The sequence below is a fragment of the Chanodichthys erythropterus genome, chromosome 4, assembly GCF_024489055.1.
Source record: "Chanodichthys erythropterus isolate Z2021 chromosome 4, ASM2448905v1, whole genome shotgun sequence".
Classification (NCBI taxonomy): Eukaryota; Metazoa; Chordata; class Actinopteri; order Cypriniformes; family Xenocyprididae; genus Chanodichthys; species Chanodichthys erythropterus.
This window is the reverse complement of record NC_090224.1, coordinates 18,461,929-18,534,017: the sequence shown is the minus strand read 5'-3', so window position 1 is coordinate 18,534,017 and position 72,089 is coordinate 18,461,929. Positions and strand designations below refer to the sequence as shown.

At 37.9% G+C, this 72,089-nt stretch overlaps 5 protein-coding genes, 2 long non-coding RNA genes and 1 pseudogene across 7 annotated transcripts; 6 read left to right on the top strand and 2 right to left on the bottom strand.

Annotated features, from left to right (window-relative positions):
• Positions 1-1,922: 1,922 nt before the first annotated feature.
• Positions 1,923-2,934, top strand: LOC137018569 (trace amine-associated receptor 4-like; annotated as a pseudogene).
• Positions 2,935-5,351: 2,417 nt separating this feature from the next.
• On the top strand, positions 5,352-6,380 carry LOC137018568 (trace amine-associated receptor 4-like). Its single transcript, XM_067383238.1, has one exon. It carries the CDS (start codon positions 5,352-5,354, stop codon positions 6,378-6,380), a length of 1,029 nt encoding a protein of 342 aa, XP_067239339.1.
• A 2,299-nt stretch (positions 6,381-8,679) lies between these two features.
• Positions 8,680-9,708, top strand: LOC137018567 (trace amine-associated receptor 4-like). The gene has a single exon (XM_067383237.1). It carries the CDS (start codon positions 8,680-8,682, stop codon positions 9,706-9,708), a length of 1,029 nt encoding a protein of 342 aa, XP_067239338.1.
• A 20,272-nt stretch (positions 9,709-29,980) lies between these two features.
• On the top strand, positions 29,981-31,015 carry LOC137018565 (trace amine-associated receptor 4-like). Its single transcript, XM_067383236.1, has one exon. It carries the CDS (start codon positions 29,981-29,983, stop codon positions 31,013-31,015), a length of 1,035 nt encoding a protein of 344 aa, XP_067239337.1.
• Positions 31,016-33,989: 2,974 nt separating this feature from the next.
• LOC137018564 (trace amine-associated receptor 4-like) lies at positions 33,990-35,030 on the top strand. The gene has a single exon (XM_067383235.1). The coding sequence runs from the start codon at positions 34,005-34,007 to the stop codon at positions 35,028-35,030; it is 1,026 nt and encodes a 341-aa protein (XP_067239336.1). The 5' UTR covers positions 33,990-34,004.
• Positions 35,031-43,370: 8,340 nt separating this feature from the next.
• Positions 43,371-44,420, top strand: taar12j (trace amine associated receptor 12j). The gene has a single exon (XM_067383234.1). The coding sequence runs from the start codon at positions 43,386-43,388 to the stop codon at positions 44,418-44,420; it is 1,035 nt and encodes a 344-aa protein (XP_067239335.1). The 5' UTR covers positions 43,371-43,385.
• Positions 44,421-45,333: 913 nt separating this feature from the next.
• Positions 45,334-46,958, bottom strand: LOC137018562 (uncharacterized). The gene is made up of 4 exons (XR_010894921.1): positions 46,836-46,958; positions 46,692-46,740; positions 45,966-46,140; positions 45,334-45,671 (listed from the first exon to the last, which is right to left on the bottom strand). It is a non-coding gene; the product is annotated as an uncharacterized lncRNA (long non-coding RNA).
• Positions 46,959-59,522: 12,564 nt separating this feature from the next.
• On the bottom strand, positions 59,523-64,429 carry LOC137018561 (uncharacterized). The gene is made up of 5 exons (XR_010894920.1): positions 64,415-64,429; positions 63,148-64,213; positions 62,971-63,045; positions 60,227-60,357; positions 59,523-59,670 (listed from the first exon to the last, which is right to left on the bottom strand). It is a non-coding gene; the product is annotated as an uncharacterized lncRNA (long non-coding RNA).
• Between the last annotated feature and the right edge of the window lie 7,660 nt (positions 64,430-72,089).

Below are 72,089 nucleotides of genomic sequence, written 5' to 3'. Positions count from 1 at the left end.
GCATAGCAACCGGCGGACTTGAGTGCGCATCAACCGGCGGGCCTGAGTGCGTAGCAACCGGCGGGCCTGAGTGCGTAGCAACCGGCAGGCTTGAGTGCGAAGCCGGCGACAATCATCTCCGCTCTCGGATGGGTCTTGAGACGTGACGTGTCTCTGGGCGATCAGCGGAGACATGGCGTGACTCTGGGCGATCAGCGGAGACGTGACATGGCTCTGGGCGATCAACAGAGACGTGACGTGGCTCTGGGCGATCAGCAGAGATGTGACGTGACTCTGGGCGATCAGCGGAGACGTGGATCTGGGAGATCAACTGTGACTTGACTTGGCTCAGGAAGTTTAACTTGGACTTGAAGTGGCTCAAGAAGATCAACTGTGGCTTGACTTGGCCCACGAAGCTCAAAGGTGGCTTGACTTTGCTCATGAAGATCAACTGAGTCATGGACTGGTGTTGTTGTGATGGTGGGCGCCATTTTGTGAGTGTCCTTTGGTGCGGCGGCCATTACGGGATTAGGCGAGGTGTCGCATTTCTCCGCGACACCCACAGTAAATGCAGAGCCAACAGACAATAAAGCATAATCCAGGAAGTGACTGAGGGAGAAACGGGGTCCATTACAAACTAATTGTTCTTTGAATGGTTGGTTAATGCCTTCACAAAAAAAAGTCTATGTGCACACAGTCTGGCAGATCTGACCAATAGGCAATGTCCAAATATTTAGTGATATAATCCTCAATCGATCGTGTGCCCTGCTTGAGACATAATAGTAAATGTGCAATGTCCATACCGGGCCAAAGTTCTCCTGAAAAGCCGCTGGATCCTTGTGTTGGCGAGGTCTCAAGGTAAGATCCATCTGCAGGCTTTTATTAAACAGAGTTCGTAGTAAGACACGCAATGGTCAAACAGTGGCAAATAGGTATGGCAGAGAGCAGGCAGAATCGTGGTCGAGGAACAGGCAATGAATCAGGGCAGGCAGATATCATTCACAAAACCGGAAAACAATAAACAGTCCAAAAGGTCCAAAGGACAGGCGGCAGATATTCGTACACAGGGAACAGACAGGATCAGAAAAAGGCAGACAGACAGGGTAAATAACACTCAGAATTGTACACAGGGTGAAACAAGTCCTCGCAAAGTGTGTGAGGGTGTGTGTGGCTTAAATAGTCCAGATAATGTGCTGCAGCAGTATGTGGCAATTGGTGATTGGTGGAGTGAGTGCAGGTGATTGCCAGGGAGGATTGTAGTCAGGGAATGACTCGGAACGTGACAGAAGCCTTTAAAATTTATGTGTAAACATTATAATATGGTTTTCAAACCTGTATACGGGTTGCTGGAGTTGAAGAGGTTTTAAAATAGGGCCCTCATAATGTTTACACTAGTTGACAGCTCCTAAATACCAGAAAAAAGCATGCAAAATACAGCATAAAATAATGAAGTCATTCTTTCCATGGTCATTTTGGAGAGAGAAGGATATTCTAGTTCTGGATGTTAGAATATGTATATTATATCACACTTTTTTATTTCTTCATTTATACAATCAACACATTTAAGGTCAGAGGACACATGTTTCAATAGATAACATTTTGTTTTTAGTCAGTCTCTGTTTCAGAACAGAGTTGAGTAGCTTGATTATTTTTAATCCCCATTAGTGGATGTTGTTATTGTAACTAGTGGTTACACTGACAGACGTGGCGGTAGTGGGGGTTACCTCGAATCTTAGAGTATATATGGACACAACTGAGCTACTCTGAGTTTAGGGAGTTAAATTAAATGGGCATGTAGTATATATATCTAAACCTTTCTTTGGATATTGGTCTTTTGCAAAAACTATCATTTACAAAATTATTTTGATTATACTCATGTTTATGATTGCTTGCCTTTTTACAGTTACTGGGGAAATCATCTCAGCATCTCCGGAGCAGACGTGATGACTTCAAATGAAACTGACAACGAAAATGTGTTTCTCTGCTATCCACTACGGTCGGACTCCTGTTCAAAAGTACAACGTTTTACTGTAGTTAAAGTGGCAATGTATGCTTTCTTGATGCTGATGATCCTCACAACAGTTTTTGGAAATCTGCTGATCATCATCTCCATCTCTCACTTCAAACATCTACAGTCTCCAACTCATCTGATCGTTCGCTCTCTGGCTGCCAGTGATTGTCTGCTGGGCTCTTTTGTCATGCCGTACAGTATGGTGCGATCTGTTGAAGGCTGCTGGTATCTGGGAGATTTTGTGTGTAAAGTGCATTCTAGTTTAGACATGACCTTCTTTATCTCTTCTATACTGCATCTCAGTTTAATATCTGTTGACAGGTACTGGGCCATTTGTGATCCTCTAAGGTACAAAATGAGGGTCACAAACAACACTGTGACTGTATTTACTACCTTCACATGGCTGTTTGCATTTGTGTACAGCTTTTATGTTGTGTTTTCAGGGGTGAACACTATTGGCCTGGAGTCATTTATCATGCAGGTTTACTGTGTGGGAAGTTGTGTTCTGTTTTTTAACAAACAGTGGGGTCTTATATGTCCAGTTCTTATATTTTTCCTTCCTGGAACAATCATGTCCTCTCTGTATATGAAAATCTTCCTTGTTGCAAGAAAACATGCAAAGGTTATGTCAGAAAGAGTGACAGCAGGAGGGTTGAAGAGCCAACGCTCTGCACACAGAGAAGGCAAAGCAGCAAAAATTTTGGCCATTGTTATTGGTGTTTTGCTGGCTGCCTTTTTTCATTGTTAATGCTCTCAACCCCTTTTTCAATTTTTTTACACCAGCTGATATTTTTGATGCTGTAATTTGGTTTGCATATTTTAACTCCACCTGTAACCCCTTGATTTATGGATTTTTCTACCCTTGTTTTCAGAATGCATTTAAGATTCTTATATCCACTTATATCTGTGGCATCAAGGATTCAAACACCTTGAATTTTGAATGAATTAAGCAAGTATGCTTATTTTGAGCATCAATCAATTTTTTGTAATTCTTTTTAGTTCATGTATGCTGAAGCCATTTTGCAAATATACTTTCTTATAAAAAGTGATCTTAACATTTTGTAATCTGGTGGAAAAGAGGGGCTCAAACATGGCATGCAGGTCTAAAATTAATGTTCAAAAAACCCTTTTTTAAAAATAGACATTTTAGGAGAAATTTGCTTGTACTGTGTTTAGAAAAATATATTTCAATAGAATTAAAATCTACATAGCCTCCATTTTTGTGACATTAATATGTTAAATATGTTTAATACATTAAACTCACATTTTAATAGATTTATTCATATTTTGGCAGTTTATTTGATTTAAATTTCCTCATTTGGATCCAGGCGATTAAAAGGAGAATCCACAACTGAACCAAGCTGGTCAACTTACATAAGTCAAAAAATTTAAAAGAGAAAAAGAAATAATTGAAAGAAAGTTCAAATTTAAAGACGGATAGTTTTAAGAAGGATATCACGTACCTGTTGACAGACAGGTCATATTTTTTAATAACCAGTTATCATAAAATTGTCCTTCAGTATATATATATATATATATATATATATATATATATATATATATATATATATATATATATATATATATATATATATATATATTTGAACATTAATGGAGCATTTTGTGGGAAAGGAAATCATAAAAGTAGTTTGTTTTGTTTAAAAATCATATAAATGTATGAGGTAGTGAGGAGCACACTCAGTGTAAATATACTCATACAGGCCCTATAGGCTCATATAGGGCCCCAGTTTAGCTAAAGGTAAAAAAAAAAAAAAATGTCCCAGTTTTATGATTTATTCGTATTTAACTCTTGTTTAGACACAAGTCAAATTTCAAGTCTGTTTTATTATTAAATTTCTTACATTATTATGTTAGTCCATTCTGAAGTCTGTTATTGCCTACAGGTCACTTTATATACAGTATAATATTTTCTCCCTCAATGTTTATTTTTATCAGAATATGAATAACATGGAATGACATCCATAAATGTCATTAATAAATGTTACTAGCCAAACAATAACAGGAACGCTCACTACTGACTAATAACAGAGCGTGTTCACTGGCGCGGAGCGAGCGGAACAGAGCGAGTGTTTTCAAATAATTCCTTTTGAAGTTGAGCTTCACTGTGAATTATGAGATCGACAGCGGACCTGTGTGGTGACAAATCAGGTCCTCCCTTGAAATACATATCATGTTGCTGTGTCTCTGGCATTGCAAACTGGGCTCACGCCAAGCAATGAGGATTGCCAGGTCCCAGGAAAAGTTTCAGCCCAAAGCTGACTGAAAATCCATCCAAAAAAGGAATGAAAACTTGCTTACTTTTTTAACTCAATGTAGTTTGTACACATCATCAAAATAATAAATTAACTGATATTTTCTGATCTCAGTCAAGACCATTATTAATAGCCTTCAAAGACAGCTCTTTTCTCTTCATTAACTCTTCTCTTCACATTTACTCTTGTATTGTCTATACACAAGCATCAAAGTGCAATTAATAGGTATATACTGTAAATAGCAAACTCAATTAAAATTCCTGATGTGGGTAAAACTCACAATATAACCTCTAGTTCGTGAAGTGACATCAAACGTGCAACATGTCAGCAAAAATATCTATTTTCATTTTCCTGTGTCTACAGAAATGTTTTTGGCAGCTATGGTACATCATATAAGTAAAAACCTCAAGAGCAAAAGCACACAACTTATGCTCTATCATTTTTCCCACAACTGTATTTACAAAATTAAGGAGCCCCTAAGGGCACATGGTGGTTGAAAAAAAATATGAGATGGGAGGAAAAATAAGTCAATGCTTTTGCGTTCTTTCGCAAATGTTTTGCATTCCCCTGAGAACTTTGCCTTTGCTCGCAAAATGTTTACATTCTCCTGAGAAACGTGCATATTATATCACATCACACTCTTGTAAATGAAGTATGTCACTCTTTTATTACATTTGCTTTAAGACCAATGATTTTAAGGTCAGTAAGGTCAAAGAAACACATTTCAATAAGTAACACATTTTTAGTCAATCTCAATTTCAAGACACAGTTAGATTTTTTTCTTTTTAATCTCCTGAGTTCATGTTGTTTTTGTAACTATGGGTTACATTGAAAGATGTAGGCAGGCTACCTCGAATCTAAGAGTATATATGGACACAACTGAGCTGCTCTGAGTTTAGGGAGTTAAACTAGATGGGCATGTATTATATATACAGTACACCTTTCTTTGGATATTGGTCTCCACCAAACTTTCAAGGATTCAAAATTTACAAAATTATTTTGATTATACCTATATATAATATATACTTATAATTGCTCGCTTTTTTACAATTACAAACAAATTTATCTCAGCATCTTGGGCAGACGTGATGACTTCAAATGAAACTGACACTGAGAATGTGTTTCTCTGCTATCCACTCCGGTTGGATTCCTGTTCAAAAGTACAACGTTTTACTGTAGTTAAAGTGGCAATGTATGCTTTCTTGATGCTGATGATCCTCACAACAGTTTTTGGGAATCTGCTGATCATCATCTCCATCTCTCACTTCAAACATCTACAGTCTCCAACTCACATGATCGTTCAATCTCTGGCAGCATGTGACTGTCTGCTGGGCTCTTTGGTCATGCCTTACAGCATGGTGCGATCTGTTGAAGGCTGCTGGTATTTGGGAGATTTTGTGTGTAAAGTGCATTCTAGTTTAGACATGACCTTCTGTATCGCTTCCATACTGCATCTCAGTTTAATATCTATTGACAGGTACTGGGCCATTTGTGATCCTTTAAGGTACAAAATGAGGGTCACAAACAACACTGTGACTGTATTTACTACCTTCACATGGCTGTTTTCATTTGTGTACAGCTTTTATGTTGTGTTTTCAGGGGTGAACACTATTGGCCTGGAGTCATTTATCATGCAGGTTTACTGTGTGGGAAATTGTATTCTGTTTTTTAACAAACAGTGGGGTCTTATATGTCCAGTTCTTATATTTTTCCTTCCTGGGTCAATCATGGCCTCTCTGTATATGAAAATCTTCCATGTTGCACGAAAACATGCAAAAGTTATGTCAGAAAGAGTGACTGTGGCTACAGCAGGAGGGTTAAAGAGCCAACGCTCTGCACACAGAGAGAGAAAAGCAGCGAAAACTCTGGCCATTGTTATTGGTGTTTTTCTGTTTTGCTGGCTGCCTTTTTTCATTGTTAATGCTCTTGACCCTTTTTTCAATTTTTTTACTCCAGCTGATATTTTTGATGCTGTAATTTGGTTTGCATATTTTAACTCCACTTGTAACCCCTTAATCTATGGATTTTTCTACCCTTGTTTTCAGAATGCATTTAAGATTCTTATATCCACTTATATCTGTGGCATCAAGGATTCAAACACCTTGATTTCTGAATGAATATACAGCACACTCATTACAGGCAATACATTGTGTAATTATTTTTAGTTATGTTATGCTGAAGTCATTTTGTAAATGTGCTCTTTTTCTTATGTTCTTTCTGCTTCTAAGCAGTGATCTTAATATTTTTAGTAACCAGGTGGAAAAAAATGGGCTGGGACATGACACATGCTCAATCAATTCTTAAAAAATGATTAAAATAGACATTTTCAGAAAAATTGCAGAAATTTGTTTGCAGGTCTACAATGTTCAGATATATATATATATATATATATATATATATATATATATATATATATATATATATATATATATATATATATATATATATATATATATATATATATATATATATATCAGAATAAATCAACCTAAATAGCCTGCATTTTTGTGAAATTAACATTTTAAATTGATTTTAATATATTAAACTGACTTTTTAATGTAAATCATTTTGTTTGATTTAAATTTCCTGTATCCTCAACTGAACAAGTGAAGCTGGCCACACTTACATGATCTGTTCAAAAAATGAAAAGAGAAAAAAGACATGACATGGGAAAACACTTAAAATTTGAAAGTTCATAGTCTGTGTAGTTACAAAGTGGCTTTGAATAAAGTTTTTGACAGTTACAAATATTTTTAGAACTATACTATTCTAAATAATTTGTAAAGAAGCTTTAATTAACCATTTTAGAGTGCATAATGTACGAGAATAGGCTAGCCTATATCTTTTATTGACTACTGATAGAGAATTCTGTGTCATCAGGTATATCAGTGAGAATGTGACTCGCGATAACACTCATTGAAAGAATATGTGGTTTTGTTTGGTTGGTAAATGTGGGCACCCACCAGCAGAAACATGAATTGCCGCCTGTGGGTGCAGTCAAGACCAGTCCTCCAAGATCATGGCTGCATTCAAAATCGCATACTCTCTTGAGTAATTATTATGAATAAGTAATTACTTTGCAGCCACTAGAAAAGTACTTATTTCATATGAATGTGTGTAGTATGAATATAATCCGGACCTACTAGCGTCAGTTGTGTTTTTTCACTGCCATTCACAAATCCTCTCCAGTGGCCTCACGGGTTAGTAAAATGTACATCATGTGCACATTTCAGAATCTCACTGAAAATAGTAGGTCATCCAGGTACTTTTTGAATACTCTTTTATGAGTACTGTGAATTCAGTCATACTTATTTTGTCACATACTGTTTTTTGCCTACTGTATTGTAGGAAGGTATGCGATTGCAGATGCAGCCCAAGGCCCAGACCCAAACCAAGACCATTCAAGAGCCACATAGTAAAATCTTCAGTGTTAAAAGTACTGCTCAGATATGTGCTCAGAGTGCTAAAGTAACACTTAACCTGCGTCTCAATGTGCATACTATCCATCCTAAATAGTATGTGACATTAGTAATATTCTATACTATTTAGGGTCGATAGTATGCACATTGGAATGCAGGGTGAATCAATGCTGGAGTTATGAGATAATTAAGCAATTAATCGAGTGATGATTGAATGTTAGTGATGAACACCTGCTGTTAACAAGCAGAATCAGAGAAGAAAAGAGGAAAAACAAATACAGAAAAAAGAGATGATGAGCAGAAACACAACTACAGCTGACAGCCACAGCCTTAAGGCCAAATTATACTTCACATTTTACGCGTATGCGCAGGTCACACATGGCATTTAATTTATTTTTGCAGTAATTACTTTATCCACAAGGTGGCAACCGTGCCCTGGGAGCATCAATTCACAAGGTAGTCAAAGAAAATCTGCATAATCAGAACAGACAGGAATGCATGCATGCTACAGAAACACAGGAGGTCTACACAGATGAGAGACTTTGTGAAATAAATAAAATAACACATTAAATAAAATAACACATTAGATCTCTCAAGAAGTCTTATTTTTACTCTATGCTTTTATTTTTGCTGTTTTCTTGTGACTTAGTTACTTGTTTTGTGATCTGTATATATCTTGTTGATTGACACCATTGTTGAGATTCATATGCTGATTCTTGATGTCTGTGTGTTTCTGAATGATGCAGTACTTCATGCTGTTTATGTTACTATGGGTTACATTGACAGATGTAGGGGGGTTAACTCAAACTTCTGAGAGTATATATGAACAAGACTGAGCTGCTCCATTCAGAGAGTTAAGCTATATGGGCATGTACTATATATACATTCACCTTTTTTGGATGTTGGCCTTTACAAACCTATCATTTACAAAAATATTTTGCTTATACTTTGCCTTTCTACAACTGAGGAATTTATCTCTGCATCTGAAGCAGACGTGATGACTTCAAATGAAACTGACACTGAGAATGTGCTTCTCTGCTATCCACTCCTGCTGGACTCCTGTCCTAAAGTACAACGTCTTACTGTAGTTAAAGTGGCAATGTATGCTTTCATGGTGCTAATGATCCTCATAACAGTTTTTGGGAATCTGCTGATCATCATCTCCATCTTTCACTTCAAACATCTGCAGTCTCCAACTCATCTGATCGTTCGCTCTCTGGCTGCCAGTGACTGTCTGCTGGGCTCTTTTGTCATGCCGTACAGCATGGTGCGATCTGTTGAAGGCTGCTGGTATCTGGGAGATTTTGTGTGTAAAGTGCATTCTAGTTTAGACATGACCTTCTGTATCTCTTCCATACTGCATCTCAGTTTAATATCTGTTGACAGGTACTGGGCCATTTGTGATCCTCTAAAGTACAACATGAGGGTCACAAACAACATTGTGACTGTATTTACTACCTTCACATGGCTGTTTTCATTTGTGTACAGCTTTTCTGTTGTGTTCTCAGGAGTAAATGCAGTTGGACTAGAGATGCTTATATTGCAGGTTTACTGTGTGGGAAATTGTATTCTGTTTTTTAACAAACAGTGGGGTATTATATGTCCAATTCTCACATTCTTTCTTCCTGGGTCAATCATGACCTCTCTGTATATGAAAATCTTCCATGTTGCAAGAAAACATGCAAAGGTTATGTCAGAAAGAGTGACTGTGGCAGCAACAGGAGTGTTAAAGAGCCAAAGTTCTGCACACAGAGAGAGAAAGGCAGCAAAAACTCTGGCCATTGTCATGGGTGTTTTTTTGCTCTGCTGGCTGCCTATTTTTACTGCTGCTGCTCTCAATCCTTTTTTCAAATTTTTAACCCCCACTGATGTCTTTGATGCTTTGGTTTGGTTTGCATATTTTAACTCTACTTGTAATCCTTTGATTTATGGATTTTTCTACCCTTGTTTTCAGAATGCATTTAAGATTCTTATATCCATCTATATCTGTGGCATCAAGGATTCAGACACATTGACTTTTGAATGAATGCTGCTCACACTTATTTTAGACATCACAATAAAGGTTTTTTTCCTGTAATTCCTTTATATCCTGTAGTTCATTTTTTGAAATTTGTCAGTAAACTCATCATGATACCAAAACCTGTTGCATGTGAAGCACTATGAGATCATAAAAGCTTATGAACATGCACCTGAAGTAAGTACCCTATGGATGAATAGTGCTCAAAATGTACAACAAGCCTAAGCAAAATGAGACTTTCATGCCTTATCCATTTTAAAGTATTTTCTATAATAGAAAAAGGGAATGGCTAGACACATTAGTTTACAATACTAAACACCAGAAAAAGCATGCCAAAATGCAAAGCAAAATGGCTTATAGCACCTATAATCAGAGTTGGCCTCAGGGCACAAAACAAAACAAAACCAAACAAAAATAATAGCTACCCCAAACTTATCCCAGTATAAAATATAAATGTAAGCAATATTTTTTGTTGACTACCATTTTACCTGCTTCACTTATATGACAAAATACACAGTAAAAAAATAAATAAATAAATAAAAAATTGGCAAAAACAACAACAACAAAACACATCCGTTGCACAGCTGCTGGCTGTGTAGTAACCTATCACTATAATGAACCAGTTCTTTTTGGTAGGTCAAAAACACATAGAACAACCCAGGGCGCAATTTTAGGGGGGGATGGGGGGGATGGCAACCCCCTTGTTGGAAAAAAAAATTCAAAAAGCATCCCCTCTGTAAAGCCACCTTTACCTTTATATTAATAGTGTTATGTATATTTTGTAAATCTTATCATGTAAACAAAATTTTAAAACTCTCTGTATGATAATTAACAAACTATAAATAACAGCGATTGACCAATCAGAACTCAGTATTGTAATGCGCTGCACACAGTCATGCCAGAGCTCTGATTAAAGCAAGCTTTTGTCCTTTTACACGCTTGTTCAAAAGGATCAGGAGAATGGTTTAAATTAAGCCATCTTTTGACATTGTTTAAAAAGAAGAGAACAGAAGGTATGATATTACATTGATTAATGTTTTAAGAACACTCCCCTGACACATTAGAATGAATAAACACAGATATGGGCAATCAGCACATGAATCTCAACAATGGTGATTGCAACAAAATATATCAACTCTGGACATCACAAAAAGACAGAACAAAAACCACAGCAAAAAATAAAAGCAAGTAATTAGAATTAAAGAAAATAATAGGACAATTCAGCTGCATAATATATTCATGCTGTGATGCATGCTGGGAGTTTTGTACTATTGTTCCCGGCATGCACTGCGGTATGACACTTTTGATAGTCACCTTTGTTGAGATTCATGTGCTGATTCTTGATGTCTTTGTGTCATCTTAGATTTTTGTTTTTTTAATCTTCTGATCAGTTTTGTTCCATTTTTGACATTTTGTTTTGGTTATGAGATTTCAAGGATGGTCAGTTTTGTTCCTTTATAAGATTTTAGTGATGGTCGGATTTGTTTGGTTATGAGATTTCAGTGATTGTCAGTTTTAAATGACGGTCGTTTTTTTTCTGTTACAAGATTTCAAAGACGGTCAGTTCTGTTTTGTTACAAGAGTTCAGTGATGGTTAGTTTTATTTCTTTATGAGACCTCAATGATGGCAGGTTTTTTTCCTTTGTTCCTTTACAAGATTTCAGTGACAGTCAGTTCTACCAAAAAGACACAAGAGGCAAGATAATGTAACAACAATATTTATTATCAAGCAGCAAGGAAAATATTGTAAGAAAGTTCTTTGGCGTAGGCCCTGTCCGTAGCTCACATCCTAAAGGGTTGTGGACTCTGCATTTCCTGCCTGAAGATGAAGGCAGGGGTGTAGGCAGCCCCCTGGGAGGTATGGACAGGGACCATCCTGGTGGTGGTGGGGAGGATGGAGGTGAAGGTTGGCGTCAGCATCTGCAGACTCAAACATGTGTCAGCAATCTTTTATACTCCAACTGTAAGATAATGATTGGGTAGATCTAAACTACTAGGTGATGTAACATTGAGTTTTCCTGGCAGAACTTATTCTAGAGCTTTCATTTTTGTTCCTTACGAGAAGTCAATGCTTGACGGTTTTGTTTTGTTATGAGATTTCAATGACGATTGCGTTTTGTTTTTTATTTTACAAGATTTCAAAGACATTTGGTTTTGTTTCGTTAGGATATTTAAATGATGGTCAGTTTTGTTTCATTACAAGATTTAAATGACGGTCAGTTTTCATTGTCATTCAGTCAAATTTTTTATTTGTTCAGTTACGAGAACTCAATACGGTATGTTTTGTTCTTTTATGAGATTTCAATGACGGCCCATTTTACTGGGTTATGAGATCTCAGTGACGGTTGGTTTTCAGTGTCAATTTTACAAGATTTCAGTGACGTCTGTTTTATTCAATTATGAGATTTCAGTGACGGCTCATTTTGTTCAGTTACGAGATCTCAATGACAGTCAGTTTTGTTCAGTTACGAGATCTCAATAAGGTATGTTTTGTTCTTTTACAAGATTTTAATGACAGTTGGTTATATTCCTTTTTGAGATTTCAATAATAGTCGGTTTTGCTGGGTTATAAGATTTTAATAACGTCCGTTTTTGTTTTGTTGCGAGATTTCAATGACAATCTGTTTTGTTCCTTAAAGCCGCGCACACACTTAACGATTGTAAGGCCGATTATGAATGTAAATCGATACTTATGACTGATCTCGCTCAAATGCGTCCAGTTAGAGCCAGTTGCGTTCAGTCGGCGATTACAGTCGGTGTTCAAATTCCATGTGTAAGTATTTAAATCTGCTTCATTCGCAGGAAACAATTGCTGTATGTTGAGCACAGTCTTACAATGTTTTAGCTAGCCATTAAATGTGTTCCCAGCTTTACAAGACTTCAAAGATGGACAGTTTTGTTCTATTCCAAGATTTTAATGATGGTGGCTTTTGTTCTTTTATGAGATTTCAAAGACAGTTTGTTTCCGTTACAAGATTTTAATAATCACTAGCTTTGTTTCACTGTAAGTTTTCAGTGATGGTTAATTTAGTTTTTTCTGTTCTCTTTTTTCCTTCAGTGATTCTGCTTATTAACAGGCTTGTTAATGCTAAGATGATTCTATAAATAATATTTTAACATAGTTTTTATGTATGGGAAGAAGGAGGTGGGAACCGGCAAACATTCAACATAACTTTAATATAAAATAAACAAAGAACAAAACGAAAGTAATACCCTCACGGACGTCTGCCGGTCACACAAACATAATTAAACATAAAATAAAGTCCAGGCCTGGTCCTCTCTCATCCTTCACTGTCATTGCTCCTCCTTTTATGCTTCCGGAGCTCCTCTGTGAGAGATTCAAGGCCGTTCCCTCACGGCTCTCGCCCGCCCTGCTCGTCACAAATATATAAAAATGTTGTGGCTCAGATAAGGTCCAGTTTTGGTTTATTTCTTTGATCTTGGCTGACATGTGGCATTGTTATGGCCTACTTGTGGCTCGCCATATGTGGCCCAGATCATCATACCACGCATGGCAGATGTGGGCTGGATTTGGGCACAAAGTTGCTATCTGGGAAGTGTCATTTGAAACACATTTATAGAGTTATTTTTATTAAACATATATGTTGAAAATGATTAAACACTTCAGTGCACTCCAAATAAACTTTTTTGGGTAGCCTATATAAAGGGATGGATTGTATGTGTGTGTGTGTGTGTGTGTGTGTGTGTGTGTGTGTGTGTGTGTGTGTGTGTGTGTGTGTGTGTGTGTGTGTGTGTGTGTACCTACTTATGTCACTTTTGGGTACATTCACCAGGATACACACCAGTAAACTGGGGACCACCAAAAAAACTTGGGACATTTTGTATGTCCTCATTTGTTTGACCATATAGTGGCATTCAGCATGCTCTAAAATGGTTTCCTGGCTTAAAATCTCATTTGTCCCAAAAATTCACTTTTATGTGATTTGTGTACTTAAAGTGTGTATGCCCCCCCACTAAAGTGTGTATAACACAGCGCCCTCTAGGAGAACTGCACTTCCGGAAAGATACACACTTTTGGGATTCTGACCAATCAGAGCGCAGGAAGATACTACGAGCGTGGGACTGGTGATCTGACCAATCAGAGACCAACACGTCACCAATAAAGATGGCGGAGGCAAAAACTATCATGAATATGAATGAATTGACATATAATCCACATTTAATTTGAGAAATATTCACAATAATTTGTGTTTAAATAAAAATAGACTCATTTGCAGGAGCTCTCATGCTTTATATTGGCATGTATTATTAACTTTTAATCCTCGGAGTTTTGCTCTCGCATCAATGTGTGTGTAAAGATCGCGCTGCCCCGCCCCCGCCTAACGGAGACTATATCCGCGTACTGTAACTACAGTTTATTAATGTACGAAACGAGTTTGACGCGGGGATGACAGACATTACGTCATGTGAATATGAAACATACATATTTCCTCCCAAAAGCGGAGGGACAACTGTTTTAATCCGTCAAGTATGATGATTTATACATATGAGTTTATTTAATAAAATACACAAGCAACAAAAAGATTTGAAAACCTTCAAAATCGCTTGCTTTTATGAGTGATTTTATTTGCTTTAAGTGTTTTCTCCTACTTTGCGTTCTGCTGTTCCTCCATTAGTATCAGAGACAAGAGACAAGTACAGTACACAAATAGTAACATAAAAAATAAATAATAAAGATATGTGAAAAAAATATATTATAATATTATATAGATAGGAGCAGTTACAGCAAACATTCTCTTTATATTTTATATATAATATAATAATTTATATTTATATATGATATTTATAATAATTAATATTATATATAATATAATAATTTTATATTTTATATTATATTATATATAACAGTTTCTCTCACTTTGGTGCATTTCTCCAATCACAACTAAAATTCTTACTTGTCCAACATCCACATTATAGTCTCTTGTTCACATCATAAATGAAGATATGTGAAAAAAATATATTATAATATTATATAGATAGGAGCAGTTAACAGTTAACTAAAATTCTTACTTGTTCAACATCCACATTATAGTCTCTTGTTCACATAATAAATAAAGATATGTGAAAAAAATATAATATTATATAGATAGGAGCAGTTACAGCAAACATTCTCTTTATATTTTATATATAATATAATAATTTATATTTATATTTGATATTTATAATAATTAATATTATATATAATATCATAATTTTATATTTTATATTATATATAACAGTTTCTCTCACTTTGGTGCATTTCTCCAATCACAACTAAAATTCTTACTTGTTCAACATCCACATTATAGTCTCTTGTTCACATCATAAATGCAGTTTCTCATTCTCCTGAACAAATTGCAAATGCTTTGGTACATTCATGCATTTGATGTACAAGTGTCAGATGTTTCCTACATTATCACTTGCTTATGTCATGTTCATCAAAATATACTAGGTGTCGAATAGTTTTTATTTTCATAAGACATTAAATGCAAAATGGTTGAACTAGTCATAAACTGTCAAGCATATTTTCTATACATTTCTTTTAGACTTTTTTTGTCCTGAATTATTAAATTTCAGGGATGAATTTTGAATTTCAATAATGAAGGGGAATGTAATTCAAGCAATGTTCAACAGTTCTCTAAAATATCTCAGATGCCATCTCATTTGGGAGGCACAGACAGAGCACAACACAATGTTACACACTCTGAACATGAATGAACAACAAGGACACAAACAGAGTCAACAGACAGAAGAAGGAGTAAGGATGTGTGGTGGAAGGGTACGGAGGAGAACAGAGGAAGAGGAAGAAGAGGCCAAGACTGAGATGTTTCTGATGGAAATAAGAGCCACTGTTGTAGATCATGCTCTCAGTCATGACCTTAAGGCCGAGACGGGTCAAAAGAGCCGAATGATGGGAGATGTGTTTGTAGACAGAACAGGTGTGAAATCAGATAATGTTCACTATGTACTGTTCACTACATAAACTGTAGACTGATGTAATGCTATGTTACTGCAGTCTACTTGCATTTTACATTATACAGTAAATATTACGGTGGCTGAGAGAGATCACCGCGCACAACTGAAGAAAACACATGCAAACAGAAAAAATGAACAAAACATCTTGATCAGTTTGACAACACACTTGCTGCAAATATTCACCCAAATACAGAAACTTGCTGCAGACAACACATATACAATGATGATGAAAACTTTCAGGTAATCGACAACACCACTGACAAGTGTTCATTGAACAAGCATGTTCCAGCCAGGTTCGTCACTTGTTTGGGGTACCCTTGAAACATTTCTTTGTCATCAGTTCTCCTCTGTCCAACAGTGAACAGAGCATAATTCAGGCAGCTATCATAAGTCCGATTGGGATGATCGCAACAGTCAAAGTATTTATTCCAGTTCCATCCAGTTGAGGATCATATTCATCACGCTGGAATGGATGGTTTGGTGAGGATCTGTGCCACTGGCTGTCATTATATCACATGACATTGTAGCTACTGTAATTTTTTGACAGACCACCAGAAAGTATATCTGAATCCTGTCTCATCCAGTCTAGAGAGACGTGTTCATACTGTTGAAATGTACGCCATACAGATAAAGTGCAGTCTTGTGTATTTTCAATCACTGACATCAAAATCGTATCCATATTACTTCTGAAAATACTGTCAGAGTGTCTTTGTGAACAATGATACAAGGACTTGTCATTTTGATGACACTGATATAAGGATTATGAGCTGGTTACAAGCTATTGCATGTAATCCATTGTGTGCTGTTATTTGTATGAACTGTTTTAAGAAATGCACATACTGGTTTACATCTTAAGGATGCATATGAATGAGAATATATAATAGGAGAGCAGTTACAGCAAACATTGTTTTATATTTAGAGAGAGAGAGAGAGAGCAGTTACAGTGTTTAGTATAAAAAGTGTTTAAAAGAATCATGACTCAAGCTGGGACGTTTACATGTTTGTTTACAGATTTATTTTGTTCATACTTTGATTTTAAAAGGCACTGGATGTGAAACCCCTGCTCCCCTAACACTAACCCTAACCCTAACCCTAGCCCTAGCTGAGAGCTGCAGACAGTGACACTGAGTGACTCGCCGCCCTTCCCCCACCGGCCTCTGATCGCGCGTGCCTCCCGCACATCCCCCACAGCAGCAGCGCAGCAGCTTGAGTGCAGAGTGAGATGAGCTCTGAGGAGAGATCACGAGTGCTGCTCAAATGATGGAATAATCTGTCGTGGATATGCGTTTTTAAAGCACTTTTACAAGATCTAGCAGCTTTTCCTTCCTTTATATTTAATATAAAATACCATAAATTAAAAAAAAAAAATTGAAAGAAAATGCTGTTAATAAAGTGCACGTTAAAGTTTATTTTAGAGCCTCGAAATAATCCACACATCTCCCTGATTTTAACTCAAACATTTGATTAAACAGAATTAGTAAAAATTAAGATATGTGTTCCAAAGAGATCGTTTAAAAGTGATCATGTGCTCTGTCCATTAGAAAGACGTACGCCTCCGTTTTTATTTTATTTTTTATTTTTTTATTTAAGTTTGAAGAACCAGTACTGTGAATAAATCAAACAAAGATCTAGGTGTTTGCCAAAATATTTATTAGGTCAAATAAATGTAGTCACAATTTCAACGTGAAATCCAAATACGTAACTACGTCATGCACGCACGTCAGCTGTGGATGTGTTTTCCCGGAAATGCAATCACATGGCATTGCTTGACGCGAAAAAGACGACAACCCCCATCAATGGACGCTGGAGAGGTGAGATCAAGTGTTGTCCCGAAAATGCATGATAACTAAAATACACTGTGAAATATGAAAGTTAGTAAGATGTATGTTTACTTTAGTGGTTAAATTATTTTCTGTTAATGTTTTATTTCTCGATTGTATTTGAGTTTGATTCTCATTTGATTTTTTTTTTGCAATAAGGAAAAAAACAGTTTATTGCTTATTTGTAGGCATTGATCAGCAAATATAATTTTGTTATATTTCATATAATATCTCTTTAGATTCTACAATTTAATCAGTGGTAGCCTGTTTTTCTCATTTTTTGTAAAATGTCAACAGTATGTATTGTAATTTGAAATAATTAATTTTCATTTTTTATTATTTGATGTCATTTTTAATTTTATGTAATACATTATTTACACTTTTTTTTTTTTAGTGGAACACAAAAGTATCCATGTTTTTTTATTTATCTTCACAGAGCTTTTTTGCACAATGACAGTACATAGACACTTTATTGTATTTTTTATTCTGGGTGTCAAGCTCCAAAGCAGACAAAATAGTCCATATGAATCTATCAGGTTACTGACTGAAAATCTGTAGCTTTTAAATTAATATGAATATGGATTGACATCAATCATCTGGTCACAATGGTTTTTGGCATCAATGATATTGCTGTTTTTTTTAATCTAAATGCCTGTTTCAGACTGGTCACATGTGCTGTCATTGCATAGAGCTCTGTATTACATTTAAAAATAAACTTTAGTGTTCCACAGAAAAACACAACACAGGTTTGTACAATTTTAGTACAGGATTAGTACAATAATTATGTACATTTTTGGGTGAACAATTCCAGTAAGATCAAAAAGATTTTTAAAATGCTTATTTAATCCATTCACCTTATATTTCTTTTTATTTCTTTTTTTCCAGAAATAATGCTGAAAAGCAAAGGCGTAAAACACCTCTGCAGGATGCAGAGGATCACATGACCCGTAGAGCTGATAAGTCTGGGCTTCAAGAGCAGTTCATCAGCAAATATAAAGGCAAGTATTTATGACTAACCAGATACACGAATGGTTTGGTCTTGATGTCATTAATGCAGAATAACCTGCTTTACAAATAAAGTCTTGTAGTTTAAAGGGTTAGTTCACTCAAAATTGAAGTTTCTGTCATTAATTACTCACCCTCATGTTGTTCCACACCTGTAAGACCTTCATTCATCTTCAGAACACAAATTAAGATATTTTTGATAAAATCTGATGGCTCGGTTAGACCTCTAAAGCTACTAAAGACATATTTAAAACAGTCATGTGACTACAGTGGTTCAACCTTAATGTTATGAAGTGATGAGAATATTTTTTTGTGCACAGAAAAACAAAATAACCACTTTATTCAATAATATCTAGTGATGGGTGATTTTGGGCACACAAAAAGTATTGAACTGCTGTAGTCACATGATCTGTTTTAAATATGTCTTTAGTAGCTTTCTGAACACTGAAAAGGAAATGATTTTGCTCTCAATGCAGGCCTCACTGAGCCATTGAATTTGATCAAAAATATCTTAATTTGTGTTCTGAAGATGAATGAAGGTCTTACGGGTGTGAAACGACATGAGGGAGAGTAATTAATGACAGAATTTCATTTTTGGGTGAACTGAACTTTTAGGTGGTTATTGGTTTGTATGTAAACCAGGACAATGGATCATTTTTATAATAGGGTTAGTTCAAATAATGTCATTTATTACTCACCCTCATGCCGTTCCATACCCGTTAGACCTTCAATAAGGTGATTATTTTTTTTGCAGCTATCAGTATATCGTTGTGCATGATCATGTACATGATCAATGTTTTTTTTAATTTTTTTTTTTTATTAGTGGGTTTGTGTTAAATTCCTGAAGTAAGGGCTGCTTTTTCACTTTTTTTTTTCTAAGACACAATATACATCAGTAATACCCTCTTGTGATTTAAAAAAAAAAAAAAAAAAGCTTTTACTTTAAAGGCAGTTGCTAACAAGTGTCTAAATGGGAGACAGAGGTTTGTCTGGGACATTAAAAATCGTCACCTGAACAGATAAAGTCATCTACTCACTAGTCACTTTCACAGCCTCGTTGTGTTTAGAGGTAGATTTAGGGATGTACACTGTACACAACCATTCAAACATACATTATAAGAATGCAAAACATTATACTTATTACACAGGGAGATGGATTTTTAAAGTTTTACAGTTCCTGGAGGCACATTTATCAACAACAAAAAAACTCTTTATCTAAAGCCAAAAACCATCCATAAACATCCATACACCACAAAGACAAACTATCCAGAAGCGATGCATGTTAAACACAGAATTTTCTTTTAAAAATAATATAACAAAAACATGTTCTAGATGATTTCTTGAAGCTTAATCATGAGGACGATGAAGTTTTGCAACTGTGGTGTATTAATAGGCAAACTTAAGCTTAGTTTCTGCAGCAATACAAAAGCCAGTTAAAACAACATATAGGGTTTTAGTTGAGGGAACCAGGGGTGTGTGAACTACCGGATCACCTGCAAAAATACGTCATCGCTGCAGCACTCTATTCTAAACTATATAAAGACAAGATAATATTGCTTATGTATGAAAGAGTATAAAAATTGTAACTATATAATTTTAAGACTTTAAAGTATAATGTAATGTATAAAAAGCACAGCATACTTAGAAATTTGCCTGGCTATTGACTATTTTCATTCAGTAATTTCCCTTTTACATATAATGTACATCATATGGCAGAGAACTTTAAGTAATGATCAAAATGATAGTTGACTTTTAATAAACTGCTGAATCTAATGCATTTCTCCTCTTCAGGGCGTGGAGTTTTCACCACTAGAGCTTTTTTCAGAGGTGATTTTGCTCTTGAATACAGAGGTGAACTTCTGAGTTCAGAAGAGAGTCTTGACCGAGCTGAACACTACACTGAGGCCGAGAACGCGTTCCTGTTTGAGTTTCAGTGGTGTGGCAGAAATTGGTGGTGAGTACAGACCTGTTGGATTGATGTAGTAGAGGCACTATATTGTATCGCAAACCTGCAAGATTTAATTCTAGCGGGTTTGCTGTCTCGTGTTTTTTAATTGACTTGCTTTAAATGACCATCACATGCAACTTGAAAAAAGAAATGCCTCTATCGTGGTCAGTAGACGAGGTGGCAGCACAACTGTAATGATCAGACTATAATCCCAATCACTTTGAAGCGGTACTAACTGCAGTGGAAGAACAAACCGAGCCGAGTTGAGTCGTACCGCACAGTGAGAAAGTGCCATAAAAGAGCAATGGCACCAGGGTTCGTTTTAATCTAAACAAACATACCAAGTGTGAACACACCCTTAATACTTAAAATCAACCATGAACTGACTTGAAGGGTGCTGAGTGCAGTTTCTTTGAGTCATCAATATTCGTTTTTAACCGTATTCCCAAAAGAGAACAAAATGGTGAATGTTAGATGCATTTGTCTGCTGAGAGGATGTTGCCATACACTGTCCGATAGATCCGTGGTTCTCAGACCCTCCTCTCTGCAGATTCTGTTTGTCTCCTTAACCTGACACACTCGGTTGAGTTCATAGAGCTGTGTCCTGATGATCAGCTGATGGTCTGAATCGGGTAGATTAAAAACGAGACATACAACTTATGCAGAGCGGTGGGTTTCCACTTAAAAATAACTCTACTTGTCTAGCATATATAAGATTACAAGTATTGAGTAATAATTTTATGTCTTTATAGCATAGATGCATCTAAAGAAGACGGTTCCTTGGGAAGACTTGTAAATGACGAACACAGAAATCCTACTTGCAAAATGAGAACCCTTGAAGTGAGCAGGAAAACCTCACCTGTGTCTCTTTGCTGTGCGAGACATTCTACCAGGGGAAGAAATCACTTTCAATCACGAATACTCAGATTGGCCATGGCGAGTCAAGGTACTATCAAGAAAATGATAGAAAGATTGATCAGTAATTCAGGATAATCTTTTACTATCTGATTAGTTACCATGTGATTGTGGTCTCATATTTCTCAAGCCTTTGAATCAAGCATCAACTGAATCCTCTGATAAAAAGCCATCCATCAGTTTGGGTCCGCAGAGATCGGTAAGTCCACTTTAAAACATCTGTATCATTATTCTATATTATTGACTCTTTTGTGAGTAGTGTGTCTGGGTGTTAACAGAAGGAAAGGAGTGATAGATAAAGTTACTGTAGGACAGCTAGAGTAATTACTAGTTTTTCTGTTCTATACAAACATTTCTGATTTTTATATTCACTGGTTCCTTTTCTGGCATCCAGCCTCATTGTGCTGCTCCTGTTTCTTCACCTGGATTGGACGAGGTGAACAGCAGTGGTCCACATAAGCAGTCAGGCAAAGCAAGAACATCAAGAAAAACGGTAACTATCTCATAATGCAGCAACTATTAGATGATTTCTGGGAAAAACTGTTGATATTTGAAATCGACACCCAAACAACCACACCCCTCCCTTCATTGCTCCGCCCCCAAAATACTGAACACCCTATTCAACACAGGCAACTACTAACAGCTGATGCACAGGTGTTCAACTAGAAAAGATCTTTATCGCTGGCAGACCATGGGATGCATTAGAAGGTTTGTTTTTAGTTGATTGTAGGTGCGTGTCCACTTCATCCAGCACACTTTGTGTAAACGCTCCAAATGGTACAAAATAATATTCTGTCAGAATTGTAAAAAGTTAAATTGGTTCCTTCCCGGTCTGGAAGGAACCACTGCGGAGAAGCACAGTATCTGTGTGACTCGTCATAGACATAAACAGAGAGAAGTAGCTCCAGCTACAGTGTTCTTTAGACACATGCAGTTCTGTTTATTAACCGCTCAAGCACCAAAAGTTATGGAATGTAAATGTAGCGCCTTACTACCCACCTCTGCTAGTTACCTAGTTATTGTCACAATTTTATTTTCAATATTGTTAATGTACATTTTATGTTTGTTTAAAAGGTTAGTTCAAATAATGTCATTAATTACTCACCCTCATGCCGTTCCACACCTGTAAGACCTTCATTCATCTTCAGAACACAAATTAAGATATTTTTAATTAAATCTGATGGCTCAGTGAGGCCTCTATTCAAAGCAATGACATTTCCTCTCTCAAGAACCATAAAGGTACTAAAAACAAATTTAAATCAGTTCATGTGAGTACAGTGATTCAACCCTAATATTATAAAGTGACGAGAATATTTTTGTGCACCAAAAAAACAAAATAACGACTTTTTCAACAATATAGTGATGGGCCGATTTCAAAACACTGCTTTGGAGCTTTATGAATGGGTTGTTTGCACATGACGTCACAGCAGCAGCGCGAATGAGTCTGGAGGGCAGGGAGTGATGTTTCTATATAGGAATCCTATCAAAAACTCAAAAGGTTTTGCATTGTTTATAGTTGCTCAAATCGTTAAAATCGAGAACCCAGAAGGTGTTTATATCGTTTACATAACTTATACCGTTTTTTATAACTTTTCATTTTTTAACGTTAAAAGTTGTCGCCTTTTTATAGCGTTTTGCATCTGCTGATACTGAAATTAATATGGATACTTACCTTTTGTTTTTGACTCGGTTAAATATTAACATTCTACATGCTATCGTTTGCAGGGAGGAGAAGATATTTTATCCTATTTAATTATAATTGGGTGTTTTCCCTTCAGTTTTGTAGAATTGTTTACAATGTTGATCTGGTTACCACGAGAATAGTGTCACGCGCTGCTGCTTTCAGCCGTCGTATGGTAGAAAATGTCCAAATAAAATAAATATTTAACAAGCTGACAGAAGATGATGCATTTCTTTGTTGGAAGCGTGTAAATGTAACTAGTTTTAATGTTATTTTTGTAAATATTCACTTTCCCCATAAGGAGAATCGGAGGGTCACGATCAGGGGACGGACACCGACACGCTGTATTTTTGTATTTATTTCAACAAATGACCAAAATCAAACCCATAGAAGCTTGTGAACAGTTTTGAAGTGGCTGTGTGCAAGTTACAATCATTCACAAGCGAGTGATCATACTCGCAAACATAATGTTAATTAATTATTGCACAAAAACCAAATACAAAACTCAAAAGTATGTTTGTTTTTTTTGTTTTTTTTTAAGTGAAAGGCAGTGGGTTTATTTAGTGACATTATTACATTTGCTAAAAGTCGTCTTTCCTCACCTTCTCAACCAAGGCGAAAATTGTATTACCGTCCATTTTTTTTTCCCCGAACGATACTGTGAGTTCCTATTACAATTCTCGATTCAGCATAAATGACCAACAATGGCGACATTTTTCACAATCAAAAATTAAAATACTGCACTTGACTTCACTAGCAGAAAGGCAGCGCGATATAAACAAACCAGACTAGAACTGAACGCGGCGTGACGGCAGCTTCACATTCTCTATATCTGCCTCTCCTCGATGGCAATCAAGTCTTTCAATTCAGTGGAAAAGTCTCTCCTCTTCATAACACAAGGATCGCCAACATATGTTGTGATTTTCTGTTTAAACCTTTCTAAACCAGCACAGAAAGGACTTTTCTCCATCTTTTCCATTCTAATTTTCACTGCTTGCCCTCCACCGGAATTTTGCGCTTCACCAGAACCACGTGATTGCAAACAACCTATTGAATCAGTGACTCGGAGCGCCAAAGTCATATGATTTCAACAGTTTAGCCGTTTGATAGGAGAGCCGAGTCACTGATTTGATTTGTGAAGCTCCGAAGCAGTGTTTTGAAATCGGCCCATCACTATATTGTCGAAGTCGTTATTTTGTTTGTTTGGCGCACAAAAAGTATTCTCGTTGCTTTATAATATTAAAGTAGAACTACTGAACTCACATGAACTGATATAAATATGTTTTTTAGTACATTAATGGATCTTGAAAGAGGAAATGTTATTGCTTTGAATAGAGGCCTCACTGAGCCATCGGATTTAATCTAAAATATCTTAATTTGTGTTCTGAAGATGAACAAAGGTCTTACGGGTGTGGAACGACATGAGGGTGAGTAATTATTGACAATATTTTCATTTTTGGGTGAACTAACCCTTTATGCTAAATACTTCTTTATATATCCACAGAAGCGGTTTCAATCAAGACTGGCAAAATTAAGAAAACATCATGAAGATTGCTATGAACGTTTTAACAGGGCAGAAATTGAAAATGAATGCAATACGATTGCTAAACAGCTATCACAAAAAGATTGTTTGGTGAGTAATATGTCAACATCATCACAATACTCTGTGATCAACACCTCAGTCCATTAACAGCTAATTATTTTAATATTAATTAATAGTTTCCTTAGTTCTTTTGCTTGTAGACCTTGTTTTTATTCAAATTATATTTTCAAACTGTTACAGTCATCCTTAGTCACGTCCACAACTGATGCATCCTCTTCATCACCACCCTGTGCTGTGTCCACCTCTGTGATGACCTCATCACCGTCACCGTATTACCGGTTACCAGAGGGGACACTGCAGTTGGCAAAATGAGTAAAGTCCTAATGGCCATGGAGAAAGGAACACTGTCTGACTTCAAAGGAAAGAAACTTGACAACATTGAAATTGACCCAAATGGTATGAGTATACTTGAATGGTCTGTGTGTGTCTGTGCTGTATATATTTGCAAAAACTGTACATTATCATATGTTACAGATGCTAAGTATAATCAATAAACTGTTGATTTTTTTTATCAATTGTTTAGAGCAACTTGAGGCTCAAGGTGATTCCATGTCAAGTGATGAGGAGGATTACAGTGACGTATCTCAGACAACAGCACCAGCAGAGACTGATCCACCTGTTCAATCTGATCAATCTGTTTCACAAGAGGATCAAGGTAAGAAAAATCTCTAAACTACACACACAATAATCATCAAATAACCATAAATTAGCTCCAAGCAGCAATAGCCATCCAAAGGCTTTTCAAAATTCAGAAAAATCTACACATTAGGACATATGTATGATTTGGTCATACTCACTGATTTAGTTGTTATGAGAATTACATTTTTAATTATTCCATAGGTTCTTCAAATGCTCCAAAAAAGAAATGGGAGGACAATGAGGTAAAAGCAGTAGAGAGACACATGATGGAGTTCATCAAGACATGCAAATTTCCTGGTAAGCAAGACTGTGAAAGATGCATTCACGCAGAGCCAGAAGCTTTGAAGCAGCGAACATGGACTGGTGTGAAAAATTATGTGCGGAACAGGATCACGACTCTTAAAAGAAAGGGTGGTTTGTGAGGAGGCACAAACACAAAAACACTTCAGTGCCTTTTATAACTTCTTTACTGTAAAAAAAAAAAAAAAAAAAAAAAAAAAAAAAATATATATATATATATATATATATATAAAAATATAATAATACTGTAAAAATATAATATGATGTGGAAAGTGTTAAAAGTATTATTTGTGTGAAGAGAGTGGCTCAACTAGTGACCAGCTCATTGAAAATGCTGTACATTAAAGTTGTTAGCAGAAGACTGTACTGCGATGTTGCATAAACTAATCAAAAATACTTTTCTTTAATCTGTACCATTTATCCCAAGTAAAATAATCCCATATTAGCTCTTATAAATATATTTTACATCAAGAAAGACAGAGTATAAGAACGCTAATGAAGAAAGAATAGTTCTTTTTCAATTAGGGCTGGGCGATATATCGTATGCGATTGTCACGCGCATTTCGTCAGTAAAGCCGGTTCCCTGATTACCACTAAATCGCCATCACCTGCTTTCAAATGGAGCGGCATTTAATAGGCAGAGCCGTAGATCACTGACAAGCTACGCAATATAGCGTTCCTTTTTGCAGAAGAATCGCCTTCGAAAATGAAGGCGATATTGCGAAGCTAGACAGAGATCTACGGCTCTGTCTATTAAATGGCGCTCCATTTGAAAGCAGGTGATGGCGATTTAGTGGTAATCAGGGAACCGGCTTTACTGACGAAATGCACGTGACAATCGCATACGATATATCGCCCAGCCCTATTTTCAATGTTCCGTTTTCATTGTTGAGGTAAAGGGGATAAGGGGGAGGAGCGAATGTAAAGGTGAAAGAGGGAGGAGCGAATGAAAAGGTGAAAAGAGGGAGGAGCGAATGTAAAGGGGATGAAAAGAGGGAGGAGTGAATGTAAAGGTTGTGAAAAGAGGGAGGAGCGAATGTAAAGGTTGTGAAAAGAGGGAGGAGCGAATGTAAAGGGGATGAAAAGAGGGAGGAGTGAATGTAAAGGTTGTGAAAAGAGGGAGGAGCGAATGTAAAGGTTGTGGAAAAGAGGGAGGAGCGAATGTAAAGGGGATGAAAAGAGGGAGGAGCTAATGTAAAGGTTGTGAAAGAGGGAGGAGCGAATGTAAAGGGGATGAAAAGAGGGAGGAGCGAATGTAAAGGGGATGAAAAGAGGGAGGAGCGAATGTAAAGGGGATGAAAAGAGGGAGGAGCGAATGTAAAGGTTGTGAAAAGAGGGAGGAGCGAATGTAAAGGTTGTGAAAAGAGGGAGGAGCGAATGTAAAGGGGATGAAAAGAGGGAGGAGCGAATGTAAAGGTTGTGAAAAGAGGGAGGAGCGAATGTAAAGGGGATGAAAAGAGCGAGTGAATGTAAAGGGAAGGAGGAGGGTGAAGGTAAAGGAGGAAGTTAGAGAGAATTTAAAGACTGATGAATGGAGGAAGTACGGAAGCCTCCAAGTTAGTGCCAGTTTTGCATTTGCATCGTTGTCCTTTGTAAATTGTTTTTTTTTCTAATCTTTTTGAATTTCTGTTATTCTCCACAATGTGTTGATATTGTTAATATTAAAGACTCATTTAATCAGTTTGTCTCACTAGAGTCCCCAAAGAGTCATTTTATCGGAGTGTGTGTATCACTAGAGTCCCCAAAGAGTCATTTTATCGGAGTGTGTGTATGACTAGAGTCCCCAAAGAGTCATTTTATCGGAGTGTGTGTATCACTAGAGTCCCCAAAGAGTCATTTTATCGGATTGTGTGTCTCACTAGAGTCCCCAAAGAGTCATTTTATCGGATTGTGTGTATCACTAGAGTCCCCAAAGAGTCATTTTATCGGAGTGTGTGTATCACTAGAGTCCTCAAAGAGTCATTTTATGGGATTGTGTATATCACTAGAGTCCCCAAAGAGTCATTTTATGGGATTGTGTGTATCACTAGAGTCCCCAAAGAGTCATTTTATCGGAGTGTGTGTATCACTAGAGTCCCCAAAGAGTCATTTTATCGGATTGTGTGTATCACTAGAGTCCCCAAAGAGTCATTTTATCGGAGTGTGTGTATCACTAGAGTCCCCAAAGAGTCATTTTATGGGATTGTGTGTATCACTAGAGTCCCCAAAGAGTCATTTTATCGGAGTGTGTGTATCACTAGAGTCCCCAAAGAGTCATTTTATCGGAGTGTGTGTATCACTAGAGTCCCCAAAGAGTCATTTTATCGGAGTGTGTGTATGACTAGAGTCCCCAAAGAGTCATTTTATCGGAGTGTGTGTATCACTAGAGTCCCCAAAGAGTCATTTTATCGGAGTGTGTGTATCACTAGAGTCCCCAAAGAGTCATTTTATCGTAGTGTGTGTATGACTAGAGTCCTCAAAGAGTCATTTTATCGGAGTGTGTGTATGACTAGAGTCCTCAAAGAGTCATTTTATCGGAGTGTGTGTATCACTAGAGTCCCCAAAGAGTCATTTTATCGTAGTGTGTGTATCACTAGAGTCCCCAAAGAGTCATTTTATCGGAGTGTGTGTATGACTAGAGTCCTCAAAGAGTCATTTTATCGGAGTGTGTGTATGACTAGAGTCCTCAAAGAGTCATTTTATCGGAGTGTGTGTATCACTAGAGTCCCCAAAGAGTCATTTTATCGTAGTGTGTGTATCACTAGAGTCCCCAAAGAGTCATTTTATCGGAGTGTGTGTATGACTAGAGTCCTCAAAGAGTCATTTTATCGGAGTGTGTGTATGACTAGAGTCCTCAAAGAGTCATTTTATCGGAGTGTGTGTATCACTAGAGTCCCCAAAGAGTCATTTTATCGGAGTGTGTGTATCACTATTTTTATTCATATAGTTTTTTGACTATTATTACATTTTGCAGAAAACATGCCTAATGTCTTAAGGCCCCAGTGAGTAGCCAGAGATGACTCTGGTGAGGAAAACATCTAAGGATGTTTTTGGGGTAATGATTATTTGCAGTCAATACTAAATAAACTAGAGGGATGCAGGCAGTGGTCAGGGAAGTGTTCTCTGCCTTGAAGTCAAGACAACTTTATTTCTAAAGTGTGTTATACTATACAGTTAACTTCAAAACACCTTAAAATAACTGTTGCAAATTGTAACAATTGACATGACTTATATTTGAGTTGTAAAACAGTTCTGCAGAAGACAATAATGTCATTATTCAGCTTAATTCAGTTCATCTTTTGTTCTCTGATAGTCAATACAGTCGAATCAATAATATTTCTGAATGTTAATTGTCATTTCCCAACTGAGCAATCCAAAGGCACTCGATCTCAAGCTTGCAAATCAAATGAAAATGTATGCTACCCATTTTCAGTGCTCTTGAAGAAGTTAAAAAGCCCAGTTTAGTCTCTCACACTAGTTTCTCTGCTCTAGCTTGATTCCAGTACCCAGTATTGAAACTTTGAATTGTAATATTACACTTCTGTGTCTTCTTAGGATAAATAACTTACAAAATTACAAGTTACAACAAAGTCCTGAAAGTGTACCTTAACCAGAGTCTGTGTATCTCCACAGTCCTCAAAGGATGACTAGATCAGAGTTTGTGTATGTCCCCAAATTGGACATATAAAATACTGTCCCCAATGTGAAGGTAAAGTGTCAGGTCTTTAAGGAAGTGTTTTATTGATAAAATCAAGTGATATCTGTAATAAGGGCTTCTCCAGAAGCGCAGTGATGTCTTTCTTTAGTCTCTAGACCCTTCAGAAAGGGTAGTCCCTAAAGGTAGGGTATCCAGTCATACGTCCTCACATTGTAGTTAAGTAGGTATGTGTGTGTGTGTGTGTGTGAGAGGGAGAGTCTAGTGGTCACTCCAATACTACAATGATATAAATAATTTAATGAATAATGCCTATTTTAATACTCTTTAAACCAATAAATAAAAATGTTTAAGGCACAGTAGCCCCAACCCCATTTAGTAATATCTTTCAGGAGCTAGGGGGCAACCTTAACCTCCATTACAGGACAGAAACAGGGAAGTAGTTTTTTATTTTCATTATAATCTCTTGAGTTCATGTTGTTTTTGTAACTATGGGTTACAGATGTAGCGGGGTTACCTCAAATCTGAGAGTATATATGAACAAGACTGAACTGCTCTGAGTCCAGTTAACAAATTAGTCTATATTGTGTGGGCATGTACTGTATTTATATTCATCTTTCTTTGGATATTTGTCTTTACCGTATCATTATTTATGAAGTAATTCTGAGCTCAATTTGGTCAATTTTTGTGTCTTTTTACATTTACCAAATTAATACTGTATTTTATTCCTGCATATAAGTCATTATCTGGGGCAGACGTGATGATTTCAAATGAAACAGACATTTACTCTGAGAATGTGTTTCTCTGCTATCCACTCCTGCCAGACTCCTGTCCAAGAGCTCATCGTCTTACTGTCCTTAAAGTGGCAATGTATGCTTTCATGGTGCTGATGATCCTCACAACAGTTTTTGGGAATCTGCTGATCATCATCTCCATCTCTCACTTCAAACATTTGCAGTCTCCAACTCACATGATCGTTCAGTCTCTGGCAGCTTGTGATTGTCTGCTGGGCTCTTTGGTCATGCCGTACAGCATGGTGCGATCTGTTGAAGGCTGCTGGTATCTGGGAGACGTTGTGTGTAAAGTGCATTCTAGTTTGGACATGACTTTCAGTATCTCTTCCATACTGCATCTCAGTTTAATAGCTATTGACAGGTACTGGGCCATTTGTGATCCTTTAAGGTATAAAATGAGAGTCACAAACAGCACTGTGGCTGTATTTATTGTCTTCACATGGCTGTTTTCATTTGTATACAGCTTCTCTGTTGTGTTTTCAGGGGTAAACAACATTGGTTTGGAAGAACTCATATTGCAGATTTCATGTTTTGGTGGCTGTGTTCTATTTTTTAACAAAGAATGGGGCTTAATTTGTGCACTTTTTGTATTCCTAATCCCAGGAACTATCATGAGCTCTCTGTACTTGAGCATTTTCAGTGTTGTGAAAAAACATGCAAAGGTTCTGTCAGAGAAAGTGTCCGTTGCCCCCAGTGTAGGCGGTAATTGCCAAACCTCTTCACAAAGAGAGAGAAAAGCAGCTAAAACTCTGGCCATTGTTATGGGTGTTTTTTATCTCTGCTGGCTGCCTTTTTTTACTGCCACTGCTATTGACCCTTTCCTTAATTTTGTGACTCCTGGTGATGTTTTTGATGCTTTAGTTTGGTTTGGATACTTTAACTCCACCTGTAACCCCTTGATCTATGGTTTCTTCTACCCTCGCTTTCAGAAGGCCTTTAAGACTCTCATATCCACTTATATCTGTGGCATCAATGAGTCACACACCTTGACATTTGAATGAATATGAAATTATATAACCTTTATTAGACATTGAATTATATATAAATGTGTATATATACATTTATAATAACTTTTTGCACTTGTGCAGGTTTAATAATAATATTGTAATTTTCATCCGTTAGAGTGAAGATTTAATTGTATTTGTATTACCCACTAGTCCAAGTATGATTAAAACTTTTGCTTATATAAGTTTTCTTGAACTCCCAATAAAATGTATTTTTGGCCTGTCATAAGCCTACTGAAGGATCTTTCAGTCTTTTCTAATGATTTAGATGGAAGCAAATGTAAATCAATGACCATTACCAATATATCAACCATAGTTTCTAAAATAGATGTAAAATGTAAAAGTTATTTTACATTTTACTTCTACACACACAATCAAAAGTGTCTTCCATATAAAGAATAAAAACTTATGCTAATAAGCTAATGACTAGTAATACTTTATCTGTATCTGTAAGGATAATGGGTTGATTTGATGTGAGATGTGACAGTTAACCACTCTGGAACCTGTTTCATCATAAAACTGGACAAATGACTTTCAGCGGTGAGAGCCTTTGAGAGTCACACTGTCATTAAGAGTGAGAAATGATAATAAGTCTCCTGGGTACTGTTGCAGACTAAACACAAACATTGCATCATAACTTTTTGCATCGTGTGTGTGTACATTATGATTGAGTGACGTTTATGGAGGATCAAACATTGGGAGCAATTGCAGCAAAATGTTAATTCACCAATATATATCTGATAATGAGTTTTAAATAACGGGTTTCAAAGTGTTCTGTGTATACCAGATGGAAAGAGGTTAAGATCAAAGGAAAGGTTCTTCACATAATGCACACAATTATTTATATGTAGGCTATATATACAGTACAAATGGGCAGCTGATGTATCACAACGACAACAATGTTATTCAGTGAGACAACTATATTAAACTTAATTTTCAAATTGTTAGTTTCATGAGATTACGGTGAATGCTTACTTTTCATTTTGAGAGAAAAACCTAACCATTTTACATTATACATTCATATAGAATATAATATTAAATTCATCTAGTTAAAATAAACCATGGTGCACCAAAATCAGTTCCTTGACTGGCATTTTGTGGGTTTATAGAAGGACTCTATCCGAATAAAACATTTAATGAACTTAACTAAACTGAGAAAACATTTTCAACATAGTTTATTTTTAAGGACTTGTTTTGGTGTAAGTAATTCAAATGAATTTGAGGCTCGAGCAGCATTTAAACTTGGGTCTCCTGTGTCAAATGTTTAAAACCAGCACAGCCTATATGTGCCTTGAAGTCAAACTACATTTAAACATTTGAAGAGTTTAAACAACCGTATTTAATAGTGTAAGCCTACTAATTCAGATAAATAATTCTTGATTCAAGCACTTTTTCTGACGTGTCTGTGTATTATCATCATAAAGTTATCGAGTGCTGCAAGGATGACGTATTTTTGTAGGCCAAAATCCAGAAACGAGTTAGCATTTTAGCACTTCTGGTTCCATTGTCCTGAAGTCAACATGTTTTTGTTTAAATGCTTGAAATAAGGTCTGTGGTGAGTACAAGCTCTAGATATTCGCACATTTTATTCTACAATACAAAACACATCAGTAATACCCTCTTGTTATTTGTTACAGCTTTTTTTTTTTACATCTTGTAAAAGAGGGTTTGCTTACAAGTGTCTAAATGGGACTACAGAGGTTGTCAGGGACATCAGGTCGAACAGGAAGACTCATCTACACACTACTCCACTTTCACAGCCTCGTTGTGTTTATAATCACACTCTTGCTATCTTCACACTCTTTGTTTTTAAACATAGACTGAAAGAGTTGTCGGAAGTTTAGTGATGGTGATGCTGCAGTCATGTGTCCGTGGTGTAGTTTGTTTATGGCCGACGTTTGGCTTTTGACTTCTGCCGATTGTATTTAGGCTTCAAAATTCATAAAAGTTCTGTTTATTTGTGATGAATGAAGATTATCATGATGAATAAAACACGAATCATAAAGTTGTTTTGGTCACAGAGCTCATTTTCTGCAATAATCCAAAAGCCAATGGAAATATCATATTGGGTGTCGAGGGAACTTCCAGGTTGGCCTACTAAAATAATGACTGCAGCAGTCTATATTGCCAGAGAAAATTATGTAGTTGAAACTTACATTCTACAAAATGAAAAGAGGGGGACATTATTAATAATATACCAGCATATGTCATATTGACATTAAATTACAATGTGATTTCATGTTAATATATACCAATTCACATTCCAAAATCCAAATCCCACTGCATATTACAGTATTTCATAATCAGGCTACTTCTTAAGCCTGGCTTGATGAAACTGATTTTGAGGTGAACCAAAATATTATCTTGTCTTTAAAATCGCTTACCTCAGTTTTGCTTTTGCTCAGTCATTTTCTTTGGGAAGTGAAAAACATGGAGAATAAAATTTTGTCGATAGATTGACAGACAGACAGACAGATAGATAGGTAGGTAGGTAGATAGATAGATAGATAGATAGATAGATAGATAGATAGATAGATAGATAGATAGATAGATAGATAGATAGATAGATAGATAGATAGATAGATAGATAGATAGATAGATAGATAGATAGATAGATAGATAGATAGATAGATAGATAGATAGATAGATAGATAGATAGATAGATAGATAGATAGATAGTTGCCACCTGGTGGAACCTCATTTACTACAATTAGTTACTGCAGCACTGTTAGCATATTCAAATATGTTTATGAGCTTCAGGGTGTTACCTGTTTCAGAACCTGAGTGTATATAACTCAAACTGAGCTGCTGAATCCATTGACTATATGTAGTTTCTTATGTGCATGTACTGTATATTTTCTTTGTTTTTTGATCTCTATATGACTGATTCCCTTCAGAGTTTCAATGATATCTGTGTGATTTTATTTTTTACATTTACAAAGGAAATATTGTGTTTTGATCCTGCCTATCAGTTTATATCTTCGTAATGACCTCAAATGAAACAGACATTTACTCTGAGAATGTGTTTCTCTGCTATCCACTCCTGCCAGACTCCTGTCCAAGAGCTCATCGTCTTACTGTCCTTAAAGTGGCAATGTATGCTTTCATGGTGCTGATGATCCTCGTAACAGTTTTTGGGAATCTGCTCATCGTAATCTCCATCTCTCACTTTAAACAGCTACAGTCTCCAACACATATGATCGTTCAATCTCTGGCAGCTTGTGATTGTCTGCTGGGCTCTTTGGTCATGCCGTACAGCATGGTGCGATCTGTTGAAGGCTGCTGGTATTTGGGAGATGTTGTGTGTAAAGTGCATTCTAGTTTAGACATGACCTTCAGCATTTCTTCTAAAATGCATCTCGGTTTAATATCTGTTGACAGGTACTGGGCCATTTGTGATCCTTTAAGGTACAAAATGAGGGTCACAAACAACACTGTGGCTGTATTTAGTACCTTCGCATGGATGTTTGCATTTCTCTACAGTTTTTCTATTGTGTTTTCAGGGGTGAACACAATTGGCTTGGAGTCGTTTATCATGCAGGTTTACTGTGTGGGAAGTTGTGTTCTGTTTTTTAACAAACAGTGGGGTCTTATTTGCTCAGTTCTCACATTCTTCCTTCCTGTGACGACCATGAGCTCTGTGTATATGAAAATCTTACATGTTGCAAGAAAACATGAGATGGTTATGTCAGAAAGAGCGATTGTGCCAGCAGCAGGAGGGTTGAAGAGCCAAAGCTCTGCTCAGAGAGAAGGAAAAGCAGCTAAAACTCTGGCCATTGTCATGGGTGTTTTTTATCTCTGCTGGCTGCCTTTTTTTACCGCCACTGCTGTTGATCCTTTTATCAACTTTGCGACTCCTGTTGATGTTTTTGATGCTTTGGTTTGGTTCGGATACTTTAACTCCACCTGTAACCCCTTGATCTATGGTTTTTTCTACCCTCGCTTTCAGAAGGCCTTCAAGACTCTCATATCCACTTTTATCTGTGGCTCAAGCACCTTGATACTTGAATGAATTTAGCTTTGTTTATTACATGTTAATGCTATTGTAAGACATTATTTGGCCTGGCATTCATTTTCTCTGAAAATCTCCATAAAAAAAGACTAACCATCTGAAAGAAAGACATTATTGGAATACTTATAAAGGGTACTTTTTAAGTGTGCTATTTTGATTTAGGATCTGAACATATTTGTTCACAATGACATGTGAACATTTTTTTATTTTTTATTATTTAACATTGGAGTTATTTAAATGCTTAATATTAGGTAAGACTTACTTTTTATTCACCTTTTAATCTAAAAAAATTGTTATTGAAAAATTCTGTTTTCAGAATTCTGTCTATAAGTATTCATCAGTAACTATCCCATCTCTTTTATCCCAAACTGTATTACAGTTTTTTCTCAATCGCTTTGGCTCAGTTCTCGAATGAGACTTTTTTTTTCCGCAAAACAACAAGTTCAGGTCTCTGAACAATTAGTTTCAACATCAGATTTGGATTTCTTATTGATTTAAGCAATGTGCATGTGTTTTGGCACATGTGTGCAAAAGAATAAGTACAATTTGCACAACATCTAACATGGTTTGTTGATCCAAACTGATGAGTTGATTCTCATAACTCTTTTACAACTTCTAAACATTTATAATACCTCACAAATTCGGATTCTTTCATCATGTGAGCCTCTACATGCAAAATGATCCATTCAGTTATCAAAATCTGTCAGACATGCATGTATATTCATTCCTTAAATATCTATAAAGTGGAATAATGTCTTCTGAAATGGCTTGCCATTGTAATGAAATAAGAATCACAATCTTACCAATCAAGTTTGGAATACTCTAAAAACTGCTGGGTTAAATATGGACAAACCCAGGGATTGGGTTGTTTTCACCCAGCCATTTTTTTCAACCAATTTTGGATTTATTTTTTTAGCCAGCAATATAGTAATATAGTAAAAGGCATGTTTTTGCTCACCTCCAAATAGGGGCAAATTTGTGAGGTATTATAAACTGAAACTTGACCAGACCAGAGACTTATAATACATCTTGTGAAAGAGGGCATAATAGGTGCCCTTTAACCCAACCTGCTGGGTTTGTCCATATTTAACCCAACTTGGGTTGTTTTTAACCCAGCATTTTTTAGAGTGAAGTAGGCCTTATGGAGTTTTATCAGCACAATCAATCACTACCATTTTTGAACATGCAGGAACGTCTAAATCCCTAAACATCAACAGCAGTTTATTTTTGTAGAAATGTGTTACATGTAAACTGAAAATACACAGTTGCATGTCTTGAAAGAGCAATAGGAAGATATGTAAGAACATGTGGTGTTAGGGGAGGATATACTGTAAGAGAATATGTAAAATGAACAAGGAACTGTGAATTTTCAGTTTACATGTAACGCATTTCTTCAAAAATAAATGTGCTGTATAAAAATGTTTGGTCCCACTTTATAGTAGATGTCTTTAACTACTTTGTACTGTTCACTGTAAATGAATTATTTGATACAGTGCACATTCATGTTTTTACATTTTACTTATTAAAAACAAAAATACAGCTGTAATTACACTGTTGAGCCTTCCATTACCCCTTAAAGGGTTAGTTCACCCAAAAATGAAAATTCTGTCATTAATTACTCACCCTCATGTCGTTCCACACCTGTAAGACCTTCGTTCATCTTCGGAGCACAAATTAAGATATTTTTGATAAAATTCGATGGTTCAGTGAGGCCTTCATTGCCAACAAAATGATTAACACTTTCAGATGCCCAGAAAGCTACTAAAGACATATTTGAAACAGTTCATGTGACTACAGTGGTTCAACCTTAATGTTATGAAGCGACAAGAATACTTTTTGTGCACCAACAAAAACAAAATAATGACTTTTCAACAATATCTATTAATGGCCGATTTCAAAAAACTGCATTGAAGCTTCACAAATCTTTTGTTTCGAATCAGTGATTCGGATCCCCAAAGTCATGTGATTTCAGCAGTTTGATAAGCAATCTGAACCACTGACTCGAAATAAAAGATTTGTGAAGCTTCAATGCAGTGTGTTGAAATAAGCAGCCTGGTCTCATTTGTTACAGATCCCTTGTTTCCCTGGACTCCATTTCCCAGAATCCTCCGGTTCTCCACACCTGCACTCACTTCCCTCGTCAGTTCCTCATCATCACTCATCACCTGCACCTGGACTCTATTGTTAGCACTCCCTTTATATTGCACTCACTCCCTTCACTCCTGGTCCGTCTTGAATGTTAGAATGTTATTTACATGTGTATGTTGGTTTCTCCTCGCCTGTGTTCATTAAAGTGTAATATTATTGTGGAAATCCGTATCAGCCTCATCTCTACACCACCATACCATAACAGAAAGACGGACCAAAGACGGTGGATTTCCACAAAAAAAAAAAAATGGAGACTTTCCCCGGCTCCCTGGATCCAGCTCCTCCAACGCCTCTCACCATGACAGCAAGCGATCGCCTTATCGGGCTCCTGCAGGTAGGACGTTCGCTGGAGAGGTATGTGGAGGAGTTCGTTGAGCTTGCTTATTTGTCTGACTGGCCTGAAGCAGTTTTGATCTCCCTGTTTTTGGATGGATTGGATGACGACACTATCCGTTTTGATGAACCTGTTTTTTGTTTCTCCTTAAGCGAAACTATCAATTTAATTTTGTGGTTAAATGGCTCCAAATTCTTTGTAGATGAGGTTCAGGATAAGTGTTGTCGTCCAGTCCATCCAGAAACACGGTTGGCCGGGCCAGTCAGTCAACCTCCGTCTTCCTCCGCATACCCCTCCAGCAAACTCCCATGCTGGACCCACATACCTCTACTGGGCCCAGTAAACGGAGGAAGAGGAAGAAGGGCGAGCGCTCTCCAGTCTCCTGCGCTCCAGTGTCTCCAGAGCCCGCTCCAGTGTCTCCAGAGCCCGCTCCAGTGTCTCCAGAGCCCGCTCCAGTGTCTCCAGAGCCCGCTCCAGTGTCTCCAGAGCCCGCTCCAGTATCTCCAGAGCCCGCTCCAGTATCTCCAGAGCCAGCTCCAGTCCCCACAGAGCCAGCTCCAGTGCCTGTGGGGATTTTAATTGTATTTGAGGGGATGAAATGGCCCTCAACCCCAGTCTCCTCCGAGCCAAGTTCTCCAGTCTCCGCCGAGCCAAGTTCTCCAGTCTCCGCCGCCGAGCAAGCAGCGCCAGTCTCCGCCGCCGAGCAAGCAGCGCCAGTCTCCGCCGCCGAGCAAGCAGCGCCAGTCTCCGCCGCCGAGCAAGCAGCGCCAGTCTCCGCCGCCGAGCAAGCCGCGCCAGTCTCCGCCGCCGAGCAAGCCGCGCCAGTCTCCGCCGCCGAGCAAGCCGCGCCAGTCTCCGCCGCCGAGCAAGCCGCGCCAGTCTCCGCCGCGCCAGTCTCCGCCGCCGAGCCAGCTGCTCCTATGAACTGTGTGTCTGAACCCTCCAGCCCAAAGACTATTTTCCCTCCCTCTCCCACCTCCATCCTGTTATGTTTACACAGAACCTCCACCTCAAGCCCCCTCGCCCAGATCTCCACCTCGGACCTCTGGGCGATTACCTACACCCTGGCTCCAACCTCCCTCGTCTCCACCATGGCCCATCAGTCCTCCAGCCTCACAAGTCTCCATCCTGCCCCCGTTCACACCTTGGTCCCTCGTCAGCCTGCCTTCCCCTCTGGACTGCACTCCTCCGTCTCCGCTCCGTCCCTCGCTTCCAGTTGGCTTCCTCACTCCCCCTGGTGTTCACTTTGTTGTCTGTCGTCTGTGTTCAACTGCGGCCTTCTGGAGCCCCGGCTGCGCTTCGGTCAGCGGAGCCATGGATTCCGCCATCTCCCGCCGGTCCTTCTGCGCCGACTGGGCTTGACCGCTGCACCTGACCCGCCATGTCTGCCCGCTGCACCTGACCCGCCATGTCTGCCCGCTGCATGTCTGCCCGCTGCACCTGACCCGCCATGGCTGCCCACGGCTCCTGACCCTCCATGGCCGCCTTCGGCTCCTGATCCACCATGGCTGCCCACGGCTCCTGACCCTCCATGGCTGCCCACGGCTCCTGACCCTCCATGGCTGCCCACGGCTCCTGACCCTCCATGGCTGCCCACGGCTCCTGACCCTCCATGGCTGCCCACGGCTCCTGACCCGCCATGGCCGCCTTCAGCCCCTGACCCTCCATGGCCGCCTTCGGCTCCTGATCCACCATGGCTGCCCACGGCTCCTGACCCACCATGGTTTTTGGACCTGCCCTGGAGACCTCCACTCCAGTCTACTCCTCCCCCTGCTCCGGTTTGAGGTCTCCAGGGCGCCCGCCCCCCTCCCGGTTGTTACATCTACGGCGCGAGGACGCGCCTACCGGGAGGGGGAGGTACTGTTACAGATCCCTTGTTTCCCTGGACTCCATTTCCCAGAATCCTCCTGTTCTCCACACCTGCACTCACTTCCCTCGTCAGTTCCTCATCATCACTCATCACCTGCACCTGGACTCTATTGTTAGCACTCCCTTTATATTGCACTCACTCCCTTCACTCCTGGTCCGTCTTGAATGTTAGAATGTTATTTACATGTGTATGTTGGTTTCTCCTCGCCTGTGTTCATTAAAGTGTAATATTATTGTGGAAATCCGTATCAGCCTCATCTCTACACCACCATACCATAACATCATTGTTAATACGTAGTTATTAATACGTAACTTTAAAAGACACAAAGACACGTACATATTTGTACGTTTTGAATGGTGCTAAAACGTACAAATACTGACGTAATTATGGCACCAAAACGTAAACATACTTATGTTTTTACTGCGAATAAAATATTTACGAATCTTTCATGTCATAAAAATATATGTATAAAATATATATAAAATGTTCCCTTTTTAACATTTTTAGATGAATGTAATATCCCTAAACCCCACCCCACCCCGAACCTAAACCTACCCATTTTATACATAATGTTAAAAGAATAGGCCTAAATCATAATGGACAGAAATGTGTAGGAAAATGACAATTTTAGTAAAAATATGACATTAAAACAATATTTTGAGCCACTTATCCTACACCTGCCCCTAAACCTACCCATAACAATTTCTTAAAACTACATACTGTTAATAAATGAAAAACAGACCTTCAAGCGTAACGTTAATCACAATCATTTATTTTTTGCAAATATGTCAAAAGTGGTACCAAAAGTTAAAATGATGATGAGTTTCAGTCGCAGTCCTCTCTGGCGGTAACGTAATAGTTTTTATATTGTACAGAGCAGAATATAATTTATTAATCCGTGAAATTATGAATCTGTTTTTCTCTCCGTCAAGGCGCGCACTCATTTCAAATGTCAATCCACTGAAACACGGCATATCGCAATCTGCGACGAAGCAGGTGAGAACCAATGAGCGTTCGATATCAGTGCCGTAAACCATGTCGTAACGCTTCTTGAGGGTGGCGCAGGCGCACTGGCGCTATTTTTTAAATTTGAATCATAACGTGCGCGGGCTTTGACTGTGACGGTCGCTGTTGCTGAGAATGAAGGTGAAAATCGACAGATAAAGGGCTGAATTTGTATCTGTTCCTCGCAAACATATGGATTCTAATACAGCAAACAAATAAAATGGGTGTGATTTGTTAATTTATGTTGTGCTTTGGTGTATCTTATGGTTGTATTGTCAGTCACTGCATAGGAAAAAAATCGCACAGCAAAATATTACAAAACGATTATAGAAATGTTATTCATTTTAAGGTTTCAAAGTGTAGTCTCGTTTAACATTATGTAACGTTAATCCCCCGAAACGAGTTATGTTATTTGCAATCTGAGTAAACTGCTTTCAAGCAGTTCAACTAAATACATGTATTGATATGACAATTGAACACAACATATTTGAATCATTAAAGCCACGATTTTAATATTAATACATGGTAATTCATATACATTCACACTTTACGTTAGATGATTTACGTTTTATAAGATGCTAATACGTAAGTATTTGTACGCTTTAGTGCTATAAATACGTCAATGTTGTACGTTTTTGTGTGTATGAAAACATTAGTAAATGTACGTGTGGTAGAACCACACTTCACGTAAAAATACACACGTATTCTCATGAGATCACGTTGAAATAAGCCATCACTAGATATTGTTGAACGTTTTTTTTATTGTTGAATTTTGTTTTTTGTTTTTTTACACACAAAAAGTATTCTCGTTGCTTTATAATATTAAGGTTGAACCACTGGAGTCACATGAACTGTTTTAAATATGTTTTTAGTAGCTTTATGGATCTTAAGATGAGACAGTGACTTTGCTCTCAATGCAGGTCTCACTGAGCCATCGGATTTTATCAAAAATGTCTTAATTTGTATTCTGAAGATGAACGAAGGTCTTACGGGTGTAGAACGACATGAGGGTGAGTAATAAATGGCATTATTTTAATTTTTGGGTGAACCAACTCTTTAACCCAGCCTTAAACCTACCCATACCACCAGACCTGTCACTAACCTACCAGTATCCACCTCAATAGCAGCGCTAAGTGTTTTGCAATACAATATGAACACAATAAGTACACTGAACTTATTTTTTATGTAAATACATAGTCGATAAGGACACCTATATAAAGTGTGACCAAAATTCCATTTTGTTTTTATGTAGTAATACAGTATTAAGCCCTGTTTCCACCGCAGGAACTTTCCCCAGGAACTAATGACTTTGGGGTGGTACTCTGTGTGTTTCGACCGCAGGAACCAGGGTCTAAATAAAGTTATTCTCCCCTCAAAATGTCCCTGCCCACAAGGTAGTACTTTTTCAAAGTTCAGGAACTTTTAGGGGTGGGACTTGGGTGCTGAACATGCTGATTGGTTGACTCCACGCAGCATTTTATTTCAACCACCATTTTTAAAAGTCTGTTGCGATGTGTGCAGTAAGAGTTATTTGCTAGTCGAATCAACTTTGGAGTTTAAAAATATGACAGATGGACCGACAACAAGCTTCAGGCTTTATTAAGCTTGTTGTGGAGGACGAAATCCAGCAGGAACTGGAAAGTTGCGCACAGTCGTACGTCACCGGACTTAATCTTCATGGCACTTTAGATCGCTATGAAAATGCAGACAGCAACAGGTCTGGGGGTAAAAAAGTTCCTGGCATGAATAGTTCCAGGTAATTTTGGTGGAAACAAGGCTTTAGTCTCCATCGCAGCTTTCATTGGCCAAGGACCGCCCAAGAGGACGTTTGACTGACATGTAACACAACCAATCACAGTTCATTTTGTTCCACATCATGTTTAGGGGCGTGAAAATGTAAAGTTGATGTCCCTACAATAAGAGACCAGCATGCATCTAATAATGATTCATTCAAGAACGTGCAACAATGGAGCCGCGAACTTTGCATACTTTTGAAAATCCAGCGTTTAGTTGACGTTTAGTTTAGTTGACGTCACAGCATTTGTTTCCAGGAGGAGCGTTAAAGAACGCGACACACGCGTCTCCCGGACATCCTGTAGAATTCAACCAACCAAATGACGACTTCGAAAATCCTGAAGTGTTTCCTGTTGTGTGTGCCATATGCGTCAGACATTCAGCCAACGGTCTGTGGGCGTGATGCCTGAGGCTGAGACTACTACAGTATTGACTTTTCCTAGTAAATTTTTATCTACTGCTGAAATCTGTATCTATAAAGATAGGTGTAAGGCATTCAGATAAAACTGGCACCCTGTATAGTGCAGAAAACAGTGTCAACAAAAAAGTAGAAAACACATGCAATTTGTATATAACAAATATTTCCATAGTGAAAAAACATCTAAATATTTTGACCAGTGTGGCTAACACGATGTTAAAAAGACATTTTATTTTGGTGGCATTGGCCAATTTACTGACACAATAACTAGGTTTTGAAGCATGAATTAAATGTTTTGGGTGAGTAACTACATTTTGCAGACATGATAGATAGATAGATAGATAGATAGATAGATAGATAGATAGATAGATAGATAGATAGATAGATAGATAGATAGATAGATAGATAGATAGATAGATAGATAGATAGATAGATAGATAGATAGATAGATAGATAGATAGATAGATAGTCATTTTGTCTCCACCTGGTGGCACCTCATTTACTACAATTAGTTACTGCAGCACTGTTAGCATATTCAAATATGTTTATGAGCTTCAGGGTGTTACCTGTTTCAGAACCTGAGTATATATATAGCTCAATTGGAGCTGCTGAATCCATAGACTATATGTAGTTTCTTATGTGCATGTAATGTATATTTTCTTTGTTTTTTGGTCTCTATCTGACTGATTCCCTTCAGAGTTTCAATGATATCTGTGTGATTTTATTTTTTACATTTACAAAGGAAATATTGTGTTTTGATCCTGCCTATCAGTTTATATCTTCGTAATGACCTCAAATGAAACAGACATTTACTCTGAGAATGTGTTTCTCTGCTATCCACTCCTGCCAGACTCCTGTCCAAGAGCTCATCGTCTTACTGTCCTTAAAGTGGCAATGTATGCTTTCATGGTGCTAATGATCCTCATAACAGTTTTTGGGAATCTGCTGATCATCATCTCCATCTTTCACTTCAAACATCTACAGTCTCCAACTCATCTGATTGTTCGTTCTTTGGCTGCCAGCGATTGTCTGCTGGGCTCTTTGGTCATGCCGTACAGCATGGTGCGATCTGTTGAAGGCTGCTGGTATCTGGGAGATGTTGTGTGTAAAGTGCATTCTAGTTTAGACATGACCTTCAGCATTTCTTCTTTGATACATCTTAGCTTAATATCTGTTGACAGGTACTGGGCCATTTGTGATCCTTTAAGGTACAAAATGAGGGTCACAAACAACACTGTGACTGTATTTACTACCTTCGCATGGCTGTTTGCATTTCTCTACAGTTTTTCTATTGTGTTTTCAGGGGTGAACAAAATAGGCTTGGAGTCGTTTATCATGCAGGTTTACTGTGTGGGAAGTTGTGTTCTGTTTTTTAACAAACAGTGGGGTCTTATTTGCTCAGTTCTCACATTCTTCCTTCCCGGAACGATCATGACCTCTCTGTATATGAAAATCTTCCATGTTGCAAGAAAACATGCAAAGGTTATGTCAGAAAGAGTGACTGTTGTGGCAGCAGGAGGGTTGAAGAGCCAAAGTTCTGCACAAAGAGAAGGAAAAGCAGCTAAAACTCTGGCCATTGTTATGGGTGTTTTTTATCTCTGCTGGCTGCCTTTTTTTACTGCCACGGCTGTTGATCCTTTCCTCAATTTTGTGACTCCTGGTGATGTTTTTGATGCTTTAGTTTGGTTTGGATACTTTAACTCCACCTGTAACCCCTTGATCTATGGTTTTTTCTACCCTCGCTTTCAGAAGGCCTTTAAGATTCTCATATCCTCTTATCTCTGTGGATTCAATGACTCAAACACCTTGATACTTCAATGAATATTGTCATATTACCTTTTATGCATCTTTTAATGCTAGTCCATCTATTAATAAATAATTATAATTTTGTTTATTAAATGTAAACATGTTAATGCTATTGTAAGAAATTATTTGATATGGCATGCATTTTCATCTCCAGTTTAACCATCCCAAATGTTAGACAGTATTGTTTTAAAAATGAATCAGGACAAGATTGAAATATCGATTTTGGGTGAGAAAAACAAAGGGAAGTGTGTTATTTTGATTCAGATACTTAATCAAAAGTATGACTGGATGGGCTAGTCTTCATGATCCATAATGCTAAATCACTGGTTGTCCTTCCTTGCACCAATCTTGATAGTTACTAACCACCTTGCTGCCTAATATGTCTTACCCCTCGACAGGTGCCATTGTAATGATAGGCCTATAATCAAAGTTATTCACTTTACCTGTCAGTGATTTTAATGTTTTGGCTGTTTAGAGTAAATTTTTACAAATTATAAATGTAAAACAGTCTTTGTCTCCATCTGGTGGATCGGAATATATATGATACTTTGAAAGTATCTGTTAAAACAAAAGAATGCAATGACAGTATCTTTCTCTGTCCACTGATTAAAACAATATGATTGGGATCATCTCCTGGACCAAAGCTACAAAATAAACTGCATGCTGACCAACCAGAATGAAATGAATCAAAAAAGCAAATAAAAAAATAAACAAATATTTCTGCTTACAAAGCCTTATAGCATTGGATAAAATTAAGATAGAAACCTCAACAGCTACCTAAATTATCTGATGGGATTTACTTAATTTTCATTGCAGTACTGAAACATTTCATATGAATCGATAAGAAGGAAATAAATAAAATCACAAGCTTCTTTTCTTGGAAGTGATTTATCAGAAACCAAAGTTTACAGAGCACTCAATGATTGCACAAAGCTAGCCTTTCTTTCTGTTATGAAGCGTGAGAGAGACACTCCTTAATTTCACACTCACTCCACTTCTTGCCACAGTCACTTTTCCAGTTTTGCTATCGATAAATTGTTACCTAAATAACCATTGTAACTTGAAAGACGAGAACATAAGAACAAATGGAAACAGGAAACAAAGATGAGCAAATAAGCCCTTGACAACGAAACCAAAACTGGTTAAACAAGCATAATTGTGACAGAAAGATTATAAGGTTAAGGCTTGGCCCAAAAGTGATGGTTGTTGGTGGTAGAATTTTTCTATCTCTTTGAGAGATGGAGTGAGGTGCAGGAAGTCGTTTTCCTAGAGAAAGAGAGAGATCATGTTATAGATCGTAATAGTTTTTTTTTTTTTTTTTTTTTTTTTTTACCAATTTGTTTCTGTAAATATAATTCAAAAATGTTTTTATAAGTTTCTGATGATTGTGTCAACACTAACACTCAAACTCAACACAAATAATGTAATTAAAACAACATTTAAATACTTTTATTGAAAAAGCTTTCATGCAGGTTTTATGCAACTAGTAGAATAAAAACACATTTGATTAGTTTCATTTATTTATTTATTTATTTTATCTGCAATATTCAAAATACTTACTTGTGTGGATTAAGACAATTTCTCTCCTGGTATAGCCTTGTTTTGCATGCTTGTTTTTACAGCTGGTATGAGATTCAGTTTAACGAAGAAAGATCGTGTGATTATAATTTGACCCAGAAGTGACGTATTCAGTGTGTAGGTGGGAGATATCTTGAAGATATGTACTGAAACAGATCTGTCAATAAAAAAAAAATTAATCTTTGCAAAGATTCCAACACTCTCAGTAAAAAAGTCTATATCTGGATTTAATGCATTTTGACAAGGTTTAATCTTGGTCCTGTAGCAATAAAAAGTTCTTTAAAATCTGGTTTCACACCAAAATAACACTAATAGAAGAGTTATTTAAAAAAAAAAATCAACAACAACAAGTAATAATTTAGATCAGTTTAATCGATTTAATTGAAACTTACATCAGAAACACCCACTTAAAGGGTTAGTTCACCTCAGAATGAAAAATTCTGTCATTAATCACTCAACCTCATGTCGTTCCACACCCGTAAGACCTTCATTCATCTTTGGAACACAAATGAAGATCTTTTTGATGACAAAGGCAGTCAATGAAAGGAAATCTGACAGCATTCTATCATCAAAAATATTAGCATTCTGAAGATGAACGAAAACCTTACTGGTGTGGAACGACATGAGGTTGAGTAATTAATGACAGAATTTTTCATTCTGGGGTGAACTAACCCTTTAAGTGGGTGTTTCTGATGAAAGTTTCCTTACCAAAGCTTCAAGACACCTTGATGAAGATTCCACCTGCTCCATACGACACCTGTAAGCATTTATATAATTTAAAACACTTTTGTGCTGTGATAGTATATTATTAGTAGTAAATTATTCTACAGAATGTCTTTTTAACATACTCACAAGGTTTTAATGTGGGAAGGCACAAGATCTTTCTCCGGATAGTTGCCAAACAATGGACAATATTATTTGATTCAAGAACTGTAACCATGCCAATTTTACAGTTCCCTCGCTGACAAATGTCAGTAGATGCTTAAAGTCAGGGGTGTCCAATCCTGCTCCTGGAGGACCACTGTCCTGCAAAGTTTAGCTCCAACCCCAATTAAACACATCAGAACCAGCTAATCAAGGTCTACTAGACATATTAGAAACTTCCAGGCAGGTGTGTTGAGGCAAGTTGGAGCTAAACTCTGCAGGACAGTGGCCCTCCAGGATCGAGTTTGGACACCCCTGCTTTAAGTGAAGTTCCTAAGCATAATTACGGGAGGAGTGAACCCATCTAATCTTTCAATTAACTCCTGGAGCATATAAGCAGCTGCTCACCCTGCTCCGGCATCAGCTGTTTTGGCATCCCTACACAGACCATCCCCAACTCCACCATCATAATTTAAGCATCTTGATACCAGACTCATCTTCTAAGCATATCTAAGCTCTGCTGAAGCTGCTTCTTTTATAGGGTCAATTCTCACTATTAAGTAGTTGCTTATTAGCATGTATATAGGATATTGGTTGTTTATTACTGCTTATAGAGCACATATTCAACATTCCTAAATCCTACCCAATACCTAACTTAACAACTACCTATTAATAAGAAAGATTATAAAGATTAAAAGATTATTTTATGAAAAAATAAAATATGAAAAAATATATATATGTAGAAGGTCTTTATAACATTACAGAAATTAAAATCTTTATTGTTCATGATTAATAAAAACATTAATCAAACTTGTTTTTAATGCATTAAATTTACAACTGATATAATTTGAGAAGTTTTGGAACAGAAAAAATAAAGTTTTGATATTTTTTCCAATAACATTTCTATCAAATAGTAAAACTTTGCCATATTCAGAAGGTTTTTCAAATGAGTTTTTTTCTATGAAAGCACCAATATACAATCCGACAACTGTGCCAGAGATTGAATAAACAGGAGTTCCACTGTCTCCTTCCTTGCCTGCTTCAGAAATAACAAATTCATTAGCTGCCATTTGCTTTTTCATGTTTTTATTTGGTTGTATTTTATTTAAGCAGCTTTCTTTTTTTTTTAAACCCCCTGACTCTAGAGTGTAAATATATATATAATTTGTATATAACTCGCCTATTTCTAGTTTTATGTTTTGTAGTGGATCTAAACATCCTTGTAATTGCAATAAAGCAATATCCTGATTTACAAAAAATATATTAGGAAAGAAAGGTAAGGTATTACAGCATTTAAATATTACGCAGCTTTCATAATTTGGGAAAATGACAAATATTTTAAATGTTTTGAGATCCTTTAAAACGTGTTTGGCTGTCATGATAAACTGGGTTCCGTAATAAAACCCCTGACCTGTCCTGATCTCACTTTTCCCATCTGATGGCCAAAGTAAAATATAGCAGGGAAAGTGTTGTTTTAATTTTACATTGTTATTTGACATAATTTTGCCATTTTGGATAACTATAGGACCAGGAATAGATTCTAATATTTTTAAACTGTCATCTAAAGTTTTATTCATATGAAAAGTTGAAGCAAAAAATGGTATTTTTAATTTATACCCATAAGAGTATAGATTTGCATTAGTAAGTGGAAAAGTATCAATAGTTTGACAATTGTTTTCTATATTAATAATATTGTCCATTGTTTGAATCAGATCTCAATCTGAGAAAACAAAAGATACTGTTATTAGACAATACTGCAATCCTGCAACTTCAACTACTTAATTGCAAAAACTTTGTTTGAGATTAGAAACACAGCTCATTGTACATTATCATCTGTTAGATATGTATTTTTGTTCAGTTTTATGAAATATAACAATGTAAATTATGTTACTGTTTAAATCACACAATAAATTAACATTTTCAGGTGTAATAGATTTAAAACCATACCTTTCAAAAGAGAACCAATGTGGACTGCAACTATGAAGATCACCTGGGAGTCTTGGTGATTTATACAGGATCTGAACTAATCATTATTCATGGATTGGACATGGGAGTTGCTTTCAGAGTAAAGTGAAACTTACTGAGGTGAGAGCAAGTTTAAATCAGGTGAACATGCACTTGAACAGTTTTCATGTTGTCAGTGTTTTCTCGGTTGTTAGTCTACCCTGAAGCTATGAAACAACATACCATCGGGCCCTTCCCTATAAGTGATTTTCCAAGATCAGGGACTCAGGGCTGCATGGCCCACATGCAAAACGTGGGCAAACAATCTTAAGTAAAGCTTTGCATTGTTCAGTTGTTTTTTAGCAACTTAAGTTGAACTTAAGCTTTTTCATTTGATTTTATAGGATAGTGGATTGGATTAAGGAACATCAAAAGTCAAATAGGATCACATCATGACTGACATCACATTCGAACAAGAGTCCCATTCTTACAAAAAAAAAGCATACTTCAAGTTCATTTTATACTTAAGTAAAGTTCAAGTATATTTTAAGTATACTTTATCTAGTAAATATACTAATATTAATGCAGTAATAAGTGTACTATTCCAATACTACTTGAGACTAAATTGGCCCAATTTTTAGTGTATAAATATTCTATAAGTGAAACAGAAGCAAACTTTGAGTACACAACTAGTTTAAAGCTACATTTTTCATTTCACTATAAGTGTATTAAAACGTATCTACTACAAATGAACTTATAGTTTACAAGTTAAGTACTTGTAGCACATTTTTTAGTTTATAAAAGCACATGTTGAAGAATACTCTCAGTAAAGGACTAGTTTAGTAGTTATGTACTGCTAGTATACTTCTAAGTTTTCTTTAAGTGAACTTAATTTTTATATTACTATACTATAATATTCATATATTATATATTAAGTATATTACTATATTCCTATTTAGGTTTTAAAGGGTTAGTTCACCCCAAAATTAAAATTCTGTCATCATTTCCTCACACTTATGTCATTCCAAGCCCATAAGACTTTCATTCATCTTCGAACACAAATGAAGATATTTTAATGAAATCTGAGAGATTTCTGTCCCTCCATTGACTGTAACATATTAACCCTCTGGTGCTGCCTGGGTGTCAGAAATGACAGATTTCTTGTTTAGTTCAATTGAATAATTAGATTTTATGATACTAAATTATATTTATGGAATAGTTATGATCCATTTAGTTAATCACTTTTTGCTAAATGGTGTGAAATTTTGAAGAAAGCATCTCTTGACTTGACTTTGTTTTGAAAGAATTGGATGAGATTGACAAACAAGACTAGAAGAAATGGTTAATTAATGAATCCTTAAAATTAAGGTGGAACCACTGTACTCACATGGACTATTTTAACAATGTCTTTACTACCTTTCTGGGCCTTGAAAGTGGTAGTTTAATTGCTGTCTATGATGGAGTCAGAGAGCTCTCAGATTTCATCAAAAATATCTCAATTTGTGTTCTGAAGAGGAACCGCAAAGGTCTTACGGATGTGAAACAACATGAGGGTGAGTAATAAATGACAGAACTTTCATTTTTGGGTTAACTAACCCTTTAACAGATCCTTTTCTCACCAATACAGAGGGTTACCATGTGCTACCATGTGACATACCAGATTCACATGAATCAAATATTTATGTTTAAAATGATAAAACTAAAATATAAACCTCTGGAACATCTGCTTGAATTATTCATGTATGGAAAGGATGTGCTGTCGGATAATTGACACTGGCAGTTCTGAAGCATTTTATATGAAATGATATCACAAGCTTCTTTTCTTAAAAGTGATTTACAAGAAGTCAAATGTCACGTAGCACTCGGAAAGTGATCGCACAACAATATTCTTTCTGTTAATAGTAAGAGAGACACTCCTTACAAAAATATTCCTGCTCCTTCCTGTTTGCATCTTAGTCATGTCACATTTCCAATCAATAAAATGCCACCTCAGGAAGAGGGAAATCCAGACATACAAGATTTACAAGATTACAAGACAAAGTATCAGCACAACTAGTTGTTTGGTATTATGTCTCTCAAACTTTGGTATAATAGCTATTATATGCATCAAATAAAACTAGTTTTGAAATCTTCAACTTGTCAATAAACTGTGCAAAATAAATCTCAAGTGTAAATAGTTCAGTTACAACCTACTATTAAAGCCATCAACTGGTTTTAATGGTAATTTAATGGTAAATTTTAGCATTAGTTTTTCTTTGTCTGCTGTGACACATTTGTTGTAGCAAAAAAAAAAAAAAAAAGTCAAGGATAAATGTGATCAGGTTATGTAACATCAAATAAATAAAACAATAAAACATCAATATCTAAACTTCTGTTAAATTTTAACAACTTCTGCAGATGTGTGACAGAAATAAATTCAGTCTGGGGTGCGTTTCCTGAACAACGATATAACTTACTGCTGAACTACCATAGTATGATGCATCGTTGAACAAATCAACTAGCTAATCACAACTGTTTCCCGAAACCGTATTGTCGTAAACCTGTTGTTCAACCACGTTGGTGAATGACATCATGCAGGTGGTGGAGTAATAACTTTAAATGAATCCGTTTGAGATCGAATTGATGCTAGAATTTCTGCTATAAATTACGGAAATGGACATTACAGGACTAATTCTCATTTTCCCCAGTTATGTTGATTTATTTCCAGATTAAATCAAATGCTTGTTCTGAGCACGTATGTGTCACAGAGATGAGCTCCGTGATTCCCTCCTCTGGCCATCGGAGGGAGCCGTCACCTGAATACTGACATTTATTTATTCTTTTATCTTCAGTTCATCTACTGCTGTGGCTGAACCCTAGTGAAAAATAAATGTACTAAAATCTATTTGCAATACATTTATTTTATGCCAAGTGTGTCATGAACCAGGTTTGAAGGTTTCTTTGTTTTTTTCCTGTCTATCTGTGTGTTCACACCGCCGGCGGCGAGAGCGTCAAAGTGACAGGAAGTCATTCACTTTCAATGAGAGCCCGGTGGCGAACTCCGGCGAGAGCGGCGCGGTGCGTCTTGGACGGTGAGAGTGGCGAGGAGAGTTGAATTCAGGTTAACTTTATGGTAATGAGCTATGACGCGGTTCGGCGGCAACCAATCGGAATGTAGATGTCCTCACTTGAGAGGCTTCCGATTGGTTAACGCAACTTGTCATTTACTTTGACCCTCCCATCGGCGGCAGTTTGAATGAACAGTACAGCGTTGTTGGCAGGGCGGCCAAGGCGACTGTTGACGCTCTCGCCGGCGGCGGTGTGAGCGCACGGTTAGTCTATCATTGCTGATTCGTCTCCGCTGTTCGTCATCTCTGCCTGTGTTCGCGCTTTCGCGTCCGCACCTGTTCAATGTTTGCGTTGATTGCTCTCGTTATTTCTCCCTGCCGTCTGATCAAGTCAGTGTCGGGTACTTGTTTCCACTGTTAGTGTGGTGTGCTACTGCAGTATTTCTTTGCTTTAATATTGCTTGTGTGTGTGTTATCAGTTTGAGCCCCAGTTCCAGCCCCAATCTCAGTTTCTGAACCTGAACTCGTGGTCCATCCGTCTGAGACTTCTGTCGTCAGGCCTGGTCTCTACCACCCACCAGCCAGAGTGTGCTCCATCTGCTACCTGAGACACTCCAGATCGATCACCGAGCCAGATTTGTTCTGGTCTTCCTTCAGGGAACGAGCTGTGACTACTCCTTCTGATCTCCAGCTGCAGTGTTTCTATGCCTGGCAGTCTGCTTTTGTTCTACTTTCTGTTTGGGACTCTAAATAAATATTGTTAACCTGCTCCTTTGCCTCTGGGTCTTCTGCAGCCTCATAACAGAATTACCCAACCAAACATGGACCCGGTGAAGGAAGGACCTATTCGTTCTGCTGTGGAGATGCAGGGCGCTATGCTCGGTAGGCATGAAGAGGAACTTTCGGCTGCGAGACATGCGGTGGAAAGCCTTGCGGGAAAGGTGACGGACTTAACCCACCGTTTCCAATTCCTCCACCACGAGCTGTCGGATTCTCCACCTTCCAGCCCTGTCACCGAACCTAGAGTCAACAATCCGCCTCGATATTCGGGTGAGCCAACTGAATGTAAAGCCTTCCTTACGCAGTGTGAAGTTGTCTTTTCCCTCCAGCCCACCACTTATGTGGCCGACCGCGCCAGCGTTTGTGATTTCTTTGCTGACAGGAAGAGCGCGGGACTGGGCCATGGCGGTCTGGGAGGCGGAATGCTGCCAGTCTTTCACTTCTTTCAAGGAGGAGATGATAAAGGTGTTTGACAGATCCGTAAGTGGGTGTGAGACTTCTCGTCAGCTTGTTGTGTTGCGCCAGGGAGGGCGGACTGTCTCATATTTCTCCATCGAGTTTCGCACCCTCTCTGCGACATGTGACTGTGACCGGCTCTGATGGCGCGATTTCTGGAGGGTTTGTGTCCCGAAATAAAGGATGAGATTTATGTGCGTGAAGTCCCCACTACTTTCAACCAGCTGGTGGAATCAGCAATCCGACTGGAGAAGCGAGCTGATCTTCGGCGTCGTGCCCCCTGCACACAGTGGGTACCATCTCCTCCTCAACCTGCGCCTGCTGCTGTGTCTTTTGAAGCTGCCAAAAATCCCTGAGCCTATGCAGACTTCAGGCATTCACATCTCTCCCGCCGAGTGTCAGCGTCGTATCCTGCATCACCTTTGTATGTACTGTGGACGTTCAGGACATCTGGTCGCAGTCAGCCCGTTAAAAGTAGACCGGGGATTACTGTCGAGCATTGCTTCACACTCCGCTCCTGCTAAAACTATCACCACTCTTCCTGTCATCCTCCGATGGGCAGGGACTGTTGCTTTGAGTCAAGCCTTCATTGGGTCTGAGGGAAATTTTGTGGACGAGCAATGGGCTTGGGAAAGAAACATTCATGTCCGCAAATTTGATGACCCTTCTCCTGTGTTCACACTAGACAGCAGTGAGCTGCCTGGCATTCGCTATACCGTACCGTTGAGTCTCACCATCTCTGGCAATCATCAAGAGACTATTTCTTTTTCTATTTTTCATTCTACTGTTGCCCCTGTTGTTTTGGGCCATCCCTGGCTCATCCAACATACATTCTCAGATTAAAAGGGTCAAGGGAACTATTCAGTCCTGGAATTTGTCCTGTCATGTTCAATGTCTTGTATCTGCTGTTTCTGCTGTCTCTTCTGTCTCTGTGTTACAGGAGGAACCTGGTGATTTGTCTGGAGTGCCGGAGGAGTATCACGATTTGCAGGCAGTCTTTATGACTGCAGTATTGAATTACTCTCTGGTATTACTCCTCCTCGTGGTCGTTTGTATTCGTTGTCCGTCCGGGAGTGCGAGGCTCTTGAAAAGTATCTTTCCGTATCTTTCCGAGAGTCTCGCTGCAGGGACTATTGTCCCATCCACCTGGCCTGTCGGCATGGGTTTTTTCTTTAAGAAGAAAGACGGGTCCTTACGTCCTTGTATAGATTATCGAGGGCTCAATGACATAACAGTGAAGAACTGCTATCCTTTGCCTCTTATGTCATTGGCCTTTGAGATTTTGCAGGGAGCCCAAATTTTCACAAAACTCGATCTCCGCAGCGCTTACCATTTGGTGCATATAAGGGAGGCTGACGAATAGAAGACTGTGTTCAATACTTCCCTAGTGAAAAAAAAGTATGCTAAGTATACTTGCAGCACGACTAATTATTAGTATATTTCAAGTGTGTTAATGATTAGTTAACTTAAAGTTTGCTATTTTGAAACAACTAATTTTGTACTAAGTATATTTTAGTTGTAATTAAGTTGTAATAAAATACAACTTTAAGTATATTTAGTGTACTTTTGTGTGCTAAATTGGAACAACTTCAAGTATACTTAGTACAAGTATATGCCTGTGTAGGGACTAATTACATGCTTGATTAGTGATATTAAAGTGTACTTAATTTGTGTTATAAGTATATTTTATTTGTGTTATATACTTTGTGTTATAAGTACACTGTTACAGATCCCTTGTTTCCCTGGACTCCATTTCCCAGAATCCTCCTGTTCTCCTCACCTGCACACACTTCCCTCGTCAGTTCCTCATCATCACGGATCACCTGCACCTGGACTCTATTGTCAGCACTCCCCATATATTGCACCCACTCCCTTCACTCCTCGTCCGTTCTCTGTTGTGTTTATGTGTAGTTTGGTGATCTCTGCTTTCTGTTTAATAAATGTATAGTTCTTTTTGTGGAAATCCGTATCTGCCTCATCCCTCTACCAGCTACCGTAACAGAAGAACGGACCTTAAACGACCGGATTTTCCACAAAAAAAAAAAAATGGAGACTTTCCCCAGCTCCCTGGATCCAGCTCCTCCAACGCCTCTCACCCTGACGGCCAGCGATCGCCTTATCGGGCTCCTGCAGGTAGGACGTTCGCTGGAGAGGTATGTGGAGGAGTTCGTAGAGCTTGCTTATTTGTCTGACTGGCCTGAAGCAGTTTTTGATCTCCCTGTTTTTGGATGGATTGGATGATGACACTATCCGTTTTGATGAACCTGTTTTTTGTTTCTCCTTAAGCGAAACTATCAATTTAATTTTGTTTTTAAATGGCTCCAAATTCTTCGTGGATAGGGTTCAGGATAAGTGTTGTCGTCCAGTCCATCCAGAAACACGGTTGGCCGGGCCAGTCAGTCAACCTCCGGCTTCCTCCGCATACCCTTCCAGCGAACTCCCTGCCTGCCCCATGCTGGACCCTCATTCCGCTACTGGTCCCAGTAAACGGAGGAAGAGGAAGAAGGGCGAGCGCTCTCCAGTTTCCTGCACTCCAGTGTCTCCAGAGCCTGCTCCAGTATCTCCAGATCCCGCTCCAGTGTCTCCAGAGCCCGCTCCAGTATCTCCAGAGCCCGCTCCAGTCCCCACAGAGCCAGCTCCAGTGCCTGTGGGGATTTTGATTGTATTTGAGGGGATGAACTGGCCCTCTCCAGTCTCCGCCGAGCCAAGTTCTCCAGTCTCCGCCGAGCCAAGTTCTCCAGTCTCCGCCGAGCCAAGTTCTCCAGTCTCCGCCGAGCCAAGTTCTCCAGTCTCCGCCGAGCCAAGTTCTCCAGTCTCCGCCGAGCCAAGTTCTCCAGTCTCCGCCGAGCCAAGTTCTCCAGTCTCCGCCGAGCCAAGTTCTCCAGCCTCCGCCGAGCCATGTTCTCCAGCCTCCGCCGAGCCATGTTCTCCAGCCTCCGCCGAGCTAACAGCTCCAGCCTCCGCCTACGAGCCCTCAGCTCCAGCCGCCGCCTACGAGCCCTCAGCTCCAGCCGCCGCCTACGAGCCCTCAGCTCCAGCCGCCGCCTACGAGCCCTCAGCTCCAGCCGCCGCCTACGAGCCCTCAGCTCCAGCCGCCGCCTACGAGCCCTCAGCTCCAGCCGCCGCCTACGAGCCCTCAGCTCCAGCCGCCGCCGCCGAGCCCGCCGCTCCAGCCGCCGCCGCCGAGCCCGCCGCTCCAGCCGCCGCCGCCGAGCCCGCCGCTCCAGCCGCCGCCGCCGAGCCAGCCGCTTCAGCCCCAGCCGCTTCAGCCTCAGCCGCCATGCCCTTCCTCAGACTTTTCAAGACTCTCCTTAAATTCCCCATGTATTTTTTTGGGGGGGGCCTAGTACCCGTTCCAGTACCTGTGGGTGGGGAACTCCTGGGCGGGGTTTCGGAAGCGCCAGAGCCCACCAGGGCTCCTGACCCTCCATGGCAGCCCGCTGCACCTGACCCTCCATGGCAGCCCGCTGCACCTGACCCTCCATGGCAGCCCGCTGCACCTGACCCTCCATGGCAGCCCGCTGCACCTGACCCTCCATGGCAGCCCGCTGCACCAGACCCTCCATGGCAGCCCGCTGCACCTGACCCTCCATGGCAGCCCGCTGCACCTGACCCTCCATGGCAGCCCGCTGCACCTGACCCTCCGTGGCAGCCCGCTGCACCTGACCCTCCATGGCAGCCCGCTGCACCTGACCCTCCGTGGCAGCCCGCTGCACCTGACCCTCCGTGGCAGCCCCCTGCACCTGGCCCTCCGTGGCAGCCCGCTGCACCTGACCCTCCATGGCTGCCCGCTGCACCAGACCCGCCATGGCTGCCCACGGCTCCAGACCCGCCATGGCTGCCCACGGCTCCAGACCCGCCATGGCTGCCCACGGCTCCAGACCCGCCATGGTTCATGGATCCGCCCTGGAGACCTCCGTTCCTGTCCGCTCCTCTCCCTGCACCTGCATGAGGTCTCCAGGGCGCCCGCCCCCCCTCCCGGTGTCTCCATCTACGGCGCGAGGTCGCGCCTACCGGGAGGGGGGAGTACTGTTACAGATCCCTTGTTTCCCTGGACTCCATTTCCCAGAATCCTCCTGTTCTCCTCACCTGCACACACTTCCCTCGTCAGTTCCTCATCATCACGGATCACCTGCACCTGGACTCTATTGTCAGCACTCCCCATATATTGCACCCACTCCCTTCACTCCTCGTCCGTTCTCTGTTGTGTTTATGTGTAGTTTGGTGATCTCTGCTTTCTGTTTAATAAATGTATAGTTCTTTTTGTGGAAATCCGTATCTGCCTCATCCCTCTACCAGCTACCGTAACATACACTTTATTTGTGTTATAAGTATACTTTTATTTGTGTTATAAGTATACTTTTATTTGTGTTATAAGTATACTTTATTTCTGTTATGAGTACACTTTGTGTTATAAGTACACTTTATTTGTGATTTAAGTACATTATAAATTAAATACGAGTGTCTTCAGAACCCACAAGCAATATACAACGAATATATTACTTCACAGGTAATAGTATATACTGTATGCTCAGTACCTATTCTAAATACTAAAAATTTCACACTTTGTAGTCAATAACAATACACTTTGTTATACTTTGTTTGAAGCGGATCAAAACCTTTAATCAAAGTTCTAAAACTTTCTTCTTAGGACAACTTTGCTGAACTTTTTTGATCCACTTAAAATGTTGACTACTGTACTTTGAATTACATAATCTCACACAATGCAGTATTATAATTGTGCTACTATTTAAATACAGTTTAACACATTTTCCCAAAATTGAATGCATTTGTTTTCAAGGCCAAAATGTAACAACATCACTAATGAAGAGACATGTTCTATTAACAAATCCAATAGTTTTTATTTAAACTTAACATAGATGTATATAATTCATAAAATATAAGGTCAGACAGCATGTTCAACATTTATTCACGTTTAGTCTGTCTGAATCCTACATTGAACTAATACTATTTTTGAACAGTAAATGAGGAAGCAAAACATTCTTTATATTTAATGTTGCGTCTGCTGGTTTTATTTCTTCAACAGCTTAAAGTTTAATGCACGTTCATGTTGTATAGCAACAGGCTGTTTCACATTTATTTTCACGCACCACTTACTGTGTCTATATTAATAATTTTGTCACACACTATATTTGAAGCACACTATAATGATGCCATTAGCACACTACAAGTTAATTTGGAATGCCATTGCAATGTTTTAAAATCACTAAAAGTTTATCAGTATAATATTAATGTATGTTCAACACTCTTACAATGTAATTGAATTGCAATTCTAATGTCACCAAAATACATTTAAAGTTTATGCTGAGTGAATTCTGCATTTCAAATCATAAATACAAGAGTACACTTTTCAAGTATACTTGAAATAGTTCCACTTTAGCACAAACAAGTATATTTAATACAAATTTTGTTGAACTTCAGCACTGCTTTTGGACAACTAAAATGCATTTAGTATAAAATTAGTTGTTCCAATTTAGCAGACTTGGTAACACTTTAGAATACTGATCCTTCATTAATGAATTACTACACAGGAACAAATGAATAATGCATTATTAACACTCTAGTAACTACTATTAACTAACAATAAACTCTGATTAATGAATTAGTAAGTAATGGTGCTCAGTTGTAGGTGGTAGTTCACTATTAACTAATCAGTAACTACTGTTTTTTCATACCTCTAAGAGAACTACTAAGAACTACTATATACAGGTTCATAATTAACATGAATGATGCATAATGTATAATTAATTCTAAAGTAAAGGCCTTGGTAAACCACTAGTAATGACTGAAGTATTACTGAATACTTAAGAAAGAATTACTAATTATTTGGATCAGTATTCTAAAGTGAAAAACATGATAACTCTCTAGTAACTACTGAAGTCATTGTAAACTTTTGATGTTTTTGTATGTTTTTGTACAGTAATTCCTTATGATATATTTGGTAACACTTAAGTAATTACTAGTGGGTTACTATGACCTTCACTTTAGAATACTGATCCAAAAAAGAAGTAGTTACTTTAGAGTTATATAGTAACTCTTGAGTTATTACTATCCAATACTTTACAAAAACCTCAAAAGTTTACAGTATATTATATATACGTATATTGTGAATGTTGCTATAATTATGAACATACATGCAATATCGATGCTGTTAAAGTGTTTTTGCACTACCTCACTTTATATAGCATTATACTGTGGTTGCACTACTGTCTGTTTAATATATTGTTTAATTTATACTGTCTATTGTTACTGTTATTTTTAGTTATTTATTACTTACTGTTTTAAGCATCTTTTAGAGTTCTATAACTTTCTTTTTTGTTGTGTACTAAATACAATGACAGTAAAGATTCTTATCTATTCTTATCATCGTATCTGTTAGATGGACAGTACTCAGTAGTGAAAAATTAACACAGACACATTGCAATGCTTAACATTTATTCATTCAATGAAAAAAAAAAAAAAAATTCAAGGAGAGATTATAAGGTTGTGGCTTGACCCAAAAGTGATGATGGAGATGGTTGTATTTTTCAACATGACACTGAGAGTTGGAGTGAGGTGCAGGGAGTGTCATTTTCCTAGAGAGAGAGAAAATATCTTGAGATAATATATTTACCATTTTGTTTCAGTACATTTTCAAAAACAGCCAAAAAGCCGTAAAACATCAGTGCCAAATACTGAAGGAATTCATAGATTTAAAAAAAACAAAAAACAAAACTTGTGCGTAAGCTTATCAAAGTTCAACAAAGAGAGGAGCTTTATTGGATGAAAGACTATTGAGAATCAGATAAGATAGAATCAGATGCGCTATATTGTCTGTTACAACACTTACTGTCTTTGAATTTAGCCACTAAAGAAAATTTCTACTATTATGTGTGCAAGCTCCTTTCCTTGTTGAGCCTTGATATGTTTCTGTAAATGTGAAATAAAAATGTATTTATATAATTTATCTGATGATAATTTTATAATTTCTGATGATTGTATGCCAACACACTGACTCAACAAAAATTATTTAATAACCATATGCAATTTAAATAATTACGATGAAAAAGCTTGCATGCATGCTTTCATGCAATAAGTATATAAGAAATGTTTTATTCATTTTCATCTACAGTACTACATTGAAAGAATTACCATTGTGTTGGGCAAGACACAGTCCCTCTCCTGGCAGCTTGCATTGTATTGGTAGGGGATGTAATTTGACGAAGAGAGATCGTCTGATCTTAACTTCACCCAGAAGTGATATATGCAGTCTGAAGGTCATTCTAGTTGTTTTCAGCATGAAAGAGAGAGGAAGAAAGATATATCTTGAAACATATATTAACATTTATTTACAATTTTCTGTCAATATAAATAAAAAACAAATACATCTTTGCAAAGATTCTAATGCTCTCAACAATAAATATCCATCAGGATTGTTTTCACACCAAATTCACACTAAACGAGCAATAGTTGAAGTATTTTTAAAAACATTTGGTTACACTTTTTAAGGTCCTCGTTACATTTGAACTAAGTACTGAGTAATATTAATTAACAAGATGTACTTACTAAATAATTAGGTTCAGGGTTTGGTTAGGATTTGTAGCAAACTATCTCAAAAGTTATAATGCTTACATGCCTTTGAGCATGGGTTATAATTAATTATAAATATTTGGATCAGTTATTATAATTAACTTGATGTAGCTGACTTAATATTACAATCAATTAATCTGTTTGTCCAGCGAACACTCAGTATTGATCGTCTATTAACTCAGAAAGGATATTTTTCGTGGCCACAGAAAGATAACGCTTTTTTAGCAGCTTTGAAAGCATCATTAAAGTGATGTTGATTTACAGGCAGGGACCAGAATCAAACTCACATGAATGTACACAAAAGATGAATGGTGAAAGGTGAATGAAACCGGAAACAGAAAAAGGGAATGAAGCTATGAAAAGATTAATTTAAGCATCTAAAACAGAACCATCAGTTTCTTGGTTCAAAGCATCTTGTTAAAGAAGTCTGTAGCTTATACTAAACTTCTGTTTAGTTAGTTAATTGTACGATACTTGCAATGCCATTGCACGCACATCCGGATACAGTCTCAGAAGAAAGTCTTGATGGCTCTCTAGGTCAGTAATAATCATAACCTGGAGATATGCATGTTCATTCAAGGTTTCCTATGAATAAATGAATGGAGGCATTATGTGCCTTTATATGACCTGATTCAAAGCGAGTTTAAAGCAAAGCAGTCATAAACCAGTCTTATCTCACTAGCGTGCCTTTTGCTGGCAACTATAAGCTTGTTCTATCCTTTTGGGGAATTGTCACAGGACGTAGCCCAGGAGACAATGGGCCTACAGACCCAGTTCTGGCTGCATCTATAATTCAGATTTTTAATCCCCGTATCCGCTTACATATATTTATATATAATCTATTTTTAATCTCTATAATAAAAATGTATAATTCAGATTTTGATCTCCATATCCATTTACATATATTATATATATCTTCCAAGGGGTTTTTTCCCTCCTAGGACTTTTTTCCCAGTGCTAGCACGCTGGGTTTTTCTCCTAGGGTTTTTTTTCCACCCCTGGGAGTCAGGGCCGTACACAGGGTTTTCTATTTACCGTGGTCAAAAAATGTGTTTTGCTAGGGGGGTTCCGAGAAAATTTTGATTTCCTTGATGTACATATATGCATTTTAAGACGTTTTAAGGCCAACAAATTGGATAACAATAGCTTTAAAACCATGTCAACAAATACATACATGCATGCACAGTTTTGAGGCAGCTTTAATCGCATGTTTGGTAATTCCATGACTTCATTTACCTCAGAATAATGATGGTGCATGCCCGTGGTTTCTTTAGCGCTTTAGTTAAACTATAATGCAGTCATATGCAGCACGCGCCACGCATTTGCGTGAGCAATTCTTGAGTTCACGCTTCGAGCACAGTAGGCTATAGCCTAACAGCTGATTGGAGTTTTACTGACATAGCCTGACAACATCTCATCTGACCACAGTTCACTGTTGTTCAAATGAAGCTACATTTTCCGCGCTCGTTTGACTTGCGCCTGGTGCTGAGCCGAAGGTGGAATGCGCGTCTGAAATTGTCCCGTTTGTTGTGGTCGTAAAGAGACATTTCTTTATAAACGCAGCGTTTTACTTGGCGATGTTTTAAAAAATATTTTTATTTTTGGTATTTTCTATGCTCTGTTGGTGGTTTGTGGAGTAGCATCACCTGGGGGGGATTAGAGACGGTAAAAGTGAGTGGGTCCAATATCATTGGTCTTAAAAAGTGGGTGGGTCTTGTCCCACCCACATACAATGGTTCCGACGCCCATGGAAAATACAGACGACATATGGATTCGGACACGGACCGGGTTCTGTGTATGGCATTGATCATCACTGCTGGATTTCAGCTTTGACTAATTTGAAATTTAGGGAAAAAATACCGAGGACATGACCTCGGTGTCCTCAATGGTAGATACGGCCATGCTGGGAGTCAGCCGACATTGGCTTAATGTAGCACCGTCTTGTACCACGCTTGTTTGTACAGCTTATTTTTAACCACTTCCCTTTTTCTGTGCTTCTAATATGTAAAGCTGCTTTGAACAATTACCAATTGTAAAAGCGCTATATAAATAAATTTGACTTGACTTGACTTGACTTGACAGGCACTTTGACACCTTGTTTTGTGGTTGGATGAGGGTTTTTATGTAAGTTATGGGGTTAAATATAAAATAAATAATTGTGTGTCTGATTTGTCACTATGCAGAATTTACTGTCAATACTACAGTAAGTATATGTAACAAAGACACTGAAAAATAAAATAAATGTTGACAAACATTTCTGTCCCAAAATCAGGAATAATTTAAATATTTTTTTTTTTTTTTCTTACCAAAGCTTTCAAGATTATCCCTGCACCACCTTTACTGTATGTAGATTCCACATGCTCCAGACCAACATATATCACCTGTAAAGTACATTTGGAATGTGACATTTTGATAAATGAACCTATTTTGTAGCAAATTGTTCTACAAAACATATGCGCAAGTTGTTTTGACAAACGACTTACAAGGTTTTGTTGTGGGCAAGACATGAGATCTCTCTTCGGTTAGTTGCCAAACAATGGACAATATTATTGCTATGAGAACTGCAACCATGCCAATTACGTTCCTTGCTGACAAATTTTAGTAGACGTTTAAAAAGTGTTTCTCAATCCATAATATAATGATAATAACCCTGTCCACCAAAACAGATTTTACTCATTTCCAATTTATTTAGGGGAAAAAAAATTGTGGAATTTGTTCTTAATTAAGGGATTAGAAAGTTAGGAACAGAAAGTCATTAGATGTGTTTAATAAAATTCTGTCAAATTTTAAAGCTCTGCCATATTCCTCATGGTTTGGTGAGTTTTTTGCTTTGAATTGACCAATATATAATCCAACACATGTGCCAGAGCTGGAATAAATAGGAGTTCCACTGTCTCCTTTTCTGCCTGCTTTACAAATAACAAATTCGTATTCTTTAGATGACATTTGGCTTGTCATATTAGTATTGGGTTTTTTTAATTCACAATACTTACTTACGAAACACCCTGTCTCTAATATATCAAAATATAGCGTGTCATTTTCATGCAACTCACCTATTTCTACTTTTATGTTTTGTAATGGATCTAAACATCCTTGTAATTCAATAAAAGAAATATCGTAATTCAACGGTAAGTGAGGGTTTTTAGGGAAGATTTTTCGGGCTTTATAAATTAAACACATTAAACAATTTGGGAAAAGCACATATATGTTATCATTTTCATGACATTTGTCATTTTCTAGAACATGTTTGGCAGTAGTTACAAATCCAGACCCATAATAAAGTCCTAAACCTCTGCTGATCCAACCTTTGTCAATATCTGATGACCAAACTAAAATGTAACAGACACTTTTTTTTGTTAAATTTCTGTCATCACAAGGCATAATCTTGCCACATTCAATAACTAATGGATCAGATGTAGAGTTTAACATTTTTAAACTGTCATCTAATATTTTATCAGAACAAAAATTAACATTAAAAAATGGTATTTTTAAGTCATCCTCATAAGAAGTTTTATTCTTGAAGCTAATAATATTGTCCATTGTTCAAATCTGAGAAAACAAAACATAATATATTAGATCATACTTAAGTTTATATACAGACTTAATTATGATGTCACTAATAAGGTGTTTTCCAGAACAACTAATATAGAAGAATTATTACTAAATAGAACTATTTTATTACTAGAAAGATATATATTTTCAAAAAGTTGTGAAGAAGAAGAAGAAGAAGTAATAGATTCAAAACCATACCTTAGAATGTTTGTAGCAACTACAAAGATTTCCTGGAGGTTTTTGTTATTTATAGAAGATCTGAACCAATCATTCTTCTTGGTTAACATGGGAGTTTCTTTGGGAGTGGAAATGTGTAAAGTGAAACTTATAATGCTTATACTGAAGTGAAAGTATGAGGAAGTGTTCTGTACTGCAGAATAAAAGTGAAAAAGAGCTATTTACTTGCACACATGTGACATGTATGCTTAAAATATAATGGCTTTGTTTTATCAGTTTAAAAGTAGACACTTTGAAATGTTTAGTTGTCAAAGGAATATTTCAGATTGATTTGTTGTTGTAGGTAATGTCTTTTTTTTTTTTTTTTTTTTTTTTTTTTTTTGGTAGCCTATCTTTGACTAAGACTATGAAAAATGGGCCTAAAAACACTGGTGATAGACAGAAATATCACCTAAAGTAAATCAGCTGTAAAATATAAATAAATAAATACATTATTGGTGGTTTTCACGTGTAAATTTGATGTTCAGTTTTGTAACACTTATCTCTGTGTGTGTATGTTTAGAAAACAATGAAAAGTCTTCACAGGACTTTAAGGCCTTGCATTTAATATGCAAAACATTAGTCACTTGTCTGACATCAAACATGCCAAGTGCTGTTTACTCATACTCAATGGACCCTTCGCTAAGCCACGCCCGAAAACCGCCACAGGCCAATCGTGGTTTAGCAACCGTTACTAGGCGCAGGAGGTCTGTCAAGCTTTCGAGCGAGGGAACATGCCGAAACGTTGTGCTTAATGGATTGTGTTAATCTGATACACGGTATCCTAACAGTTTTTTCCCCTTCTCGAATCCTAAAACCCAAGGGGAGAAGTGCTGGTGTTCTGACAATTTGTGCTACACTGTCAGATTTTACTACCTCCCATTGAAACAGTGGGTAACGTTAGCAAAATCTGACAAAATGCTAACGTTACCTATCAGATTGTGCTTCCAGCGTGATATTAACGGGGTTTATGGCTTTATTAACATCTACACTTTCCCCAGCCCTAAACCTACCCTTAACAATAATGCAAGTACAGCACGTACAGTAATTGTGTGTTATTTATCATAACGTCAATTATGTAATATTGATGTATGCATATGCACTAAGTCCGGGTAGGTTAGCTAGCTAGCTAACTCAGCACATCGTTGCTTGGAATAATGACGGTTCTTTGTTCATAATGCATATAACGTATTTTAACGTGAAATAATATGATTAAAGGCAAGACGGAGTTACGTTAGCCTGGCGTGCTAAAAATATAAGCGGGAGAATGTCATCATTGCAAAGTGGTCAGGCTAACGTCTTGTGTTTATTCCACAAGACTTATGGATAAGCTGTTTGATTTATAATTATTAGGTTATTTTCACAAATTTCACTTAACAAGCTGTGGATGAACAAAGCTTTTCCTCAAACTGTGTGTCCCATTTGAACGGTCAGCGTATGAGGCGGCTGCTGCTCGTGATTTTCTAATCATCCCTTGAAATGCATACTGCAGTCCCTTTTGTCTTGCTATCTCAGATATATTTCACCTGTTCGCCAAAAAGTACTAATTATCTCCTTGAAAATGTCTGACACCGGTGCATACCCACTGTAAATGACTTGCCAGGCTCGAAAGCTTGACAGGCGTAGCAACAGTAACTAAGGAGGGCGTGGCTTAGCGAAGCGTCCATTGCTTTCTGACCATAGACTGTAAAGTTTCTGACATTGACATCAAACTTGAAATTTGACTTTGTTTGACAAAATCTAAATTTGAAATTAGTTTTCTGATTTTTTTCTACTTTGAGAAACATTCACAAATCAAAAATTAAGGGGTGTACTGTAGGGTTGAACTGTAACACAACCACAAATAACTTTTAGAACTACATAGGCCTATATTTTGTTCAGAAATGTAGTTTTCATATTCTAGATTTAAAATAAAGATAAATGCCTGATTTATGTTCCTGGCATGATCATTAGTAGGCTATGGAAACACGTGTGTGTGTGTGAGACATTTCAGTTAAATTTCTATTCTTCTGTGCCTCTGATAGCCTACCTGTTCACGACACGAGGTGTGATAGATTAAAAAAACATTTTAAAACAGCGCCGTCTACAGTTTCTTCCTTGACAGTGCAGGACTTTGAGCAACAGAAGTGTGCTGTATTTGACAGTTTGATACACGCTCTGAACCACTGATTCAAAACAAAAGATTCATAAATCTTCGAAGCTTGATGAAGCAGTGTTTTGAAATCACCCCCAAAAAAGTTACTTTGTTATCACCAAAACGAGAAAATTAAAGTGCCGGCCTCGCCCAAAACTCTACTTATATGTAGGCCTATATACTCCATTATATTATTATTATTATTATTATTATTATTTTTTTGATTATATTTAGCCTGGGTAACTGAAATGTAGGCTACTTGAAGCAATCAAATAAACAATCAATAGACCAAAGTTTGATAACAATATTTTTATAAAGCTATCTGAAAACAGCTTTGTGAATGTAGGCTATGTGGTGCTCTAAAATTAAAACGCTATGATGAAATTTTTGTTGGCTTTATTAATCATTTTAATCGTAACCACTGGCAAAAAAATAATGGTGTAATATGTATATTTTTTCAAAAAACTTGACATTTTGCTGTTGTGTGACTCTGCAATTCATGAAATCCTGAATCCTGTGATTCTGATTCAGTTAGAACTGGCTTATAGAATTATTATTTTTGTATTTAGGAAAACAACTTGATTGATTGAACGATTGTCCCCCGAGCTAGATCCCATTGGAAAAACAGAGAAATCCATGCTGGACATGTGCAGTTCATGAAATAACCACAAGGTGGCGGTGTAAACCTGTGGAAAAGTCAGAGCCTCATCCACAGTTGCTTCACTCACACTCTCTTGACTGTAGCATCTCTGCATTTACTCCCCATGTGCGTGCAACTTACGCTTATGAAAGCACCTGTTTTCTATTAGAGCGGTAATCCAACTCCAGTCCCTCTTAAGGAAGCAGAGGAGAGATAGAGGTGAAAGGGTGAGTGATGCTAGAAACGAAGGATGCAAACACTGTGGGCCAGGCGCATATTTGGTGGAAGTGTGTTTCTGCTTAAAGACCAGATCGCAATCTAATTGTTTGTTATTCGAGGCAAACAAACCGGTGCACACGCACCTTGACGGTGGTCGAAGTTGTGAAACACTCAGGTTAGGAGAGGGACATCATCTAATAATATACTGGAAGTGGAAACGTGTGCAGAATACAGTCAAACCTTTGTCGTTTCAACTTGCTCTTTGCATAAGCATCATTCCTGACGTAGTGTGGAAACCACAAATGATTCCATTGCAAAAGTCACCGTCCTCCAACCAGATTTACAGCTAATTCTGACCGATGCGAGACGGTAAATCACTCTGACCGTCCAAATGGTCGCTATGGCTGTTTGTAGGGCCTGTTTGCGCTTATTGCCATCTACAGAGGGAGCAGTGTGCGTTTGTGGAAAGAGAAACCTTACGCTGACCTGTGGAACACGCTTCACCAATTAGCAGCCTTACTACAGGATCAAATGGAATTGAAAACATTCACTGACGAGACTGCCGCGCATCACAATGGTCCATTCATGAAAGCCCGGGCTGCTGCCTTTTTCCCCTCATTCTTCCTTTCTTTCATTCTTTCCTTTTTTATGAATGCAACTAGAACCTGACCTTTCTCTCGCACGCAGCTTAGTGACGGCTTTATGAGTCAGGCTCAGGGTTTGGAGAGGTTTCACGCTTGGCTCTGGTACAGTCCATCCTGGTTTTGCACCTGAGATGCTGCACTCTGGCTTTAGCTGTGCCATTTGGTCATCGGCTGTGCTCTGGCCGCAAAACACAACGTGCCGGGGTGGGTTTGAGCATGTGTTTGAATAATACACAGTAAAAGTCAGGCGCTTGACATTTAAAGACCCCATGAAATCAGAATTAGAGTTTTGTGGCTGTTATTCCATGTCTGTTAGATCTGAGGCCCTCAGCTTTAGCTTTGTACAGACTTTGTCTTCCAAAAATATTGATGACTCATCCTGCACTACACAAATTTTTGTCCATCCTACTAATGCCAACAGTGCAAATTGCAAAACATGTTCAGTGTTCATGGCAGTGATGTCACTAAAGCCTATTGGCTAGTTTGAGCTCACCCAAACATCCTGATTCAGTTGTCAAATAAAAAGTAACTCACTCACGCTAAAAACATTTAGGCCTACTTTTTGAGGTCTTGCACCCTGGAACAATACAAGTTAACACCATTATGACTAAAAGTTTGTAAAGAAGTATTTCCTACTAAAGCGAAGTGTTATTTGAAGCCCAAAGCATAGTTTTTATGGGTATGGAATTTCCTCATCTGAAGATTACGTGCAACTGTACGTACACCACCGGATTTGTACTTTGTATGCGCATGCTGAACATGGCATTTAATTGTTTTTGCAGTAATAAGTTTATCCACAAGGTGGCAACTGTGCCCTGGGGCCGTCGATTCAAAAGGTAGTCAAAGAAAAATGGCATAAACAGAACAAACCAGAACGCATGCAAGCTACAGCGACGATGAAGGCCTACATAGACAAGAGACTGTGTGAAGAGGTTGTTGAACTCTAGCATTAAAGAATACAAAGATGTTTACATGGGTTGTAACTTGTGGCGAGAGATTGCTCAAAACTGTGCATGCGTCAAATGCCTGTGTATGCGTACGAGTCGAGTGAAGTATACTTTGCAAGGCTGTGTGTTCGACTGTGCGCGTAAAAAAAAGGTATATCCAGGGCTTAAAGGGTTAGTTCACACAAAAATGAAAATTCTGTCATTTATTACACACCCTCATGTCATTCTACTCTGTAAGACCTTTACACAAATTAAGATATTTTTGATGAAATCCGATGGCTCAGTAATGCCTCTAGTAGAACCACTGTAGTCACATGAACTGTTTTAAATATATCTTTAGTAGCTTTCTGGGCACTGAAAGTGTAAATGAACTTGCTGGCAATGGAGGCCTCACTGAGCCATCGGATTTCATCAAAAATATCTTAATTTGTGTTCTGAAGATGAACGAAGGTTTTACGGATGTAGAATGAGATGAAGGTGAGTAATAAATGACATTATTTTCATTTTTGGGTGAACTAACCCTTTAACTCTGGTCAAGCATATCCATAGCAGACTGGTGGGAGTGGCCTTGGATGGCAACATGCCCAGTGCATTATGGGTGTTGACGTTTTCCAACCTATTTGGCAAAAGGGAAAACAACTAGATTTTTTTCACAGTTTTCTCTTATCAAGTTTGGTTTGAAAAAAAAAAATCACATTTTTAATGTATAGGCAGTCATGTTTTATTTAAGACATTTCATGGGGTTTTATTTTATGGGGTCTTTGAAAGTGTTTTAAAATTATTTCAGTTGTTTTGGTAATTTTTGCCATTTTACTAAATTCATCCTCACACATTTTATTTGCCGTTTTATTTGCTGTTCAAACTGATTTGGGGCAAATATGCCAGTAGGGCTGCTTGGTATTTTGGTACTATATCCGTTATCGATATTAGTGATTATTTTAAATTATTGTATCACCAATATTGGATATATAAAGGTCCCATTACCCATATTTTTACATTTACACAACTGTTCAAAAATTTTTCAGCAAGAATGCATTTTATTTGATCATTAATTTTTTAAAGCATATTTTTATTTCAGATAAATGAAAGAAATCAAGCAGGTTTTTAACATTGATAATAATAAGATGTTTTTTGAGCAGCAAATCAGCATTAAGCCCTGAGTATACTTTGCTTTTTTTTACATGAACGCTAATGTATGCACTCAGTCTTGGAAAGTATACTTCATTCAACTCTTCATTCAACGCTAGAGTTGAGGGTATATTCTAACCTCTTCTCACAGTCTCTCATCTATGTAGGTTTCTGTAGCTCGCGTGCGTTCTGTTCTGTTTATGCAGTTTATCTTTGACTTCCTTATGAATTGATGCCCCCAGGGTACGGCTGCCACCTTGTGGATAAACAAATTACTGCAAAAAAAAAACTTTCAATGTGCATGCACGACCTTATGCATGGATACAAAAATCTTTGAATGGTAGTGTAAGTTGATGGCAAAGGTAATCTACACTAATTTAAAGTTAATCTTCAAAAGACTAGTAATCTGATAACACTCTTTAGCAATCTGATTGAATATCCATTTTTCACACTGAACAAAATAATGTTGTGATGCCTAATTTCACTTGTAGCAGTTAAAATGATTGATTATAGTTCTTAATATATTTAGACAGAGTAGCATAGCATTTCTAATATTGGCCATAACATATAAAAACAATATAAACATTGACATCGCTCATAATTTTGTCGTGCATGTGTAGTGTGCTGTCAGTCTGAATAAAGCTGTAGATGTGTGATTTCTTAGTACATCTAGCAGCAGATTGCATTTGAAATGTTGATAGAAACTGTCTATAGGTTTATAAGTCTGATGGTTATTAGACTTGACTGTCTCTGTGTTCATGTGTTGACCCTCTATAAATGGCCTTTCTGTTTCCATAATTAATTGTTTATTTGTATGGGTGGGACCTTTGTCAGTTCATTAAAGAGGCAAACCCATGTCTCTGCTTGTAGATCTTTCCATCTGAGCTTATGAAACCGTTACTGGGGCCAGGTGTATCTTAAAAAAACAGAAAGACACGCATTCAATCCCGTCACCATCTCCCTCCCCTACACGCACTTACACACACACAACGTAAACACACACACACACACACACACACACACAAATTCAGGGGGAAAAAAGAAATCCAAGGGCCGCATGCATTTTCAATTAACTCTGTCCGCTTGCAGATCTTAACTTTCCATCAAAAACAGCCAAGTCCCATGCCTCTGCTCGCATGGAACCATCTGATATAAATATAACTTTGCAGCTTGTCAGGTTAGAAAGCCATAAATACGGCTTGTCGTATGCAAAGACCGGCCATACCTTTCTCATCACCCCCTAAAGATATAGAGTGGCTCTGGAAAGGGATATCACATGTTGAATTATCACAGCTACCGTTTAGCAGCTTACAATACAGAATGGAGCCGCTAGTGTTTTATATCTCTGTGGCCCAGAAACGTGAATGATATGGATGAACAGGCCCATATGTTTTGATGGAGGTAATCTGCCAGATAGATTGCGGTTTCTCCCTCCTGTGGATGTCTCCCCCCTGTGAGCTACACACTCTTCGAGTGCGCTGAAGATAAATATAAGTAAATGTATTCTGCGATCTGACAGTCAGGTCTGGCTGCTCGAGTTCATGAGCAATAAAAGACAAGCTCGTAGTTTACCAACAGCCAAATGTCGTCTAAACACAAAAACAGCTCGGGGTGTTAACAGGGAGTGATATTGTTTCAGCTGACGCAGTATGTCTGTCAGAGATTTCATCAAGGGTCGTGTGATTAATTCAGACTTGGTCCCAGCCCACAGTTTGAAGCATATTGCACACAAAAATGTCAAGAGCTGGTTTCAACTGCTAACGAGCACCTTTGAGGAAAAATTAGTTGATGGATTTGCCAAAGTTTTCCAGCTTTGTGGTGTCAGATCTTTGTTTTAAAGGCACTTTGCCAGTAAATTACATGTTTAGCAGCATAACAGTTTTCAACATTGATAATAAGAAGTAATGTTTCTTGAGGACCAAATCAGCATATTAGAATGAAGGAT

Bases quoted from the DNA above. Each gene is read 5' to 3' on its own strand.
- LOC137018568 (XM_067383238.1), top strand. From the start codon at position 5,352: ATGACTTCAAATGAAACTGACACTGAGAATGTGTTTCTCTGCTATCCA.
- LOC137018567 (XM_067383237.1), top strand. From the start codon at position 8,680: ATGACTTCAAATGAAACTGACACTGAGAATGTGCTTCTCTGCTATCCA.
- LOC137018565 (XM_067383236.1), top strand. From the start codon at position 29,981: ATGATTTCAAATGAAACAGACATTTACTCTGAGAATGTGTTTCTCTGC.
- LOC137018564 (XM_067383235.1), top strand. From the start codon at position 34,005: ATGACCTCAAATGAAACAGACATTTACTCTGAGAATGTGTTTCTCTGC.
- taar12j (XM_067383234.1), top strand. From the start codon at position 43,386: ATGACCTCAAATGAAACAGACATTTACTCTGAGAATGTGTTTCTCTGC.